Genomic DNA, 72,089 nt, shown 5'->3' on the forward strand with positions numbered 1-72,089 from the left:
CAACCATCCAGATTTGCAGCTTGATCTAGCCTCTGCTTGTACTGTGTTGCACTTCATACAGGCCACAACTGGTATTGCACCAAACCTTGAATCTGTGTTGCTATATAGCCTGAACCAGTAATCACTCCCTGCATCTGTGGCTCAAACCTGGTTGACCTGCTACCTTGTATTGCAGTTAACCCTTTAGCTCCTGGAACTGTTGATGCTATGGGCGAACTTTGCTATTTCATGTTTGAAATGCACCATTGCTAATACTGAGTTGCTGTTCACAGGTTTTCTGGACCAATTTGTTTTCTATGTGTATCTGTATAAATAATCATACTTTGTTTTATTCAAACAATTCTGTTTTTCCTGGAGTTCATATTAGGAATCATAACAACATTACCCATACAAAGTACTTATTTACAATATTTAACACACCCCCCATACCAAGTTAGTGTTCTATTAAAACAAGCCAAAAGTTTTACAATCACGATACCACTAGGATCCCTCAGTAACAGAAAACAGTCAGAAAGACATCTGTCAATGACACAATAGTGCCCTATATGTACTTACATCCTATAAGCACTGTGTACTTGTAAGTGAGCCAACATAAAAAGGAAAAGGACATACTTTGTATAATTTGCAGCATAGAAAAAAAATTGTATCATTGTTCTGAACTCCAAAGATAAGAAATACGCATGCCGTTCGTTTCTAAATACCACTCCGCGAGAAAAAACCCCAAAAAAACTTTCCTTAAGGTTCACATTTATTATGTGTTTTAGGACTTTTCTGATGGCACAAAATTGATAAACGACTTTCAACAAAGGAATTATTGATAATATTCCTAATAAAACATTACCGCTTTTCAGAGTATCTATATTATGAATTTCGGCTATGTACATATATAAGTAAAAGAGCACAGCACAATGGACCCAAATCTGAGAACTGAAAACCACAAGTCTTGGAGATAGCACCCATAAGTCTTTACCCCAACTCCTGATGCACCTCACTCACTTGTTCTCAAACTACATCATGATGAATATATCATATTAGCTTCATATAGAGGTGTTTGACACCACAATCTTTCTGCACCAGATTGATAGGAGTCTTGCATCACTATTCTGTGCTGTTCCACCCTCTGAGTGAACAGGTCACTTCCTGTCACAAGATCAGCACAATCTGCTGCTGTGATGATCGGATTGGCTGAAAGTTGTTATATCTTCACCCACTTCAAAACTGAGGACATCTAAGACAAGCAGGAGTTGATCAGATACAATAATGTACAAACCCTAGTACAATTAGAAGCCATAATATATTATTCCAATATTATTGCTGGCTGGAAAAGGGCACTAAGTTACCACCAGCACCAAATATCTGGAATCAGAATGTCAATTCTCCATGTGATGCGTAACTACAGCTATTATTGTTTCACGTCATTCACTATCTTCACAGGTAACTGAAAACACAACTTTTCTGATGAATGCAACATATGCAATTTTAATCACTTCAGATGCCTTGCACATAGTGCTTATAGGACTATGCCTCATTTAGTGTGAAACGGCAGAGGGGCAGCGCAAAACCTTCTTTGGAGATGCCTTGATTTGTGCAAATGCACCTAGATTTCCACCAAAGAGAATAGGTTTAAGGAGCAAGATGCCAGGGATTGCAGATGCGCAGACAGAGTTGGGCAGAGTGATGACATTCCTTGTACGGAGTAGCTGCAATGGAGTCTCAATTTGCAGAGTGAATTTATTGAAAGAAAATTTAAAAAATGGAGAGTCCATTTTTTTAGCATACCTTGCATGCAGAGGGTCGTAGTCACATTCACTTAACAAACGGACTTGATTTTTGCACCAGCTCTGAGCCAATGGAGATAAAGGGGTATATTTACTAAACTGTGGGTTTGAAAAAGTGGAGATGTTGCCTATAGCAACCAGTCAGATTCTAGCTGTCATTTTGTAAAATGTACTAAATAACTAGCATCTGATTGGTTGCTATAGGTAACATCTCTGCTTTTTCAAACACGCAGTTTAGTAAATATACCTCCAAGTCTCATCCTAAACACTAAATGGGACAAGAGAGAGTTGAAATTTAAAGTATCATTGTGAGAATCCACACTGTGAACTTGGACTCGAGCATATAACATATAAGAACATTTGCGTTCCTTTGCCTATGCTACTCAACTGTCCTCATCGGGATGTGTTTGTTTATTGTACTTTTTATTCACATGCATGTGCTAAAATATGCAATATTTCCTGCGTATTTTAGTTTATTGATTGTATGCTACAAGGATTTATTCTTAAATGTTGAGATCAGACAGGACAAGGAGTCTGCGCTAAACAAGGAGAGTAAACAAACTCCATATCATCCAGTTTTGCCCTCTGGTCAACAAGGACATGACATGATAGTACTCTGGCCCAGGCACCCTGTCCCCAGAGAACCAACGGCAACCAGTCAGCAGGGGGAGGACACTGCGGGGTTAGGCGGTTATATCACCAGCAAGTTACCACCCTAATACCCTCCCCCATTAACTTCATGACCTTGGGAATAATCTGTGTTATATAAACGGTGTTTTGGGGTTTGTGACAGTATCTTGGAAACTGCGCTGCCGTTACGTGCCTATGTTGTGCTCTTATGAAATTGCTCCGTCTGTTTTGCCATCTGTTGAATACAACACTGTTTGGTTGCAACAATTCTAGGTGAATTTTGAACGGCCGTACGGTCCTCACAATCATTTATACTTTTGCTTAGTGCACCACAAGATTTAATCAGCCCAGAGTGGACCATCTTGGTGCACAGCTGCCAAACAAAAGTTTCACACAGTGCATGGAGTGCACTTTGTAAATGAGGTCTTCTGTGTCTTACAATGGCAGAACTATAAGGGAAAGAAACCAAGAGTTATTGTGTGGTGGACACACAAAATAACGTAATAATTAAGGAGCATATTCAATTAGGGTTCCGGTTCGCGGTAACGCGCATTACCGCGAAAAGTGCATGTTCTTGCCCGTATTACGGTACCGCAATAACGCAGATTTTTGTACGCAACCCTATGGGCTGCGAACAAAAATCCACGTTATTGCGGTAACGTGGATTAAGTTTGCGGCCCGTTCCCGAGCGATCCCGCGAACCGGAACCCTAATTGAATATGCCCCAAAGTATTTTATACAAATTCAATATTACATAAAAACATCTATAACAATTTTACAAACGACTGAAGGTCCGATCGCTCAGGCATTTCATGTGTACACACGGACACAATTTACCTTCATATCTGTGCTCTTCATCTGGTCCTCTAGTCTTTTAGAGAATGGCAGCACAATAGTCACTCATTCATTCATTCCTGTCACACTTATTAAAACCGCCTTGTTATAGCTATACACATGTCATGACGAATATCGTTAGCTTCTGTAACTCTGAAACAAAATTTTCAGTGTCAGAACAAACAAACTATTCCATCTACAGCACACTCTACAATTAGTCACCGGCAGGGCCGGATTAAGGGAATGGAGGCCCCTGGGCTAAGGGGGCCTCCATTCCCCCGTGAGGCCCCCAATGTGAGCCACCCGCCGCCCCCCGTGAGGCCCCTCCCCAAGCACTTACCTGTCAGTGCAGTCCTCCTTCCGCGGCGCGCCATAAGCTCCTTACTGAGAAGATCTCGCGAGAGTTCACGAACTCTCGCGAGATCTACTCAGTAAGCAGATTACTGAGCGGGGACGGGGACGGAGGACTGCACTGACAGTGCTCAGCAGCATTGATCGGGATGGGGGCACCCCCGCCCTCGGACCGATCAATAATGCTGCTGAGGATTTTGAAGGGCCCCCTGGATGCCCGAGGCCCCTGGGCTATAGCCCAGTTAGTCCTAGGGTTAATCCGGCCCTGGTCACCGGGATGTGTTATTGTTAGCTGAAAAGATCATGACTCTGTAAACTCTATGGAGATCGTGAGTACATACACACTACATGTTCAGAGGTGATTGGAACAAGATTATTAAACAATTGGCACTTTGGAACGATTGCCGTTCGTGTGATTATACACACTAACGAGATATGTGCCGAGCGGTCTTTTATCGGGTGATTGGCCCGATAATCTGCTGGAAAACCTCCAGTGTGTACCTAACTTTACTTAACACTAATTATTTTGATACTATGTGGACATATAACACAAACTATTACAAACAATTTAGAGATATTTGGATAACTCCCCCCGTATAGCTTAATTCACTACACTTCACACATTTAAAATATTTTGCTGCATTTTATTATCTTTCAGATTGTAACAAAATAACATGTTAATGAATTCTAAGAAAAGAACGTGTTTTTATGCAATATTGAATTTGTGTAAATACTTACTTAAAATTATTACACTTGTGCACCACACACTCAAACTTGGTTTCATTCCCTTCTGAATCTGTATTGATTAGATGGTAAGCACCTCCCTGACTGTTAGCTACATTGATATTTCTTAAATAGACTAGTATATATTATAACAAAAACAGAATACTGTGAATTGGGGGCTAAAAGTAAATATAGATTTTATCACAGCATTAATAAGTCCGGTGGTATACTTTTTACTTGTTTAAAGGCAGAACTAGCAAAAGTACTCTACCACAGCCAGGCGGCTCTAGAGGAAATTGCATTCTCGCGTTGGCTTCCACTTTAAATTAATTTTCTACTTCTATAGCTCTGCCCTAGTACTCTCAAAACAGTCCTATTTTACATCTGTCATCTCTTCTCAGTCCTCCAACTCTTGTCGCCTCTTCTCTACCTTCAATTCTCTCCTCTGCTCACCACCTCCCTCTCTTATATCCATGAACTTCACATCCAACATCCCATCAGCCTTCCCACCCTCACTTCTGAGGATTAAGTTCTCCTGTCCTCTCCTCCTTATTGACTCTATCCTCTCACACCTGCTCTGCTCCCTCTCTATGAAAGTCTGGTCCCATCTTGCCCAAGTCTTCAACCTGATCCTCTCTATCTGGCACCTTTCAGTCGTCATTCAATAGTCTCACCCATCCTTTTAAAAAAAACAAAATAAATAAAAAAAATGAAGAAAACCCCATGACCGACTCCCTCTCCAATTACAGATCTCTCTCCTCCCCTTCGCCTCCAAGATCCTCGAGTGTAGTCTACAACCACTTCCCCACCATTCTCTTCTCACACTCCCTCCTTGATCCTCTTCAATCTGACTTTCATCCCCTCCACTTTACAAAAACAGCCCTTACCACATTCACCAAGGACTTTCTCACAGCCAAATCTGAGGGTCATTTCTCTTTACTCATCCTCCTGGACCTCACAAGCAGGGCCCTCTTCCACTGTGCCACCAGTGTTTGACAGTCAACCACCCTTTCCTTCTACAAATCCTCCACTCCATTGGTCTGCATGATTTCTGCTATTAGTATCTCCGCTCCTAGTTGCTGTGTCCATCCTCCTGGGTACAAGTTCAGCTTGCACTGAATTGTTCCCTACTCTGTCCCACACTTCTTACGCTGCTTTCCTAAAGGGAGCGTCTATACACCACCTAGCACCTTACTGCTGTTGGGTTGGCTTGTATGCCAATATTGTATCGTCCTGTAATGCCATGTACTGTTTTATTCTATGTTCTCTGTGCAGTGCTATGGACCCTTTGTGGCTCCTTACAAATAAAAGATAAACCACCAGTAATTTGCTCTGAAGGGCTCATATTCTTTATAGTGCAAAGAAAAAGAGATCTCGGCAAAACCATGCATAAGTTCCATTGCTCCTATGTAAGAGAGAATTTGCAGCACTCAGTTGGCTGTGACATTATGCAGCATATTCATTAATGGAAACAGGAAATACACAACTTGGAGATCTTTCTCCTCTTTATGTCCAGACATACTTTTCCAATTTGCATTTGTACAGTACACTTCCTCTTGGTTCGTCTGGATGATGCACAATACACATTAGTCTACATGATGATTTACATGTATTGGATATAACAAAGAAACAGGACGACCTGAGGAAGTGTTAGCAGCAGACAAAGAGCAACAGTCCGATTTAGCATAGTACCAGCTTATTCTCTGAACAGCTATCTAGGTTTATCCTACACAACAAGGACAGTCATTCATTTATCCATGCAGCTGTGGTAGACACTGGCTGAGTCCATGATAAAGTGCAGAATCGAGTTGAGGTAATTGGAAAAGTGCTCATTGCGCTCAGGTTCCTCTTGTTTTCCTTCCTTGGTTGCACAACTTTACTGTATAACACTAACTAATTATCAACAAATGGAGAATGGTAACTAATGAAAAAAAACATTATTAGCATTATACGTCTTGGAGCTGAAACTTTTAAGTTAAAAAGATAAAATTTGTTGTGCTTCTAAATCCCGTTGCTGGACCGTCTCTTGTTTCCTGTAGGCAGGTTTCTGATGTCCAGACCTCTGAGGGTATCAATTGTCCATAACATTATGTAATTCACTCAGTTCAGTATGATCTCCATAATTGTGCAAGGGCAGAGCACATCAACTTTATAAATTACGTGAATGTAATTAGTTAAAAGAAAAAAAATAGGAATTATTTTACATCCTAAAATATAATTATTTCTTCACTAGGTTCAATAAATAAATTTATCTTCTAAAATAAAACTGTTTTTGGTGAGACTCCTATCTGGTTTATGATCTCTTTCCAAAACACATCCTTTTGTTGTTAAAATCCAGATCATCTGCTTTATTTTTCAAACGTCCATCTGCTAAATAAATGAGAGGAGATAACATAAGATAGCACAGGACCGATGCAGTAAGACAAACCAGCTATACAGAACTGCATCTACAATACAATACAAAAACCTTAAAAAACAGGCACTACCACAACTGCTGCTAGAACACTCAAACATGTCAAACCACTAAGAAATAAAAAAAAAATCAACTTTAAGATTCAACAAAGTAGAATGTCACAAGCGCCACTATACTTAAATGAAGTGATTAATAACCCGCATTGTCAGCTTGGTTTATTTTTTCAAATCCAGTTTTCCATTGTCACCCTCTATATAAGATTACTTGAAATTAGCTCACATTGGGCTTTAGAGAAAAAGATTGTTGAATACACAACTGCATGCTTACAGCTAGAAAAGCATTCACAACAGGCTCATGGAACCTGTCTGCATCTACTTTACAGCATACTCACTTTCCATGCTTGTGGAATCAGTCTGGTTATCAGAACAAGAACTGAGCGGATTTTGCTGCCACTGTTGAAAAAAATAGAGGTCTACTGATTAATATGAAAATGTTTTAATCGGGTTTAAAGAACATCACTTTTTTTTTTTAAAATAACCATGTTTTATCAAACCAGGATAACGCGGCTGATATTCCCTCTGTGCTGACGCATTTTACAGCATCCGGCTAACACAATGGTCTGGAAAGCTGTTGTACTGAAAAATATTTATTTTTAAAATACTGGTGACATTTATGAAAACTTGTGTACACATAAGGAAAATAAATATTTTTATGCTACAGTGAAAAGGCAAATAGTAAGCACATTGTACAGCCCCAAAGCAAACAGCATATATCAGTAATCTGAAAGAAACAGCCTTACTGCAAAAAATGGAGTAAAAATATGGCAGTGTCCTAGAGTTGTTTCTTTCTGATTACTTATAGTACAATCTTCATAGTGAAAGCTAACATTGGAATGTTTACATCACCTTTTCCCCACAGTTACCTGTTCACCAATTTACACCGGCGGTTTAAAATATGTGCTCTTTTTACTAAGTAAAACAAATGCACCCAAATCTATACTTTAAAACTTATTAATTAATAATGTCACATTTCTATTAAATTAATCTGTCCACACGCTCCACTTCAGTCTATGGGTGACCAGCAAACAGGAGTACGGCAACGTCCACTTATATTAAAATATATGGCAGTATGCATTATTATTATCATCCTTTATTCATAAGGCTCAACCATATTCCACTGCACTGTATACAGGAGAGTTTATTTATACAAGCAAATATTTAGAAAAATCAGATTCTCTGTACAGACTTGTCTTGAGCTTTACTGAACCTCCATAGAAAGAACACAAATCTAAAAAAGAAAATAGATTCTATTTATAAGTGGGTTTATTTTAACTCTTTATACTAACATTCAGTAAAACATATAGGTATACGTTATATAAGGGATTCTGCACAAGGAGCCTCATATCTCTCCCTATTTACATCTATAAATATAACTGGTGCTCCAAACTTCATTCTGCGGGTAAAAGAAAATATCAGCCATGCAATTCAATGGAAAAGTCCATCTAGTGGCCACATCATTGCAGGCTACTTACCTGACTTTAGCAAGTTGTCTCATTATGGTCAGTGTACATCACAATGCACAACCAGTGACTGGTAACCTGATGGCTGAGGTTTCCCGCAGAGAGTTACTCTGGGTCTAGTAAGGTCATCACCCCCACAGCCTCCCTATTATTATGGCATGTGTTTCCATGCTCAAATAGAGGCTAGCATGTATATGACATTCCAGGTTACGGAACACATGTTATACAAGAAAAAATCCCAATAATGATATTATAATAATAACAAATATTTTTCAGGCCAAACCACCATATAATGACAAATAGATAGCTCTTTTAGAAATTGCAGATTAAAATAAAGAGCATACAGGTGTGCTGTTTAATTTAAATAAAAAGTAAAAATAGTCACCAAAAAGTGCATTAATTTTCTACCTAAAATGGCCATAAACTAAAAAAAAAAAAAAAAAAGTGTATTCCCCCCCCCCCCCCCCCCAAAAAGACAGTCCTTTCTGGGATGAATAAAACAAAATAAACTTTGCCCTGGTAAAATAGAATAATCTTATTCCCGCTGAACCAGTGCAGGACAAAAGTGTTTTGGCATAAACCTTTGGCCACAAAGTGCCGCACGGTGTGTAAAGACATTTTAACATTAAAAGGAGACATAAAAGAATAATGTCACCATGTTGTGTATATTTAAAAGTGTAATCTTGCACTTAAAAGATTTTTTTTGTTTAATTTTACTAGGAAAAATATTTTGTTTGGATTATATCTGGATTTTTACACCTTCCACTGCCAGCCTTGCCACTCGCCTTGAAGAGGGCAATGACCACCCACTGGAGCTACCAATAAGTCAGAGAGCTGTGTCAGTGTCACCCTGCACCTGTATGTGAAGCTAATCGTGAAAACAGTGGCAACGTTCCCCGATCTAAATCCTAAACCACCCACTCAGGCAGAATGTGGTCACTGATCCAATAATTTACTTTAAGAAGGGAAAATTTAGATAAATGTCACAATAAACACAATACATAGATCTCAACATTGTCCTGTAACAAATACAGTCAAAGTCTAAGGGCTTTGATTGATCATGATAGGTGCTCTAGTAGAGTATATACTGTGGCTCTCCCTTTACAAAACCCAGCTCCTCCAAGACCTTATTGCTGTAGTACTTTTACTAACCAGGAAGAACCCTAAAAACACCAAAGTCTGCACTAAGCAAAATAACCGCCATTAGCTAATTTATGTCTGAGGCACAAGGCAAATGTCGGAGGATCCGAAACTTCTTACCCAGCTGTTCCTGTGTTTCATTTGTTTTCACTGCAATGCAGTAAGTAGTGTGAAAGGCAGTGTTTTCATAGTATTACTTTAACAGTATAATGTATTCATTTTACAGAGCACATTGTGCATCAATTCATCTAAATTGATAAATGTAATTAAGTCTTAAGTTAATTAACAGCATCAATGAATAGGCAGAGCTCCTGTCTACCTCATTAATTAAACACAAAACACCCATCGCGTTTCACATGAAGGGTGAGGATGCAACGGAAGAGCTTCATTACACACAGCAGACCTATAACAATATCACCTATATCAGATGGAAATAAAACAGTTCATGCACTCCGTGCATAATTATGCAAATTAAACTTTACAATCTATTTTCGAGAGGAGAATTACCAAAAATAATTGTAGTCGTGTATAAAATAACTATTTATTTCTTAGAAAACCATACTTTATCTACATTTGTTGTCACCTGCTGATGCTCCGTTAATATGCTGCTGTCTGTGTGGGGTTTATAGTAATAGGCTAAATATCTCACAAGACAGCAGCACTGCGTCAGTAATACCTGTAAGTAATGGAAACAATCTAAGTGAACTGCACTGGTTTAGCTACAACATGGCCGCCTCCACTTTGTACAGGCCTATACTTACAATATATTTACTGACTCCCTTGAGTTCAGCAAATTTCATGTAGGATATATCAGCCTTCTTTTTCCCAATATCCACATCGCCAGCATAAATCTGCTTGATGCCAAAGCCTTTAATCAGGGGGACACATTCGTCACATGGGCATTTGGTCACAAAGATCATGGTTTTCTCATCGGGTTGAATTTCGTGGCACCTGAAAATGATAAAACAATAATTTCCAAACAAGAGCAAAAGGAGGATGCGACACAATGGATGTACTTGTTTTATATACAGGTGCTTTGACTATACCCTGTTCTGCTGTTAAAGTTTAGATGCTCTGATTGGCTGAGCTACGAGCCCTCCCACTTCAAACTTGTCTACACATGGACACACAGATAGCAGAGCTTGAATATCTGTACTGCTATCAACAATGTAACATCCTGATTGGCTACAAGTTGTTCAAATCCCAGCCTATTAATCTCCTGCTTTTCAGTGTGCCCCATCTTATTAATGTTAGTCAAAAACACATAAAAGTGCATAACATATAAAGTGGACCTGTCAAATACTTATTAAACAGTTATTTGAACAAGTATTTTATTTTTACAAAATAGTATACATGTTCTTCCATATTCATCCTTCTACATATAATGTGAATGTTGAGTGATATAAGACATCTTCTGACCAGGTATTAAATATAAAGATTTGCCTTCTGTGCTCCAGAGAAACTTTTTGTAACATCAAACTGTAAGTACCTGATTGGCTGCGGGCAATAATAGAATATTTTACCTAGTCTGGGAAAATTTTATGATTTTAGAGAAGTGACTCAGACAGTTAACTTGCAAACTGGTCATGGCACTGAAAATGGGAGAGGTCAAACAAAATGGGATTACAATGAGGGATGAAAATAGAGCCCCTGAAATGTAGTTTTGTTTATTTTTTAATTGTTCATAATAAATTTGCTTAGATGCATGGTCCATCGCTGGTGCTATCACTGCAAACAGTGTAATGTGATGAAGAGCCAGCCCATCACTTCCATTCTTCAGGCTTCCATGTTTGTTACAATGTTCCAGGACACTTAATGACACTTTATCAAGGCACAACAAACAAGTGCAACAACATCTGCACTCATCTCACTCTACAACCTGCCACCTTAATTTCTTTGCTCTCTCCCCCCCTACTGCATGCCCACCTCTAGATCTCTCCACTGGCACATAGCCATTCTTCTTTAAACACGCACTCGTCTCAGAAATCCTAAAGAAACCATCTCTAAACCCAATCTTTCTCTCCAACAACCATCCTATGTCTTTCCTTTGCCTCCAAACGGCTTGAGTGACTTGTGTACAACAACATCTCAATTTTTGTCCTCTTACTCCATTCACTCTCAATTGGGCTTCTGCCCCAACATTCCATAGAGTCTGCACCTACATGATCTACTTACAGCAAAGTCTAGTGGTTACTTCTCCGTATTCATCCTCCTGGACCTCTTGGGTGCTTTCAACACTGTTGATCAACCTCTTTTCCTGCACACCCTTCACTCCATTGCCGTACATGATACTGTTCTTTCCTGGTTCACTTCCTATCTATCGAAATGCTCCTTCAGTCTCTACCTCTGGAACATCCGCCACTTCACTCCCATTCTCTGATTGTGGCCCACAAGGCCCTGTTCTCAGCCCTCTGTTTTTGTGTTTGTACACCTCTTGGGTAACTAATTTACCCATTCAGCCTCCAGTTCCAACTCTATACTGATGCCCAAATCTAACACTCCTCCCCTGACCTCTCCCCTCCTGTGCACTCAACCATCTCACTACTATCACCACATGGATGTCCGAACACTACCTAAAGCTCAACATGTCCAAAGCAGAGATCATCCTCTCTCCTCCCAATGTCACTACTTCCACTCAAAGCTCCCTCATCATCAATAACACCACAATACGCACACTACGTTGGCGTCACACTTGAATCAGCCCTCTGCTTTATTCCTCACATACAGTCTCTCTATCAGTCCCTTCACTTCCACCTTAGAAATATTGTCAGACTATGCAGTTTTCTTACCCAAGATGCTAACAAAACTTATTCATTCTGTCATCTAATGACTAGACTACTGCAACCTCCCCTGTCTAGCACTGACCCTCCAGCAGCTATCCCAGCTTCAATCTATTTTAATTGCTGCAGCAAGATTCTTCCTCTCGCACCACTCCTCATCTGCAGCACCACTTTGCAAATCCCTGCACTGGCTCCCGTATCCACTTTTTCCTGTACCAATTTAACTTCACTGTTATGCTTTTGGAATCTCATCCTAAATGATCAAATGAGCTTATCCACATAGACCAACGAATAGGGAAACTTCTGAAAAAATTAAAGCTCAGCAATTCTTCTTTATAAAATCTATAACATTTTTTTTTCCACTGCATGGGTTTCAAAAGATATTGCCCCATATTAGAATTACACAAGTGGCATTTAAAGCAAGTGACTACAGGACACTGATGCTAATCATATACTCATAAGGAGTAAGAAATGGTTCACATCAATTTATAACGTAATTAGTGTATTTGTTAAAAGTAAGGCTGACACACAATTTATATATATATATATATATATATATATATATATATATATATATATTAGGATATCACAAAACATTATAGCAACATTTGACCATTACAGTGGATGCACTGACTTTTAATATTCATTTTTATTCACATTCTCTCTATCTTTAACACTTCTTCTTCCATAATTTTATATAGGGTATATGTAGTAAAATAATTTTTGGGCTGTTCTCTCTAATATTTTAAAGCATACCAATAAACTATTCAACTGCATCAATATCCCCATCGCAACCGAATTAATGACCAAAACTTTTCATTCCTTCTGTCTTAGTATGTACTTTTGGTGGTCATAACTGGCAGCACCCACAGAATATTACTACTATTAATATAAATGGAATAAAAAAGGATATTAATAGGAGTGGGCATGATAGGTTACTGACTTTTGAATGTACCTTTGCGCTTGGTAGTTTTTCCTTTTTGGTACTAGAGAACAAATAAGTTTACGTAAGCATATGTTGTTAGCCTATCAATCCCTTACATGGATGGCGAGGGCACACATCTGCCTACAGAACTGTTTGTGTGACAGCTTTATTATATGAATAGTCCGATTCTACTCCCACATGTTTTGGGCGAGACTCATCTTCCTCCCCTCTCTGTCTTGCCTTACACTGGCTCCCCTTCCCCTATAGAATTCTTTTCAAACTCTTTACCACCACTTACAAGGCTCTCTCCCAGTCTACTCCCCTTATATCTATAACCTCCTCTCCATTCACACTCCTGCCCGCTCCCTGCGCTCAGCCAATGATTGCCACCTCTCCTCCACTTTGATCACCTCTTCCCACTCTAGAATCCAAGACTTCTCCCGCGCTGCCCCCCTTCACTGGAACGACCTCCCTCGCTCCATCCGTCTCTCACCCAACCTGTGCTCCTTCAAACGGGCTCTTAAAACTCACCTGTTCCTTAAGGCCTACCAACCATCCACTTAACCTCTCATCTCTTCTGTTTCTCCCCTGGCCCCTTTTTTCTCTCCCCTTTGCTTCACTGGCTCCTTTCTGTGCCTGATTTTGTTCACCCTCCCTTAGGATGTAAGCTTGTATGAGCAGGGCCCTCTTCCCGCCTATATCCATACCTGTTCTTCCGCTCCGTCTCTACTGTATTTGCCTGCCCGGAGATTCTGAAGTATTGGTATTTTATGTTTAATGTTCTGTACTGTTTTACCCTGTATGGTCTACTGTTTGTACTGTGTACGGCGCTGCGGAAACCATGTGGAGCCTTACAAATAAACGATAATAATAATAATAATAATAATAGTAATAATCTGGGCACTTTCTGCTATGATTGACTAAAATGAACTATACAAATTACATAAACATGTTAGGGATCATTTGTGCTCACTGCTGAGCCCTTTTAGGTAGAAGATGCACTTTTATTGTGATAATATTTTTGGTACTTAGTATACAACACACAGAAATTTAACAAAAGCCAGAAAATTGGTTAATTCAGGGTACTGAGAAGGAAAAGCAGAGCCCATGGTCACGGTTTAATATCTTTATAGTTCAAAGTCTAAGCATGGATATTTGCCTAAACACATCTTTGGACAAGTATATTTAATGTGTAAATTAAGAAAATGGGATTTTTATACTTATGTAATATCTGTTTCTCTTAATCCATTGGGGGACACGGGGAACATTGGGGTATAGAGTAGGGACAGGCGAACTGGCACTTTAACTTTAGTTAACTAAGCCCTGGCTCCTCCCCCTCTATACCCCACCTCCTGTTAGAGCTCAGTCTATGTTTATTCAAGCCCACAGAGAGGGAGATAGAGAGAAACTCAAGAAAAGAGAATCAACTTAACCATATAACATTCTCTTAACGCTCTGGTTTCTCCTTCTGATTGACATGTTGTGTGGTTGTTAAGGGTGGGTGCCCGGTGTCCCCCAATGGATTAAGAGAAACGGATTTTACGTAAGTATAAAAATCCCATTTCCTCCGACATCCTTGGGGGACACCGGGAACATCCCAAAGCTGTCTCATGGGAGGGAACGCTCAGAAGAATCGGCACAAAGCACCTTTTTACCCAAACTTGCATCCCTGGGTGTAAACACATTAAATTTGTAAAACTTTGCGAATGTGTGTACAGAAGACCACGTGGCGGCTTTACACAGCTGTCCATTGGAGGCACCATGGCGGGCCGCCCAGGAAGCACTTACAGACTTTGTAGCATGCGCCCGGAGATTATCTGGGACAGGCTCCCCAGCCCCACTATAAGCCTGGCGGATAACATCCGTAATCCACCTAGCAATGGTCACCTTAGAAGCTGGCCAGACTCTTTTGTGAGCATCAGAGAATCAAAAGATCCTCAGTCTTGCGCAGTTTCTTTGATCTTTTAACAATCTCGCAAGGCACAAACTACATTAAGATAACTAATAGACTCATCATTTTCGGAAGACGAGGAATGAGTCAGAGCCAGAATGACAATGTCCTGGTTTAGATGAAATCTAGATACAACCTTAGGAAGGAAAGAGGGCTTGGTTCGAAGAACTGCCCTATCCTTATGAAAAACCAGCAGAGAAGACTTGCAAGCCAAGGCAGCAAGTTCTGAAACTCTGTGCGCCGTAGAAATGGCCAAAAGAAAAACCGTTTTCCAGGTTAGAAACTTGAAATTCACAGTACTCAAAGGTTCAAACGGTGGATGCTGTAAAGCATTCAACACCAAATTCAAATCCCATGGTGGAACGGGAGGAACATATGGAGGATGTACATGGAGAACATCCTGAATGAAAGTTTGCACATCAGATATGACAGCAAGTTTTCTTTGAAAGAAGATCGAAAGAGCCGACACCCTCTCTCTTCACCTTTTTCAGTCACGTGGAAGCATGGCTACCAGAAGAAAAAGGTACACTAAGCGGTACGTCTAAGGGACAGACATGGCGTCTACCGTGACTGCCCTGGGATCTCTTGCGTGGGAGCAGTAGAGAGGAACCTTGTGATTCAACCGAGATGCCATCATTTCGACATCCGGCTGACCCCGTCGTTCCACTAACAGTTGAAAAACCTCTGAATGGAGGGACCATTCTCCCGGGTGCAGAGTCTGCCTGCTTAAGAAATCTGCTTCCCAATTTTCTATTCCAGGAATCGCCAGATTCCAATGTGATTTGTTCCATTGCGACAGAAGTTCCAACTGGAACTGCTGTGCATGAAACGGAGCGAACTGAATCGCCTCGAATGACGATACCATCTTGCCTAGAAGTCTCATGGCAAAATGAACCGAAGGTCTCCTTGCCACCAACAGGAATTTCACCATCTTCTGCAAGGCTAGAATTTTGTCCTGAGGAAAGAACACCCGTCGCAGCCGGGTGTCGAATAACAGACCCAGAAACACCATCCGCTGGGATGGGATCAACTTGGATTTCTTGAAGTTGATAATCCAACCATAAGACTCCAGAGTCTGTATTACAACCTGAATATGCGACTGAAGCCTCTCTGAAGAATCTGCCTTTAAAAGAAGATCGTCCAGATAAGGAATGATTGTTATTCTCCTGGACCTTAGCAAAGCAGCCATGACCGCCATGATCTTGGTGAAGATACGTGGGGCTGTGGCCAGACCAAAGGGAAGAGCCTGAAACTGGAAGTGCTCTGATCGTACTGCAAACCTCAAAAGGGACTGATGACCCATCCAAATAGGCACATGGAGATATGCATCCTTGATGTCTAGAGCCACCATAAATTCTCCTTGTCCCATGCAGAGAATGACAGAGCGTAAAGACTCCATCTTGAAGCTGGGCACTCTAACCTGGGTGTTCAAATCTTTCAGATTGAGAATTGGTCTGAAAGATCCATCTGGTTTTGGCCCAAGAAAAAGGTTGGAATAAAACCCCGAACCTTTTTGAGAGTGAGGGACTGGAATAATCACCCTGGACGAAAGAAGAGAGTAAATCGCTTCTTTTAATGCCAATTGTCTTCTTGGACAAGCAGGAAGCCCCGTGACAAAGAACCGTCTGGGAGGAAGACCGATCAGCTCGATCTTGTAACCCTGGTTCACCACCCCCCGAATCCAGACAGACATCGCTGGTAGACTGAAACCACCGATCTCTGAACAAAAGGAGACAGGCTCCTACCACTGACAACAACGGAGGAGCAAACTGCCCGTCATACGGACTGTTTGTCTGCCGGCTTTGCTGCTGGACGTCGAGCAGACCAGGCCTGATGCCCTCGCTGCAAGCCACCTCTAAGCGCTGATGACTGACCTCTAGAAGATTGTCCTGAGAAATATTGTCCCCGAAATCTTCCTGCGGAACAAAAAGGCCCGAAATCTGGACATCCTCTGCTTGGGAGCATCGACAGGAAGGAAAGTGCTCTTACCCCCTGTTGCTTGACTGATAATGGAGTCAAGCTGTGCTCCAAACAAAACACCTCCAGAAAAGGGAATGGACTCCAGAGCCTTTTTAGACTCTGCATCAGCCTCCCAGGACTTAAGCCAGAGAGTACGACGAGCTGAAACTGCAGAGGCTGAAATACGTGCCCCAATCAGTCCCGCATCCATAGCAGCTTCACCTAAATAATCTGTTTCCCTCTGAATTTGCTCCACTAATGGAAGCAGTTCAGAGGACAGCCTGCCTGCCAACAAACCTTCAGACAGCTGTTAAGACCAGCGTTCTACCGCTTTGTTAACCCACGCTGATGCCAACGCAGGCCTCAAAGAAGCACCTGCTGCCACAAAAATGGACATAAGGACAGTCTCAACCTTCCGGTCTGCACCATCCTTAAGAGTAGCCTGGTTTGGAGGAGGAATAGTAGTTAACTTGGTTAACCTTGCCACAGCCGCATCCACCCGAGGAAGATTCTTTAGCGAGAACTTCAGGAGGAAAGGGATAGTACGACTGCAGTCGCCGAGATACCTGGAACTTCCTGTCTGGGAAAGCCCAAGGTTCTGACAACAAATTTTCCAATTGGGAAGAGGCCGGAAAGGAAAAACCCTTCTTCTTGCGCCTTACAAAATAAGAAGACTCAGCAGCGTCAGGAACTTCTTCCTCAAGAATATCAAGTACCTGACGCACAGCCGAATTAATTCCTCCACACTCTGACGATCAGCATGAACCTCCTCCACCACCGAAGGAGCATCTATGTCAGAATCTAACGGAAACTCACCCTCTTCCTGGGAACCATAGTCAGAATCGGACTCATTTTCCTGAAGAGGTGCCGCCACCCTCTTACGTTTACGTGAAGAAGACGATGCAGCCGATTTCATCATCCTCTCCAAAGAGGAGGAAACCGCAACCAAACCCTGTACAGAGGATGCAGGACCCTGTACCCAGGCTGGTTCTACAGACTCCACCGGGGCAGAAACAGTCAAACCCTGAGTTTGAGAACTCATATCATTCGCAACAGAGGAAGCTGAATCTGAAGATGGAGCCCTCTGTGACCGTACCATCTGAGCAAGTTCAGCAACCGTTTAAAGAGAGACCAAGCCCAGGCAGGTTCCTCTGTATGTGAACAAGCAGCTGCTGTTTCACACGGTGTGCTCTCCGTGGGCCAACAGGGTACGCACAGAGCCTGCTCGTCTGACTGCCCAGACGGTAACTTAGCGTGACAGACAGCACAGGTGAAACTCAGCATAGATGTAACACCAGCCCTACCACGCATGGATTTTTCCCTCTCTGACATGTTAACAGATGGGACAAAACAAACCCAGCACAGTGTAATAAACACAATACAGATAACAAGCAGCACACAAACTTGCACAGAACGTGAGCCTGCAATACAGCCAATAAAGCTCCCAAGTGTAAAAGACAAACCCTTTGAAACAACCACCCCCAACCCTTTACCTTACAGGACACAGGACAGAATTGGGGAGAAGCTGGAGCAATAAAATGGCTGCCTATTCTGGTGTCTGTACACGAGGAGTGAGAGACCACCACGGAGGAAGTGCATTAGAGGAAACCACTCCCCCAAGGGCCCAGCACTGGATTGGCTATCGTCTAACCCTCACAACCTCTTCAACCAATCCAGTGCCTAGCACTAAAAATGACTGCTTTTAGTAAAAAAAACAGCCAGCTCAGGGAACCACTGCGATTTTCTACCCCTCCCTCTCTCAACACTATGCTGAGAGAGGGTTCACTTACCTGCTGCCAACCCTCCAGACGCAGTGTGTGCAGGGAGCTTGCTAGCTGCACAAGGAGGACGAACACAGCCTGCGACGACTGTGCCCGGCTCCTAAGAGGGCAGTAAAATGTTGGGAGAGGGGAGCTTGGCAATTTAGGTCCCTTCACGGAACCTCCGATTCTCCCCCTCCAGACAGCGCACCGCCGCTTCCTCAAGCGGTGCCCTGTCAGCTGCTGGCCCATACTGTCCCGAGTCTCCGCTACTCACAGGCGGCTCGGGAGACAAGTAACAGCCCTCTGCTCCAGTCTGGCATGCCCTGACTCTTTTGCCATTACAGAGCAGCCGGCAGCGGAGGCTGACAGCCGCTGCGCGGCTCACTGAACTGCCGGCTGTCAGCACACGGAGACACCAGTCTCCGCTTACGTTTGAAAACTTCATTCATAAAAAAAAAAAAAAAGAACTTCAGCTGCAGTGCAGCTCAGTACACAGCCCGCTCACCGGGCACTTAAACTAGACTGGGCTCTAACAGGAGGTGCGGTATAGAGGGGGAGGACCCAGGGCTTATTTAACTAAAGTTAAACTTCCAGTTCGCCTGTCCCTACTCTATACCCAATGTTCCCGGTGTCCCCCAAGGATGTCAGAGAAAAGAGCTATTTAATGCAAGGGCTTCCAATCAGGTGAGGCTTGTGAGCAGTACAGAAAACTCTAGCAGTGTTATACATAGTATACAATATAAAAATGCCTGGGGCAATTAACGTAAAATGCTACTTGATGCATTATGAAAAGACATATTGTAATGTTCACAAATATGAAGGTACTGTCGAAGTCAGCAAATTGGATAAAGTCATTTCAATTAAAGTCGAGCAAACTTGGTTGTCTTTGTCTGAAAATATGCGTACGGTACGCTACGACGTACAAGGGCACGCTACGACGTACAAGGGCACGCTACGGCGTGAAAGGGCGTACGCATCCACTACACGTGGCAGCAACAGTAATTGGTCTTTTACCATACATTCGCACAAACACGCATACTAATAAAATAGTACACATTAATGGTAGTTGCAACACATAGTCAGTTATGTCGAAATATAGTAGTATTTATATGTTATATTAGAGTTACATGCATATTAGTGAAATACACGAAACAGGTTGAAGGAATCATATCATGAGTGGTATCATAATAAACCTCTTTACATATCCTACTGTTTGGTTCACTCTGCGAAGGAATCGCAGAGTGCATACACAAGTTATGAATGATAGGGAATTATGAACTACTTAAGACTAAGGAATCTTGGCGGGAAGAGCCGAGCATACCCCCTGGAGAGGTGACCCCCTCCTTTGGATTCCTTAGGATGAACTAGCCAATGATTGACAACCCCTTGGACCTTCCTGAGACCTGGACCAATAGATGCAAGCTATACCATCTTCATTGTATTACTGTATTTCATTGTGTATATAAGCAGCAGCTTCACATCCAGTGTTCAGACATCTTGTCCCCAGACTTCAGGATTGAATGACTGCACTGGATCCAGAGCACCTGCGATAAGTAACGGCTGTATTTATTATGACTTCGCTTGAGCATATTATTCTACTATTTGCGAATAAATCTTTGTGCGTTGGAAACACAAATCGAGGTTCGACAATCGTTATTGGTAAGCGACAATACGCACATAACAATTTGGGGGCTCGTGAGTTTTGGAGGTTTCGCTGCCAATGATACGCAAGACCAACGGATTTCGGTTCCGCAACAAAGGGTGGAGACGCGTCATATACGGGTAAGAACGCATTGTGTTCAAAACCTGAATTTTACTCTGTGTTGTGAAACCGAATGTCCGTTTTGCATTATCTAGGGCACGCTAACTAGAACCTAGGGACAAAAGAGAAAACTGTTTCTTTTTTCTGTCACTGTGCGTGTTAACTGTATTGCATTGCTTAGCGTATGTGTATTTCCTGCTGTGCGTACGCGAACTTCCGGTAGATTTGCCACGTGGTTAAACAATCGTCTTGATAGTTATTATATGTGCATAATATAATTACTTGTGAAAACCTCTGGGACATTATTACTATTGTTGGGAATTCTTTTATTTTCTGCGTAGAAAAGGTGTATGTTGTGTGATTTGTTGACTTTAAATACACTAAGGTTTTATCTATTGTAAAATAGAGTGTCAGTTGCTGTTTGACGAGGCAGGTGCCCAACTGGTGTACAATATACAAGGCAGGTATACCGGGGGGCGGAAACTGAATAAGTTTTCGCGACGTGCACCCAAGGGTAAACGTATCGCTTACAGACTAGCTTTAAGTGTTGCGATTGCACCGCACGGCAAGGAAAGCCGCGATTGCGACTTAGGGGTAACGGGGAGGAATTACGTTAGTAAGGCTGGTAATTGACTTTACCGGATGCTGCCAAACTTAATAAACTCAACAGATTTTGTTGGAGAGTCAGGGGTGATCAGGAAGCTGATAACCCTTTAGTCCGCATTGATATTTCTGTATTAGGGGTCCTTGTTTAATACAAGAGGAAGCGAGTGGACGCGGCTTGTAGCAAATACGTCCACAGGCCGGTAAAATATCTCTAGCGGTAGTGTTGAAAATTAGTGGCTGAATATTGTGTTATTTCTGGAACCCTATTTTGTGGCAGGATATTGTGTTATTTCTGGGACCCTATTGTTCAATATGGGTGCTAAGCAAACGCTAGAGAAGGCCAAGGTACTGCCTAAGTAAGGTCCTATTGGTTCAGCGAGATTTCTCATGTGTAAGAAATATGGTGCATACGCAACTGCGTATTGCGACACGTGGGTCAAGATGACCAAAGGTTGTGATAGGCCTTTCCCAGCAATAGGGAGTTTTAATGCAGAGGTACTAAATACTGTAAAAGATAAAGTATGGTTGATTAACTCAACGAAAGTGAGGAATAAACATAATGATTGTTTAAAATTGTGGCAAATGGAAGGTAACACGTGGCAGAGCAGCGAATGCAAAGCGGAAGTAGGCGTGGCTAAAAGCACGCGCACAACGGAAGTAACCATTGAGAAGCGTGGTGAACTCAGCGCAAGCGCGCCCCTGCCACCTTATGTGGCGGGAGCGGTAAGTACAGCCGGTATTAAAACTGAAAAAAGAAAAATTGCTAAGTTGTATCCTGTTTTAAGCCAGTTTAAACCAAGTGTATCTGAAGATGAAGATGAACCCACTGTGATTTCGCCCATTGCCCATGCTGTTAGTGTACTAGAGGCTCAGCGCAAGTATGAGAAAATGGCTGAGATAGGTGAGAGTAGCGTGATCACTAGGAGTGAAAGCGTTCTAAGTCTTGAACCAGCAAATCCTGTAGTGTCCCCTGAAGTCAGTGAACCAGAGGGTGCGTACCCAGTCCGCACAATATCAGTTCCCAATGGGAAACCGGATAAGGATGGTGTAGTTCCTTTAAGAAATGTTACAATGCATTGTCCCTGGACTAGATCAGAATTACGTTCCATTATGACTGAATTCCCAGATCCTAGAAAAGAGTTAGCTAAATGTCAGAAATTTGTTAAAGACTTAGGAAATGACCACGAACCAACCAATAAGGATTGGCGTGTAGTGTTGAGGGCGTGTCTTCCTCCCAATACTAACATACAAAAATTTATTGAAGATTATTTGTTGGAGGAAGATGACACCTTGACTGATGAGATTAACCAAAAGAATATAGAAAGAATTGTCAAACACTTGGCCATATATTTTCCAGTAGTGGTAAATTGGAGTAAGATTTTCACCATAAAACAAAAAGACAGTGAAACTGCAGCGGATTATTTTGGTAGAGCTCTTGCATCAATGACACAGTTTAGATATAAGGGAGAACCCACATCATAGGGAAGTAGCGGTAACAGTACTGATGGATGGTTTAAAGGAAAATCTAAAAACAAGAGTACAAACCTCAACCCCTGGTTGGAGAGGCAGCACGGTAGATTCTCTTAGAGAAGTTGCTGTGGAACATGACAAAAATATCTTTAAGAAAAGGGAAGAAAAGAGTGACAAGTTGATGACGGTGAGTATACAGGCATTAGGGGGAATGCATACACGACCACCAGCATATAACCCACATAACGGGAAACGCAGAATGTTGAGATGTTACAATTGCAAAGAAGAAGGACATATGAGAAAAGATTGTACAAAGGGAAGGTATAATCCTAATGAAGGGTCACATAGATATCCTCCAAGGAGGGATTCACATAGACTAGAAGACTCAAATCTACCCGCGCTTATTATAGCAGCAAATGCTGCGCGGGAAATGAATAGTCAGCGCTAGGGATCCAGTCATACTTGTAGTCTACAGCCAGTGAGGTTAACTGAGAGTCAGAGTGAAAAACCAACAATGATAGTTGACATAGCTGGTAGGAAAGCAACTTTTCTTGTAGATACAGGGGCGGCCCGATCTGTGATAACCTCTCCTTTCAATCTACAGGTGACCAGTAAAACAATTCCAGCCATTGGGGTAACGGGAAAAGTGTTACATTATCCTCTAACTAACCCCGCTGAAGTTACTATTGGGCCTCTACATACTAAGCATTCATTTCTCTTGGCTGTGGCGGCTCCTACTAACTTGCTAGGGAGAGACTTGTTATGTAAAATGGGATGTGTCATATACTGTACTTCTGATGGTGTGTTCTTAGATATACCGGAGAAGGTAGCACATGAGGTACAGGATATATTGGACACCCCTCAAAGGTTAATGTTACACTCTCCTGTTATAGAACAAAGTCCATCTCAAGGAAAGAGGATGTTGCTGGAAATACCAGGTTCACTTTGGACCAGAGATGAACAGGACACTGGACTGATGGCAAACGTAGCCCCTGTCATGGTCAATCTTAAAAGTGGTAGGATAGCTCCAAAAATCCCACAGTATCCATTAAAACCGGAGGTGGAACTAGGGGTATATCCTGTTATTGAGAGGCTGTTACAACAAGGGATTTTAATTCGTACAGCCAGTACAGCAAATAGTCCCATTTTCCCTGTGAAGAAGAATGGGGGGAGTGGCTATAGATTAGTCCAGGACTTAAGGGGAATTAATAAAGTTGTTGAGAGCCAATTCCCCGTAGTGCCGAATCCAGCTGTCATACTCATGCAGATTCCACCGTCTGCCAGTCATTTTACTGTCATTGATCTATGTTCTGCTTTCTTCTCAGTCCCTCTTCACCCTGACTGCCAATACCTTTTTGCATTCTCCTACAGGGGAGTGCAATACACATGGACCAGACTACCCCAGGGGTTCATTGACAGCTCCAGTATTTTCTCCCAAGCCTTACATGACTGTTTGCAATCCTTTCAACCCCACAATGGGTCTGTTCTAATTCAATGTGTGGACGATTTGTTGTTGTGCTCTGATTCTTTTATGTCATGTTTACATGATACTAAATTGTTGTTGCTTCATCTTTCACAAACAGGGCACAAGGTGGCAAAGGATAAATTACAGCCATGTCAGACTAAGGTCAAATACTTAGGACACTGCCTCACTAAGGGGCTAAGACACCTGACAACCGACAGAATTGAGGCCATACAACACATGACTCTGCCGCAGACCCAGAGGCAGATTCGTACTTTCCTGGGGATGTGTGGATACTGTAGATCCTGGATTATTATTATTATTATTATTATTTATTTATAGGGCGACACTAGGTATCCGTGGCGCCGTACAGGGACAGACAGAAATACAGTACAGGGTGAGACATCACGGAACAGTTAACAAAAAGCACAGTAACTCAGAAGCTCAAAGTACAGCTAGATGACAGGCGAGAGCCCCAGCAGGGTAGCTAGAGGGGTAGAAGGGCCTCACAGAAGAGACAAGGAGCTGGAGAGCAGAGTTAAGATGGTGGAGAACAGGAGGAGAGGAGGCCCTGCTCAAAGGAGCGTACAATCTAAGGGGAGGGTAGGACGGACAGAGACGCAAGGGTAGGAGGAGGAGAGGGGGAGAGTGGAGGCAAAGACGGAGGGGAGGGGGGAGAGGAGAGCGACGAGGAGGAAGGTAGGTGGGAGACAGGAAGGAGGGCAGTTAAGTGGGGGACTGGAAGGCTATAAGGAAGAGGTGGGTTTTTAAGGCCCGTTTGAAGCTGGACAAGTTGGGTGAAGTTCTGATGGAGCGGGGGAGCTGGTTCCAGTGGATTGGGGCAGCACGGGAGAAGTCTTGGATGCGAGCGTGGGAGGAGGTGACCAGGGGGGAAGAGAGGCGACGGTCATTGGCCGAACGCAGAGGGCGGGATGGAGCATGGATGGAGATGTAGGGAGCGGTGGAGTTGGAGAGGGCCTTGAAGGTAAGTGTAAGGAGCTTGAACACGATTCTGTAGGGGAAGGGGAGCCAGTGAAGGGATTGGTAGAGGGGGGAGACAGAGGAGGAGGTTGGATCCCAGGTTTTTCTGTTCTGGCATTACCATTGCAGGAGCTAGTCTCTTCCTCAAAACCAGAACGTGTTGTACACACAGAAGAGTCAGAGCAAGCGTTCTTTAATCTTAAAGATAGTCTGACTAAAGCACCTGCATTGGGAATACCTGATTATGAAAAGCCTTTTGAGCTATTTTGTACAGAAGCTGATGGTTGTGCAGCAGGTGTCCTCGCACAGAAACATGGTGACGCTAGCAGACCGGTAGCATACTACAGTGCACAATTAGACAATGTGGCAAGATCACTCCCAACATGTCTCAGAAGTGTAGCAGCAACTGCTCTTCTGGTAAGTAAGAGCGAGGACGTAGTATTAGGACATAATTCAACCATCTATACACCCCATGCTGTATCAGCTCTGTTAAATTCAGCCCAAACCAGACATGTTTCTTCAGCTAGATTCACCAAGTGGGAACTAGCCCTGATGGCACCCTCAAACATCACCATCAAACGATGTAGCACCTTAAATCCAGCTACATACCTTCCATATGTGTCTCTAGAGACACAAAGGGTGGGAGGTAAGGAGACCCTGGTTGATGATGAGTTAGGCAAGAATACTGACATGCATGACTGTATGGAACACCTGAATCAGACCTTTACTGCAAGGCCCGACATACGTGACACCCCCTTAGAAAATGTAGATTTTACGTTTTATACAGACGGAAGTTGCCATAGACAGACAGAGACAGGAGAGCTATGTACTGGTTACGCCGTTGTAGACGATCAGGATGTGGTAGAAGCTGAACCCCTTGGTCCACCTCACTCAGCCCAGGTGGCAGAACTAGTAGCACTAAGGAGAGCGTGTGAATTGGCAGAGGGTAAATCAGCCATTATATATATAGTGACTCTAGGTACGCCTTTGGGGTAGTGCACGATTTTGGGGCCCTTTGGCGTCTTAGAAACTTTACGACAGCAGCAGGTACGCCAGTGGCACACTCACAACACATAAAGGACTTCTGACAGCGATACAGTTACCCAGAACAGTAGCCGTCATAAAGTGCAAAGCCAATACCTTTGAATAAGACCCAGTGTCATTGGGCAACAACAGGGCAGACGAAGCTGCTAAATGGGCAGCAGGGCAACCTATGACTGTATCGACCGAGACTATGATGGTTTTTCAGACATTAGACATGCAGAAATTAATTGAAATGCAGGATTTGTGTTCCCTGCAGGAAAAGGCGGTCTGGAAGGCGAAGGGATGTGGTCAAGAGTCCTCAGGACTCTGGAGGGATGGACAAGGTAAGCCTGTAGCTCCCCGAACATACTATCCAAGCCTGGCTGAAGCAGCACCTGGCCTGACTCACCTGGATAAAGAAGGTACGTGCAAACTAGTGAGCTCCCGGATTTTCCTCTCAGGCTGATAAGAAAGCAATGTCATGTCTTACTTGTTTGAGGAAAAATGTTGGGAAAACTATTCCAACTGAGCCATCCCACATCCCTTCTACAGACGGACATTTTCAGGTAATACAAATTGACTATATCCAATTACCACCGTGCAGGAATTTAAAGTATGTGTTAGTGTGTATTGATGTGTTTTCCGGTTGGGTAGAAGCATATCCGGCAGCCACTAATACTGCTGTGTTCACTGCAAAGAAAAAGACTTTGTGTGTAGGTTCAGTATCCCTAGAATCATTGAAAGTGATAGGGGTACCCATTTTACTGGTGATATCTTCCAAAACATGTGTAAACTCATGGGAATCGGTAGCAGACTTCACACCCCTTACCGACCACAAGCCAGTGGTAAGGTGGAGAGAGTAAACGGTACTATAAAGAACAAGCTTGGTAAGATAATGGCTGAAACTGGGTTTGCATGGCCTGAGGCTTTGCCATTGGTCCTCCATAGCATTCGAACCACTCCTAGACCTCCTCTTAATCTGTCCCCCTTTGAGATACTGTTCGGACGACAACCTCATTTGATCGTGAGTCCACAAGACGACTTGAAGTGTAATAATGAAGTGACTGTACAATATCTTATAAGAATGAGTAGACAGCTTAAACAACAACAACAAAAACTAAAAATGCTGTCACCTGGTATGCCAAAAACGAACTGTCATGATGTTGAACCTGGAGACTATGTTATGATCCGCAATTTCTTACGTTCAGGTTGTTTAATAGACCGTTGGGAAGGCCCGTACCAAGTGCTGCTGACCAGTACTACATCACTGAAGGTTGCAGAGAGAGACACTTGGGTCCATTCCACCCACTGCAGGAGAGTCCATAATCCGGAGAAAGTGCAAGATAAAACGAAGACCGACGACATAGAGCTGTCACTTGTGAGCCTTTTCCGGGAGACCTAAAGCCTGCAGTCGAGACACCTGAACCAGAGACGTTGCCTCAGAACTATCTTTCCAGCGATGGAGTGGCGGTTTATGTTTTTCTTTTGTTCCAGGATTTTCCTTGTTTTTACTCTTTCTAGGACATTCTATTTTTGTGAAGGAGGATGGAGGACGGAGGAGAGTTCTGGGAGTGATACGGATGAAATGGAGGCAGAAGAAAAGTTATTAGGATACTCAGAGCAGCCCATTATCAAACTTGGTCCGGGGGTTATGAAAAGGTCTGCTAGCTCAGGAACTCGGAGGCAGTGTGAGGGGCTATTGTCTGATGAGTATTGTATCTGCAAGTTCTGCGACTCCCTAGTTGAAGAGAGATGCATCCAACGATGCCAGTCCCCCAGTACTCTGAATATATGCGGGCATCCTTTGGAGGATTATCACTCCCTGGTGGGTAAGGTGCTAAACCAAACCGAGTGTTGGGTGTGCTCTCACGTGCCGCAAGGGCAGCATAATATAGGACTAGTGCCATTCCCTCTAAACATATCTGAAGTACTCGAATTGAGGGGTGAGAGGCCCATAGACGGGAGGTACAATAACACTAGGTCCCCTAGTCTGACGCTTCGACAATACTCCATAGGCAGATCTTTGCTGTGCCTAAACATATCTCATGCAAAGCGCCTGGAGAATTGGGAGGCTGACCTATCAGATCAGACAATGGCTCGCCACACTCATTTTAGAGAGAGACTCACAAGGTCACTACTAGGCAGGAATGTTGATGGAAGTCACAAATTAGGGCGTATAACCAAACATAAGAAGGTATCCAGTGGAAAAGTTTCTACAGATAAATGTAAAAATGTCATTAATGCCGACACGTGTCTAGAGCAAATGGAGACACTAGGCATGGGTAGTTTTATTAAAACTCTGTGTGATATAATTCATGGGCATACTGTTCCTTATGTTCTTCCTGATGTGTATTTTGTTTGTGGGAGGAAAGCTTATTCCTGGGTGACTCCGAGTTCCAAGGGCTTGTGTTTCTTAGCTAAACTGGTTCCTGAAATCATGACTATTACTCATGAAGAAATGGTTGGTATTCACAAGACTACATCACCACCATACATACACAGTATGAACACCGTGGCAAGAGAAATATGATTCCTGGTGAGGAACCCATAGCTACAAAATTGATTAGTGAAACTGCTGGTTTCCAAGTTATGGTTGCTCTAGATCTCACTAGGACCGCTCGGGGAACATTAAACTTTAAATATATCCAAGACCTAGCTAAATTAATAGATAATATCACCGAGATGTATGATGACACTTTCAGGTATACTGGAAGGGAGCTACTAGCGTACAAGAAGGAGTTGGTGCAACATAGACTGGTACTAAATTATCTCACCTCTATTACTGGTGGGTACTGTGTGACACTGGCCACCCAGTACGGTGTCAAATGTTGCACGTACATCACTAATAATACGGATGACCCTAAAGAGGTTATAGACCGGAAGATGGATGAAATTTTGCAGCTGAAATGGGAATTTCGAAAGAGCCATAATTCTTCGTTATATGAGATCGGGGAAAAGGTCGCGGGTTGGTTCTCGTGGTTGAACCCTGTGAAATGGTTCTCCGGTCTGGGGGAGTGGGTACAGGAAATGGTTGCTAGTGTAGGTAAGCTCCTTCTCCTTATACTGGGTGTCATCTTAGCAATTGGTTTAGTTGTCAAATGTGTTCCTACTGTGTTGAAGTGTGGAAAATGGTCTTCTAGGAGTAAAACTGAGGTGGTACCAGATACCGAGATCATGGTCTGTGAAGAAGTATTGTATAATCCTGAACTTGAAACGGTGATTGGGTGATAGTTTATTACACTATCAAAGGGTGGAGCTGTCGAAGTCAGCAAATTGGATAAAGTCATTTCAATTAAAGTCGAGCAAACTTGGTTGTCTTTGTCTGAAAAGATGCGTACGGTACGCTACGACATACAAGGGCACGCTATGGCGTGGAAGGGCGTACGCATCCACTACACGTGGCAGCAACAGTAATTGGTCTTTTACCATACATTCGCACAAACACGCATACTAATAAAATAGTACACATTAATGGTAGTTGCAACACATAGTCAGTTATGTCGAAATATAGTAGTATTTATATGTTATATTAGAGTTACATGCATATTAGTGAAATACACGAAACAGGTTGAAGGAATCATATCATGAGTGGTATCATAATAAACCTCTTTACATATCCTACTGTTTGGTTCACTCTGCAAAGGAATCGCAGAGTGCATACACAAGTTATGAATGATAGGGAATTATGAACTACTTAAGACTAAGGAATCTTGGCGGGAAGAGCCGAGCATACCCCCTGGAGAGGTGACCCCCTCCTTTGGATTCCTTAGGATGAACTAGCCAATGATTGACAACCCCTTGGACCTTCCTGAGACCTGGACCAATAGATGCAAGCTATACCATCTTCATTGTATTACTGTATTTCATTGTGTATATAAGCAGCAGCTTCACATCCAGTGTTCAGACATCTTGTCCCCAGACTTCAGGATTGAATGACTGCACTGGATCCAGAGCGCCTGCGATAAGTAACGGCTGTATTTATTATCACTTCGCTTGAGCATATTATTCTACTATTTGCGAATAAATCTTTGTGCGTTGGAAACACAAATCGAGGTTCGACAATCGTTATTGGTTAGTCGACAATACGCACATAACAGTATCTTAAGGCTAAACTTAGGGTACATATTCAGGGGTGGATAGAGCTACCTCCCCCCAAATGTAAACATATTCTTAGTAGACCTGAAAATAGTGATCTATTGATCACTATATGGAATGCGCAGTTAGTCCAAGTGCCGACTACAGCTGGATGCATTTTTGGTCTGTCTAGTACATGAAGTCAGCACGTTAAGTCCCGACAACATTATAACAGGAAAATCAATGCATATAGGGCAGCACATCATGGTTGGCTCTAAGCCCACCCTGAAGATTTATGTATTTGTATGTGACATTAACAACCTTACTACTAATAGTGTTCACTATTATCAGCCACTTTAGTTCAAGTTTCCTGCACTGTTCATCAATTGGTTTTCTTACATAATATCTGTGATGTTAACATAATCTCTTAAAGCGAAATATTGGCACATGACCTAATGCTTATCTAAAATATCACATTTCGCTGGAAACAAAGTATAAGGTTTTTCAGCACGAAAATAGGTTGCACAGTCCCTCAGGGGTAGATCTAGACATTTGTCCTACCAGGGGCGATTTTAGGGGGGGGGCAATTTAGGCCCCGCCCCATTTCTGATCTCTAAGGCTGCCGGCGGCTGCACAGTATGTGCAGGTCCGTTCAGCAGTGGCAGTGTGCTGTCCCGCTGCTCTGATTGTGTTTAAAACACAATCAGAGCAGCCGGGCAGCACACGGTCACAGCTGCACACTGTGCAGGTCCGTTCAGCAGTCAGCAGCAACCCCCCCCCCCCCTCCCCCCCTCCCCCCTCTGGATCCGCCACTGCAGTCCCTGCATAAATAGTATTGGATCCATTCCCAGTACAGGTATATTGTATATATTCAGTTTGTCTGTTAAGTTAGTAATACCTGAAGGTTATTGCATTCTGCTCTGCATGGATAATGTATCGAAACTTCCTGATTTCTCTGTCTTTTTGTTTGTCATCCATGTGAGGGAAGTCAGCATATTCTGAACCAACAGGGAAAGCGTTATACCCACAACCGAGGAAATACATGGATCCTGTACCATCACAATCTAGTAGATTCTGCAACAGGAAGAGATCAAACATCATGTGTCTCATATGGAAATACAGCATTTATTATTTAATAATCTATCATCCTATACCTATATATAAAGCATTATACCCATCTATACCCGGATACAGGGCCGTAATGATGGCAGCGTGACCACCCAGGGCGCAAGTCTATGTGCGTTAGTTACAGCCCTCAGGTATATATGATGAGGTGCTACCACAGGGCAGCACCACATTACAGCAACAGCTACAGAGTAAATGGCTCCTAGCTCCGTTGTAACATGAAAACATGTCAGTGGAGAGGAGCAAAGAGGAGACAGGAAGAAGGTAAAGAAGAAATAAGAAGAAGACCGTAATTAAATTACTTTAGAGAACAGGGGGTAGAGCAATGTGAACATTCCCTACTAGAATTTCTACGATCAAGGCATTCATAAGTATATGCAAGTTATACAGGGAGACAAATATACAGAGGGAGAAAGGTGCACGAGAGGCCTGTGTGTTCCCAACAGTGCATTTTACTTAGAGATCATTGCCCAAAAAAAACATTGGTTTGTTGCCCAAAAAGAAAACAAGACCAAAACAGAAGTAAATAGTACAAACGCAATTTTGTGGTTATTTATGTGTGAAAAGACCATGAATATTGGGGCAACGTAGTGGCACAGTATTACTGAGTTTCAGCACTGGGGTCAAAGGTTTGACTCCGAACAGGGCCCTATCTGTGTGCCGTTTGTATGTTCTACCTGTGTTCGCGTGGCTTTCATCCAAGTGCTCTAGTTTACTCCCACAGTCCAAACACAAGCTGGTAGGTTACCTGGCTTCTGACAAAAAAGGACCCTAGTGTGTGTGGTAGGGAATTTAGTCTATAAACTCCAGTGAGGCAGGGATTGATATGAATGATTACATATTCTCTGTACAGCGCTGCATAATATGACTGGCGCTATATAAATAAATTATAATAAACAGTCCAGTGATCAAGAATTCTTATGCGTTCTGCAAAATCCTGCTCAGTGTGTGCTCAATGTGTGGAATGCATTTAGAGCAAACACATTCTGGTAGTAAAAATGTTCACAGAATCCGGGCAAGTGCAATACTCACAGGAAATGGTATCTAGGCATCAAATAACTTAGGTTAGCTACTTAGGCACAAATTCCAATGCATACTATACAAACGGCACGTCTCAAGTGTTCGTCCCCTTGCTGTAGTAGCTGTGTATCTCACAGGGGCAAAGAAATAAACTGCTATTAGCAGATACGTTGGTAGTATATCTCGGTCTTGTCTGCAGACCCTGGACTAGAGATTATCTTGCCCATAAGGAAAACATGAGGTGTCTTGGGTTATTGTGTTATTTAAAATGCAGAACCATTTATCTATGTTACACTCTCTACATTTAGATCTGGGACAGTGGGAACTGCATTCCTAAATCCTGTAATGGAGAATAAGCTACTGCGTAATAGAAACTTGCATATAGGCTCATAGTATGTACTTACACCATAATCACCAACAAGCATCCTATATCTTCAAGATGTAGAATGATCCCCACAATCTATCAAGTCAGTGCAACCATTCTTCTCATGTGAACAGGGACAGAAACTCACAACCCATCTACTAAGATTATTAATGTAGAGGCTGCGCTGAAAAAAATATTGTAATATGTTGATAACTGTATTGTCTTGCCTTAAATGTTAGATCAGTTCTAGTTATTCAGCTCACTGCAAGTCAATGACATGTTTACATTACAGTCCATCGCACATTCTATGTTACTAGAGATTATTTACAGCATGCAAAACAGCTAAGGCACAATACGAAATTCTCATTGGTATCGCCATATGCTTCAATTTGCACCCTGGAGAGGGCGTATTTTTAGGGCTATTCTTTATTTGTGGTGGAGAGCACAGTCATTTCCAATCTGCAAAAACAGTTGAAATTTGCACCAGCTCAGAGTTGGTGTAGATTGAGCATCGCCCTATATTTTTTTATAGGAACGCATGGTGAACCTTCTACTTGCACTTTACAGAAGAATCATATTTCTAGATGCACTGTGTCCAAAGTAAAACAATAAATAAAAAAATCTTCACACACAGAAGTGCCACATGTAATGAAGACAGTCCAGGAATCCCCTCACTCTCATGACTAATAAAGACACAGAAGGAGGCTAAAATGAGCAGTATTTCTGAGAACTAACTTAGGTGACAGTTATAAGCAGAAGTAGGTTGGTCTTTGAAGTGACATTGACGGTTGTGAACAAACAGATTTTTCTGTTGACGCATCATTTTGCAATCCAGTCTCCAAAGATTTGAGTGTAAGTGCGCTGGGGGCTAATAGGTGCTCTTGTGTAAAATAAAAGCAATTTTGGGTGTGCATCATAAATGAACATCATCATTTCTTTATTTATATAGCGCCACTAATTCGACAGCGCTGTACAGAGAACTCACACATCAGTCCCTGCCCCAATAGAGCTTACAGTCTAAATTCCCTAACACACTCACAGACAGACTAGGGTCAATTTGATAGCAGCCAATTAACCTACTAGTATGTTTTTGGAGTGTGGGAGGAAACCCACGCAAATACAGGGAGAACATACGAACTCCACACAGATAAGGACTTGGTCAGGAATTTAACTCATGGCCCCAGTGCTATGAGGCAGAATTGCTGACCACTGAGCCACCGTGACAGAGCCTTGTAACCAAAAAATGTTGTCCAACTTAATTTATCGGTTATAATTTTACAAAAACAAAATTTCTTGGTTGTATACTTTTCTTTCAGTATATAATAAAAAGCATCAGCTACATTGAGAATACACAGTAGGCTATGGCTGACTGTAAATGTTTGATACGAATCACCATTGTGAGTCTCACCATACTATAACTCAAGCAGCTGTACTTTGCTTTTTTGGGTGCGTTTGCCTGATCACCTTTACGTTATCATGTATTATATCCTGTCTGTGCCTCCACAGGTTAGAAGTGGGCGGGATAGAACAACTTGTAGCCAATCAGATCATCAAGATGCCCACAGCAGCTAGAGTATGGAGAGGAAACAGCAGAGCAGTAATGCGAGGCTCCTGTCAAACTTATGGAGTAAGATTTTAGTGGCAAATGTACCTAAAAATAAAACAATTAAGCTTATACTCCAAACTTATCTCCCTCTTTTAATTATATAATTTGTATATTGTTTAAAGTGTTCAAGAATATGATAAAAGTCACTGTACACATTCTGTAACTGCGGTATAACTAAAGCTTCATCTTTAATCTGTATAAAAAGGTGTGTTTGTATTTGTTATGTTTGTTGCTAGAGAAAGGGGATTTAATCTGTGAATATGAAGAGCAATAAATACAGATAGCAGTACTGGAACTAGTTATGGGACTACGTGTGAGCAATGACCTTTGTGACTGAGCAATTGCTCATTCTGAACACTTTAGAAAGTGAAACAACTAATGGCATTATATACATATTTACCAATATAAACAACTTTCAATCTTTATATTGAATCAGTATGCATACTTTATTATATTTGCATTTAAAGAGCAACTTAAACACTTATTTGACATTACAGTGCACCTGTCACCTGCACACAGTGGAGTAAGCCAATAGGTGGAAAAAACCAATATTCAAGTCATAAATTACCTATCCAAAGCGTCTCATAGACACTGGTTCCTAGTGAATTAATAGGTAGCATTTTCCTTAATATTGGTACAAGGCAGTAAATGGCTGCCAGCGTGTGACTAGGCAATAGATGCACTGTACACAGGATTCCAATTTGCTGTCACAGGGTAGCAAGAAGAGGGAGTTTGTTTAGCTCTCTGTAAAGGACCGCCTTATCTACAACCTTTACTGGTTGTGATTGCTCAATCACTCAAACGTACAAGTCTTTTTATTTCAATACTATGCCAGAAATAAAATTTAATGTTTATATTTAGGTGGCAGTTTATCACTTTGGTATCAGTGAATTCTGTGTAGGAGAATTGGGAGGGAAAGATGGAAAACTCATCAGTCTTGCTTCATTCGGAAAATGGGAAGGACAGTGTTTAAAGAGTCACAGTTCTGAGACTGCAGTCTTACAGGAACCCACTGCTGGATTCACAAGCCAGAGTATTTGAAGAGACGGGTGTGCCGATGGCTCTCCTGCTGTGCAACTACAAGTCTTGTGTTTCTCGGAACCAGAGGTTGCCTATTGTTCTATAATAAGAACCCCCTCCAGGATTTTGCAAGCTACAGTCTGTGCTGGACTATGTTGGGTCAACATAGTTTTAATTTTTTTCTAGAACCTTTATTTTGAATGAGGAGAGTGTAATTTGTTTATACAAGTGGGTTGGGATTGCTTATTGCAGACTTATTTGTTTAGGGTAGAATGGACAGAGGCTATAGGGGACATAGTGTGTTTCTCACGTAATATGTCACCCTGCTGCAGAGGGGTAATAAAAAAAGAAAGAGAATGTTGGATATATTTAGTTTAGTGACAACACTCCAGTTATTTCATGTATATTATGGTGCTCAATAAGACTTAGCTACAGAATGATTTATCGAGTGCCACTAATGTGACCAACAAAGCTAAAATCAATTCAGGCGATTCATTCATTAGAAAATGTATATTTAAGCCAGTGAGCCATTCTCCACTATGAGGAGAAAGACAACAGAATGTCAGCTTTTAGGGCTAATGGAAATAAAACTATGACATTTTTGCGGCTCTTACTACGAAAGTGCCATTGTACACTGCTTATATCTGCTTTAATTGATTCATAACAATTACAGGCAAGTTTGTAGCAATGTGAAAAATATAAATAATAACAAATTATTATTATGTTAGTGTGCTCTAAACAATAAAAACACTCCAATGTATCAATGACGGACTAGTTCAGTTTATATAGACATATTAAAAATGTACAATGATCAGCACCATTAAATTACTTACAGATTTCCGTTCTGCCCAAATAACGGCACCAACTCCGATTTTATGGTCTTCTAAGAAAGTGAACAAAATGACAATGGTCCAATTTAGTTACATATAATGAGTAGAGATGAGCAGAAGTTTGTATAAGGCGGGCGTCCTGGTTGAACAGGGCATTCTGCAGAGGTGCAAAGTCCCTGATACAATCTTCAAGTCCCACTTTTGCTTCGTTATTCTGCATTTTGTGGAATAAACAGAGATGCAACAGTGACAGTCTATTCATTGTGCTGGGTGGTGTGATTTCCTCTGGGTGTTCTGGGTTCCTCCCACAGTCCAAACAAATGCTAGTAGGTTAATTGTCTTATGACAAAATGAGTATGTGTGTCTGATGTGAGTGATTACATATTCTCTGTACTACGCTGCGTAATATGGTTGACACTATATAAGACAATAATATTATTATTATTATTAATAGTTCAGCCAACAAAATGGCTTGCTCCACTAATGTAATTTACAGCAAATAACCAAGGTCTTGGTCCAAACTTTGTGTAGAGAAACGGTGGGGGATTTTAATGGTAACTTCCAACAACTCGCATGCATGCAACATTGTAGCCGCTGGCTGATGAAACGCAGAATAACACCAGGAAAAGGACATGGAAGGGAACACTGCTTTGCTGTAAATTTCAGATGGCTCCAAGGAAAAACATTATAGTAAGGGGAGAGTAGACATTAGATACACTCTAATGGAAAGTATCTAACAATATAAGCCAAGGAGGTCATTATTTTATATAAATGGCCAATGTGATCTAATATAAATGGTTTGAAGTGAAGATTGGTTTTTAAGAAGCGATGAACCAATTACAAATACCATTTCATTGGCAAGCCTTGTTCCCCAAGCAAATCTGATTACAAGATATTTTGCTTTAAACTCCAGGATGTATTACCATTGCCAATAATGATTAACTAACCATCTATAACATTCCTGCTGGTTTCCTAAATGTTTATTTTAAAAAAGGGGGGAGGTTCAATGGAGAACTGAGCTCAACCCTTTATGCTTTGCATAGAACTGGCATTTAACTGCAGATAACTAGTCTAAACATTAAATCATATCAGATAGTGACTAATTATATAACTCAGTGACATGTTTAAAAGGCTTTCAATATTAAAAAGGACCTGTTCCCCTAATATGTGGGGGACCCGTGGCAAATGTGTTGGTAAGGGTCTTCCTAGCGATAAAGAAAACAATTTTTTTAAAAAAAAAATCCCCAATAGTCATCACGGTGTTGGGGGTTTTTCATACTCTCTCTATTGCATAAGGCTTTCAGAGAGCATGTATTCACTTGCTAAAGCTCTGAAACCCTTTTCCTAATATAAATGTAACCAGAATGTCCTTTTCACACCCTTGTTGCAAAATGTTTTTATGAACATGATCAATTCTATATTACTTTAGGACATTTACCATGTTTTACAAATGTGCCTGCAACTAACTAGTACAATAACTACTTCCATGTACAGCACACTAACAAAAACCATCATAATCTCTCAAATTAAATAGACCACTAACCGGTTCGGTATGCCAGCAGCCGGGCTTGAATTATACAGTGCCGGGCAACGTCTTGGGTAAGGCTCTGGTGCTTCTCAGCACTGGTCTTACTGAGGTAGAAACCAAAACCAGAGTAGCTGGGAACGCTGGTGGCCACTGTAGCGAGTATGAGGACGAGCTCCTTCATATTCTGCCTCAGGCTGATGAAATATGGGTTCTCACAGAGATTTTCCAGGCCTATCAACCTGAGGATCTCCTTGTGCATGTCTTCACTAGAGATTAAAAACATGGTTTCGTACTCCTTAATCCGCTCCTGGCGATACTCATAGAAAGAACTTGTCGTGAACTCAGGCTCTTTCCTGGTAATCTTCTGAACAAAGTCACATTTCAAGGACGTTTCTTCTATAAACTGCACCATGTTACAGGCCAACGGCTGAAGCAACACGCACACATGGGCACGGCTGTTTGACTTCAGCCGCTCAACAGCCTTAGCATCCAACCTGGCATCTCCGTTGTCTGTATGAGAAGAGATCTCTTGCTGGAGGCTCATCTCAGGATCTGAGGGCCAGTATGAGATCCGGTTCACCCCAGCTGGAAACAGAAAATTGATATTATGGATATGTCTTATGAAGCAAAACAAAAGTATAGAAGCTTGAAGCTCATAGTTTACCATTTACAATCATTTTTAAGCAGGCTGAGCAGGGCTTTCTGGAGAAATAGAGATCACAATCCTTTAGTCTGGAACCATGCTTTATGACCGCAATCTGACCAGCATGAAGCTCCTTGCTGGAGCAGTGGAGACCGATGACTTTCATATTTCCAACAACTACAAGACCAGTCTTCTTTATCTGCTGTAAATAAACACTTTATTCAGAAGTCATGTAAAACAGTTTATAATAAATTAATAAAAAAGTTAATCCTGCAACAAAAGATCATCCAACAATTATTTAAAAATCAACATACTTAAGAAAGCCTTTCAAGTAGCTGTATTGAGATTTTAGGAGGTTTTGGTCATGTTCTAATCTTATAGACTAGATATTATTGCCATTGTTATATGGTTGTAACGGCACTTACCGATGTCAGCGCCGATTCGGTAGGTCCCGGCCGAAGGTCAGCTGATCTGGGCGGGGAATTCAAAATCCTATTTCAGGGCTTCTCGGACACACTGTCTGTGTCAGTGCAATGTGTTACCTGTATCTGGCTGCACTTCCTGTGCTTTGGTCTCCCTGGTGTTCTCCCTTGTTTCTTCTGATTCCTGTGTACCGAACTGGCTATATCTAAGACCACTCTCCTGCTTTATCCCTGGTACTGCATAACGGACGGATCTCTGTGTACCGAACCGGCTATACTCCAGACTACTCTTCTGCCTTATCCCTGGTACTGCATAACGGACGGATCTCTGTGTACCGAACCGGCTATTCTGGACTACGCTTCTGCTCCTGGGGCTGAACAGAGGATTGATTCCTGCACGCCACCAGTTTCTACTCCAGACTACTACCTTCTGAATATACGGTTAGTGATTCCACTTATCAATTTCCCTGTGGATCTGACCGTGCCTCTACATGTCCATCTCATAGAACTCTTTCCTTACGTCAGTAGGCTAAACCTGAGGGCCGCGACCTGCGGTTCTCCGGCAGCAAAACCCACCCTGCCTTGCGGCGGTTCTTGGAGAAGACCGGGAGGGCCGTTAGACTCCGCGCCCTAGGAAGGCCGGCGTAAATACTGACTAAGGTAATCTTGAAACCTAACAGTTTGCTCTGACCCCCAACATATCTATCTGATGGACGGATCCGGGAACCCCTCTGCTAGGGAATTATTGGAACATTTAGCTGCCCGGGTAGAGGAACAGGACAAGAACCAGGCACAGTTACTTCAGTTTCTTCAGAGCATGTCTGCTCGCTTGGACACACTTCAGGGTGCGGTGTCAGCTCAGGCAATCCAGGCAGCGGTACCTGATCCGCTACCTAATCCCCCTCAACCTGTTCCTGCTCAGGAGAGTGGTGCCGCTCCTCTCCCGGCAAATTCCCAACTTCGCATCCCTAACCCTCCAAAATTCGATGAGGATCCCAAGGCCTGCCGTGGATTTATAAATCAGTGCGATATCCAGTTCGAACTCCAGCCAGGGAACTTCCCTACAGAAAAAGCTAAAGTATCATACATTATTTCTTTACTTACCGGTCAAGCTCTTGCCTGGGCATCTCCCCTATGGGAACACAATGATCCTTCACTACATAACTGCTCCACCTTCCTGGAGGCCTTCAGACATGTCTTCGATGAACCAGGAAGAGTTTTCAGCGCTGCTTCTGGCATCCTTCGTCTGCGCCAAGGCTCTATGACCATAGACCAGTATGCTCTCCAATTTCGTACTATGGCGGCTGAGTTACGTTGGAATAATGAGGCCCTGGTAGCCACCTTCTGGCAGGGTTTGACAGACCGCATTAAAGACGAACTAGCAGGTCGTGAACTCCCAACTTCTCTGGATGCTTTGGTCTCTTTATGTAACCAGATTGACATCAGATTCCGTGAGCGCTCTCAGGAGAAGGAGAGTTTCCGTCGTTCTCCTTTTCGTCTGGCTCCACGTTTTTAAAGTCCGGTGATGTCTGAGGAGGAGCCAATGCAGTTGGGAAGAGCTCGGCTCTCTCAGGAAGAGAGAGAGAGAGAGAGGCGATTCAAAAATCGGTTATGTCTTTATTGCGGAGAACCTGGTCATTTGTTAAACAATTGTCTTAAGCGTCCGGGAAACGATCGAACCTAACTGATGATGGAGAGGCCAAGTTAGGTGTATGTATTCCCTCTCCTGTTGATTCTAGTTTTTCTATTCAAGTTCTGTTACAATCCGTTGACAAACAGCTTTCTCTTCCAGCACTCATTGATTCCGGAGCAGCAGGGAACTTTATAAGAGCCGACTTAGTGGAAAAGTTGTCTGTACCTACTCTTCTGTTGGATCCCCCAATTGCTATCACAGCCATCGATGGAAACCGCATCAGTGGAGGATCACTCAAGAAACGTACCATCAAGCTCTCTCTCCGTATAGGAGCCCTGCATACTGAATCCATTTCCTTGTTTTTCATCCCAGAGGCTATTAATCCTCTCATTCTTCCGTGGCTCCAACTTCACTCCCCTACATTGGACTGGCGCACGCCAGAAGTTCTGGCGTGGGGTCCGGCTTGTCATTCTCGCTGCCTTCCCAGGATCAATAAACTCACCACTAACGAAACCTCATCACTACATACGTCCACTGGTATTCCTCCTCAATACCGTTCATTTTCGGATGTGTTCTGCGAAAAAGAAGCCTCCAAACTACCTCCCCATAGGCCTTGGGATTGTTCTATTGAGCTGTTACCCGACAAAATACCACCCAGAGGACGTGTTTTTTCTTTATCATTGCCAGAATCCAATTCCATGTCTAAATACATAGAAGAAAATCTTGAAAGGGGCTTTATTCGGAAGTCATCCTCCCCTGCAGGGGCCGGTTATTTCTTTGTTAAAAAAAAAAGACGGGGGGTTACGCCCATGTATAGATTATCGTGGGCTGAATGCCATTACTGTGAAAAACAAGTACCCGTTACCATTGATCTCAGAGCTATTTGATAGAATAAAAGGGGCTGTTATTTTTTCCAAACTGGACCTGAAGGGTGCCTACAATTTGATTCGTATTAAACGAGGGGATGAATGGAAAACTGCGTTCAATACCCATGATGCACACTTTGAATATTTAGTTATGCCCTTTGGGTTATATAATGCCCCCAACGAAATTTTTCAAGATTTTCTCTACCACTTCGTGGTGATTTACCTGGATGATATCCTGATATTCTCTCCTGACATTGTATTGCATCGCCATCATGTTTCCTTGGTGATTGAACGACTTTGTTTACATCAGCTGTTCTGTAATTTGGATAAATGTATCTTCGAAAAAGGTCATCTTCCCTTTCTTGGACACGTGTTCTCTGGGTCTGGACTGTGCATGGATCCCGAGAAAGTAAAGGCGATTTCGGAATGGCCTCAGCCGATAGGTCTGAAAGCGATCCAACGTTTCATAGGCTTCGCCAATTATTATCGGCATTTCATCAAAGGCTTTTCTTCAGTGATCGCACCCATTACTGCACTAACTAAGAAAGCTATCAAAACTAAACTTTGGCCTCCTGAGGCAGAAAAGGCATTCTCTTCCCTAAAGGAAGCATTCACGACAGCTCCTATCCTTCATCAACCGGATCCTACCTTTCCTTTTTTTCTTGAGGTCGGTGCATCCTCCGTGGGGGCTATCTTGTCACAGAAGGACTCCTCTGGAAGATTGTCTCCGTGTGGTTTTTTTCCCGTAAACTTTCTGTTGCTGAGAAAAATTATGGCATCGGAGATAGGGAACTCCTAGCCATCAAATTAGCCTTAGAAGCGTGGAGACACCATTTGGAAGGAGCTAGATTTCCTATCACGGTTTTTACAGATCACAAGAACCTTCTATATTTGCAAACGGCTTCTTGTTTAAACCCTCGGCAAGCCAGATGGTCCTTGTTTTTCTCCCGTTTTGATATGATCATCACCTTTAGACCAGGATCTAAGAATAAGAAAGCGGATGCTCTCTCGCGATCCTTTGATGCCACGGATGCTGTAGAGGATATTCCTAGACCCATCTTGGGTTCAAAATGTATACTGGCCACCACCCCTGCTTATCTAGTGATTCCTCATGAAAAGACCTTTGTTTCTCCTCGTCTTCGGTCCAGACTCCTCAAGTGGGCTCACGCCTCTCGGTTTTCTGGTCATGCCGGGATCAAGAAGACTTTGGATTTCGTTTCCCGTAATTATTGGTGGCCATCTATCCACTCTGATGTTCGGGAGTTTGTTACGGCTTGTTCCACCTGTGCTCAGAATAAGGTGCCTCGACAAGCCTCCTATGGGTTGTTACAGCCTTTACCCATTCCGGACCGTCCTTGGAGTCATCTCTCCATGGACTTTATCACTGATTTACCCCCTTCAAGAGGTTTTTCCGTGGTTTGGGTACTCACAGATCGTTTCTCTGGGGCTGCTCATTTCGTACCTTTAAAAGGCCTCCCATCTGCTCCGGTGCTGGCACAATTTTTTATAAGGGAAATATTCCGCCTCCATGGTTGCCCAGAGGTTATCGTTTCAGACCGTGGAACCCAGTTTGTTGCAAGATTTTGGAGAGCCTTTTCGCGTGTTTGTGGAATCAAACTGAATTTTTCCTCTGCATACCACCCCCAAAGTAATGGTCTCACGGAGAGGACTAATCAAGAGCTCGAAAAATTCCTCAGATGCTTCATTTCAGCCAAACATGATGACTGGGTTGATTTGTTACCTTGGGCAGAATTTGCTCACAATAATAATTCTCATGACTCTACATCGGTTTCCCCCTTTTTTGCTCTCCAAGGGTTTCATCCAAGAGTTCCTCCTTTTAATGATTTGCCTACATCCGGAATTCCTGCTGTAGATTCCATGTGGTCAAACTTCTCGTCCAGGTGGGATATGATCAAACGTAACCTGCTTCACGCCACTGCCATCAGCAAAAAGGCGTTTGATAAGAGAAGAAGACCTTCCCCATTACTCTCTCCTGGCGATAAGGTATGGATATCTACGCGGAACCTTCGCCTGTTGGTTCCTTCTAGGAAATTCGCTCCCCGTTTTATTGGACCCTTCAAGATCTTGGAAATTATCAATCCAGTAGCTTTTAGATTAAAATTGCCTCCTACCTTGAAGATTCCCAACGTATTTCACATTTCCCTCCTCAAGCCACTTGTCATTAATAAATTTTCCTCTTCCAAGAGACCTCCTGCCGCTGTCTCTACACAAGATCATGAATTTGAGGTTAAGGAAATCCTAAACTCTCGCATTTCCAGAGGTTCTCTACAATTTCTGGTTGATTGGAAAGGTTATGGACCAGAGGAGCGTTCATGGATTCCGGCACATGATCTACATGCTCCAGTACTGTTAAAGAGGTTCCATACCAAATTTCCTCAGAAACCTTATAGGCTGTCCGGTGGCCATCCTTAATGGGGTGGGTACTGTAACGGCACTTACCGATGTCAGCGCCGATTCTCCGCTCCGTGCTGCCGCACTTCCGGGTAAGTCCCGGCGGAAGGTCAGCTGATCTGGGCGGGGAATTCAAAATCCTATTTCAGGGCTGCTCTGACACACTGTGTCAGAGCAACGTGTTACCTCTATCTGGCTGCACTTCCTGTGCTTTGGTCTCCCTGGTGTTCTCCCTTGTTTCTTCTGATTCCTGTGTACCGAACTGGCTATATCCAAGACCACTCTCCTGCTTTATCCCTGGTACTGCACAAACGGACGGATCTCTGTGTACCGAACCGGCTATACTCCAGACTACTCTTCTGCCTTATCCCTGGTACTGCATAACGGACGGATCTCTGTGTACCGAACCGGCTATACTCCAGACTACTCTTCTGCCTTATCCCTGGTACTGCATAACGGACGGATCTCTGTGTACCGAACCGGCTATTCTGGACTACGCTTCTGCTCCTGGGGCTGAACAGAGGATTGATTCCTGCACGCCACCAGTTTCTACTCCAGACTACTACCTTCTGAATATACGGTTAGTGATTCCACTTATCAATTTCCCTGTGGATCTGACCATGCCTCTACATGTCCATCTCATAGAACTCTTTCCTTACGCCGCGACCTGCGGTTCTCCGGCAGCAAAACCCACCCTGCCTTGCGGCGGTTCTTGGAGAAGACCGGGAGGGCCGTTAGACTCCGCGCCCTAGGAAGGCCGGCGTAAATACTGACTAAGGTAATCTTGATACCTAACAACGGTAAAACAAACTAGAGAAGTTCTGATTCAATTAACTACTACATAGTTTTGTAATGCACAATTTTAACTCCATTGCTTTTGAATACTAAGGGGCATATTCAATTAAGACGGCAGATCGCGGTTATGCGAAGCTGCACACTTCTCGTTACCGCAACGCGATTTTGCGGTACCGTATTGCCACTTTATGTGCGCAGCTGCGTGTAACCGCGATCTGCCGTCTTAACTGAATATGCCCCTAAAAGTTGAAATTGACTGGTTGTCAAGATGACCATGACCATGGTGCATTGTTATCTCAAACACTACTACAGAATTTCCGAACACATTTAATCAAAGGTAAAGAGGGGGAGAAAGAGAGAAATAAATGTTTAAGGTGTTTCTTACATTAGGGGTACATGGTCGACGGCTAGACATTCATTTGGTCGACATTCAGAAAGTCAACAACATTGGGTCGACAACTGAAGTGCCGACAGTATCGCTAGGTCGACAACTGAAGTGCCGACAGTATCGCTAGGTCGACAACTGAAGTGCCGACAGTATCGTTAGGTCGACAACTGAAGTGCCGACAGTATCGCTAGGTCGACAACTGAAGTGCCGACAGTATCGCTAGGTCGACAACTGAAGTGCCGACAGTATCGCTAGGTCGACAACTGAAGTGCCGACAGTATCGCTAGGTCGACAACTGAAGTGCCGACAGTATTGTTAGGTCGACAACTGAAGTGCCGACAGTATTATATGGTTAGGGATAATATTGTTGACCCAATTATACTGACTACATTTTAACTGTCTACCTAACAATACTGTCAATGTCATTATTGTCGACTTTCCAGCCATATTTATACTATGGTGTCGACCATATAAATGTCGACTATAAAAACATATGTATCACACCCAACAGTAGGTGGCTACCTAGCTGATCATTGTTCCCCTTATTGCCAGAAGGAAGAGTTCAGTTTAACAAGGAAGTATAAGTAAAACTGATAGATTTGTTGGCAAGCTAAGCAGACTTAATAACACTTTAATAGAAGCTAGGTTAATTCTTACAGCAGGAAACTTATTATATATTTTTCTGTTAATGTAGACAGAAAAATGCAAAGTGGGAATAATGCGCCTACGGTATATATTAAATCATGTGTTTTCATTTATTTTGAATGTCCCACCTTATTATATGAACAGGGAATACCATGCTTGGCAATTCAATTGAGTGTTTTGCTTAATCCAAAAGGATAGACCAAAATTTATACTCTCTAACAGAAGTTTTAGTATTGATGCATGCGTAAATTAAGCACATTAAGTATTTTATTTAATATTTTAAATCAACAAATTTCTGTGCCCTAATTTAAAATTACCTTCTAGAAATGTATTCTAATTACATAAGAGAACAACATCAAACATGATCTTATTCCTAAGGAATAGCAGTGGTGTCCACAGCCACAACAAGTATTATTTGTGCTAGAATCGTATTCAATGAGATCTTTCAATATTAGCACATATATAACACACAACATATTTAATCCAAAAGATCATTTAGAAATGTGATCATCCAATTTTTGCATTTTGATGGCCCAGTACTTGAAAATAATCTCCAAACACATGATCAAACTAAACAATAATAATGAAGTGGTCTTTTTGATTGCTCAAAATCTCACGTATATGATTGAATGTTTTGTCCATACTCAGAACAATGGGAACAAAAATATAGTTTGATTAGCAATTAAAATGTAGAATAAAAAAAAAATATAGAATAGAAAATGAGAGCTCAACTCAAAGAGCCTAAAAGGACAATTCAAGCCAAATAATGCATTTTAATAAACACCCTGTCCTCACTGTGGTGGTCTCATGCCAGGAACACTTGCAGTTTGGATGAACTAACCCAATCAGCACTATACTGGTTCTTCGGTCTGCTCTGATAACGGGAGATTTGAAATCCAAACAGAGTTGTGTTCATTGTAACACAAATGCTAACTGCACAGATCCACTGCTGTGTGCAATCAGTAGAAACACAGTACTGTCTGCCTCCACTTCAACACAGGGGACAGTGCTGGCTGGGGTAAGCTCTCCGGAACTGTAGGGTCATTTGCATTTCAACATTCCCAACAGAAAATTCAAATGGGGGAGTTTGATCTTCCAAGAGTAAACAGTACATGGTTAAACAGTGTCATTACTGGCCAATCACATTCTGCAACCTGTCACCAATACATTATACATTCGCCATTGAAATTTCTGGAGATGAGCGGTAGTATTAGAGCCATTAAACCAACCTGTCTGCAGCGCTCCTTAAACTAAATTTACTGTGATTGGAGCAGTGAGCAATGCAGCAATGTAGACAGTGTAAGCTTTGGTATAATATTCAGCTACCACTGTTGTCTATGTAAAGTGCTATGTGTAGGTCCTGTTTCATGAACCAAAACAGAAGGCTTTGGTAACACTCTCAAAAAACTATACAACTGTTTCTAACAATAGTGATGATCCCATATCATATTATTCATTGATTACGAATGGATAGAAATGTCTGTATATATAATTAATAAGCAGTAACCATGCAAAATTGCATGCTATATAATGAAAAAGAAATATACATTCATGTTTATGTTATACAAAGGAACTGGCTAATTCATAAATAATTGAACAATTCTTTACAACCTAATTTCCTAACTGCTGGAATTGGATGAATAACAAGATTATCTCAAAGATAAATAAAATGTTTACATTTTCTTTAATATATTGTCTAAGACAGACAAACAGACATGAGAATACCTGTGGTTTCTTTTTATCCTCTGCATCTTCAGAGGAAGGAAAAACCTCCATCCACAGGCTTAGTAGTGTGAATAAATTGACTTTAGAAAGCCTTGGTACCTGACCTGCAACACAAGGGAGATGTAAAACAACATTAAAATATATCTATAGAATTGCATCAGTTTACAGCACAAACTCTGTGTGTTATTACTGAATACTTAGAACCATGTATGTTATAATGAAGGTATTGCTTTTTCACATCAATTACTACTGAATTAAGTGCCTAGGTTCCTTAACCGTATATGTCAGACCTTCGAACTATATACATACACTAATCAGTAAAGTATAGTGTATTCAACCAACATCTCTGTCACACCAGATAATTTTCAAGCATAAGTACTTAAATAACGTAAAAAGACATGAGGGAAGACCTGCGATCATGATCGTGTCAGACTGATGTAGAAAACGTGATGAGATCAGACGTGTAAGTAAAGGGAGTTTCCCTGTCACCCGTGCCCTCCCTCCTGGGCTCTGTCGTATGCGGACTCTCCCCTCCCCCTACCCTAGCGTTGAGCTCATTGAGTTACTGTGATTATTGTTTACTGTACTGTGCTGTCTCACCTTGTAGTGTAATTTTGTTTGTCCCTGTACGGCGCCACGGACACCTAGTGGCGCCCTATAAATAAAAATGAATAATAAATAAAAATGAATAATAAAAACATAGCAGAAAACAACTGGGGTGTGGCTTTACTGAGACATGTTTTTGGGGGCTCATCAGTGACCCCCCTATTAACATTTACTTGGAGGTCCTTCTTGGACTGCAGGAAAGGCCTCCAAGAAACGTGCCCTTCTGCTCCACGGGAGGTTTCTGTCCTCCTTGAGCTCGCCCAAGTACCCCACCAGTCAAACTCCCCACCTGCCACTGTCCTTAGAGAGGGTCTACAGGTGTGGTCTTAGTCCCAACTGACTCCACCTTTTGTGGATTGCTGTTTGCAGTAAGTGAAAAAGAATGTTCAGTGATGGTGTACTGACACCTGCAGCTGGTATTGCCACATATCATCACAGTACCCTGGCGTGTAAAAATGTATTGATTTTCTCAATAAATATATACAAGTCTATATTATCTTCTATCTCAATAAATAGCAAGGATGTACTCCTGTTTTTCCACTGTCTGTTTTGTCCTCTCGGTCAGCTTTCATCTCTCTCAGTTTCTCCCGTTTTCCCTTAAATCTGTTCCACATCTCTCAGCCTTTTCTAACTTATGGTTCTCCTTCTTATCAGCAGTTATAGCCCATTTTGACAGCTTCGAAAAAAGTCCAGCCATCCCCTGAGGCTCAAGTAAACTAAGGGAAGGCTGAAATACAGGTTGGGATCTGCTATTACAGTCAATGTTTCCACTTACATGTTAATCCCCTTTGAGTTTTCCAGGAACAAAAAGGTCAAGACCAGGAAATCTGTAATTTGAAAGTGGAAGTACCAATGCAACTAAAACACTGGACTTGCACTATAACAATTACAATTATACCAAATAACACCCTGATATACAACTCTTGCTTTACACCAAGTGCCATAACATTTAACATACCACGATTTGATCCTTTATTTTCCCAATTAACTAAAACTGTTTGGCCTGCTAATGTTTAAAAACATTTCCTAAGATTTCCTAATTTGTAGGGCACTATACATCCAAATTCATATGTCCTCAGAAGCTGCAGTTATTGGTATGTGGTGTAGACCAGCCAAGCAGTACTGCTCCCTTGTATCCTGAATCTGTGGTTTATGGTTAACAACAGGAAGTTCTGTCACGTAAAGATTTATTTTTCTTTTAAAGTAAAAATAATTCTTAGTAAAGTTGACACATTGCAAAAAAAACATGAAAACGTGTTTTGCTAAGAGTTCCTACCCCATCCTATATTACATCCTGTCAATCATGGAGTCAGTAGTCAGATCCTATGTCACATACAGTGACATTCCACAGGGTTTATTAGAGGTTGTCAGACTCTTACCCTGCATGCTTTCAGTCTGTGTCCCGGTAGAGAACCGGGTCTCTGCGGGTTCCTGGCTCCTGTACATGGAGTGAGCCGGGTGTCTGCCTTCCCTGTATAGTGCTGCATTCCCTACAGTGGACTTCTCTCTCCGCTGGATGTAGTTAGGTGACGCGCATATTTGAAGTCACCGACAAGCCCATTGACAGGTACAGGGTGAATACAGTGCATCATTGTAGATGTCGCTCGCTTCTAGCGTTAGTCATAGACCTACGTACGAAAGAAGGAGATCTGGATTTTATTACACTGAGGTCAACGAGAGCCGCCATTTTGCTGAAGACCAAATTAGTTAGTTCAAAATCATAGGCTTTCTCCCTTCTCACCATAACTAATAGAGCCCTTCTGTCTGTTCCAAAATGGCAACCATAAGTCTGTTTCTATGCAGAGCAGATATTTGTTTACAGTTTGCTCTCTATTGGTTAGTACTGAGCTACCTTCTGAAATTGTATGCTACAAGCTCTTGGAATGGCAAGTGACACACATCAGGGCCATCTATTCCATTGGGCACGATAGGCAGGTGCCCGGGGGCCCCATGGGCAAGGGGGCCCCATAGGCAGGGCTCTTAATTAGAATAAATAATCCTAAAAAAAAAAAAAACCTGCAAAAAAAAAACCTTCAAGGGTCACTGAGCAAGTACATCTATCTATCTCTATCTCTATATATCTATATCTATATCTCTATACATATATATATGTAGGGGCCCCGGTGCACTGCTTTGCCCGGGGGCCCATAATGTTGCTAAGATGGCCCTGACACACATGCGGTTTAATAATAAATTAGCTTAAAACCCCATTATAGCATACTTCCCAATATTTCAAATTGCAGAGTGCGGACATGAAAAAGTAGGAAAGGTACAAGTGAACATAAACTATATAATACTGAAGCGCCCAAAAAAACATTAGTAAAAGTATGTAAACTGGTATGGGGATGGTTCCAAAGGTGCCTGCAGAGGGAGAGGTGGCAATTAAATGTTTTTTTATTTTTCTATGCAAACAAAATTATATTTTAAAGATGGTTTTTACTTTTGAAAAAATGATATGATATTTGATACCTAACTATAAAACATTTCAAGTTAATACCATAGTTGCTAACTCAGAATGTCCAGGAGACTCCCAAATTTCTGGGAGTCCTCCCTGGAGAGCTGGGCAGCCTCCTGCATCCTGCCCACTTTCTTAGTACATGCAATGCCAACTTTCAAAACATCTCTCCTGGGAGAAGTCATGTGACAGGCAGGTAGGAGGAGGTGTGGTGATGTCGTTGGTCAGCATAGCCCCACCCCATTATAAAATGGTGAAAATGACGGGTGGGGCTTAATGACGCAATTAAGCCCCGCCATTCAAGGCCGTGAATTTCGGCAAATCCAGGAGGTTTGTCTACTCCACTGGGAGGACTCCACGAAATTCGGGAGCCTCCCAGGAATGCCGGGAGAGTAGGCAAGTATGCGTTAGTGTAGTGGGTGGGGGCAGGGCTTAGCAACAGCGAATAGTGGATCCTCCGTCTGCTGTAATTGGCTGATAATAGTGATGTTCAGCTGAGGGGTGGGACCTAACAACGCAATTTGTGTGACCACGCCTCCAGGACTCTGCAGGTACTCAGAAGTTGGCAAGTTTGTTTAATATGCTGACCAATGTCCATTTATTTGATATTTTATGTGATTTTAAAGGAGGTTTGCAGTCTCCTTGGACAGCTGCTTAATCAGGTATTGATGTTGTGAGTGCCATCAGGGTATATTCTTTTTTTTCTTTGTGACACATAGTGCTGCTGTGGCTCTATCCTGTACCAATCGTGCCTCTCTACTGGAGGAGAGATGGTGAGAGCAAATTGATATACTAAGAATCATTACAGTACATCTCCCAATAGGCACTTGTAACTAAAGCTGGGTACACACTTATTTAATCATACTTAAGATGCATTGTCTCTAATGATTTAGTTGAAAGTCCTGATCAGATGCCGATTAATCCGTACACAGCTACACAATTTACCTTCAAATCTGTGATCTTCATTTCTCCTAACCATCTGCTGAAAAGATTGTGACTCCGTACACACTCTACAGACATCTGCCAACGCTGTTGCTCATAGGTGCGTACACACTTCCACATTTAAAAGATATTTTTTCCCTTGGCGCAGAAATATGAAAATATATATATACAATACTGTGCAAAAGTTTTAGGCAGGTGTGGAAAAAAATGCGGCAAAGTAAGAATGCTTTCAAAAATTGAAGTGTCAATAGTTTATTTTTATCTATTAACAAAATCAAAGTTAATGAACAGAAGAAAATCTAAATCAAATCAGTATTTGGTGTGACCACCTTTTGCCTTCAAAACAGCACCAATGCATCAATTATTCTAGGTACACGTGAAGACAGTTTTTGAAGGAACTCTGCACGGAGATTGTTCCAAACATCTTGGAGAAATAATCACAGATCTTCTGTGGATGTAGGCTTGCTCAAATCCTTCTGTCTCTTTCCAGACAGGCTCGATGATGTTGAGATCAGGGTTCTGTGGGGGCCATATTATCACTTCCAGGACTCCTTGTTCTTCTTTACGCTGAAGATAATTCTTAATGACATTGGCTGTATGTTTGGAATCCTTGACCTGCTGCAGAATAAATTTGGAGCCAATCAGAAGTCTCCCTGATGGTATTGCATGATGGATAAGTACCTGCCTGTATTTCTCAGCCTTGAGGACACCATTAATCCTGACCAATCCCCAACTCTATTTGCTGAAATGCAGCCCCTAACTTGCAAGGAACCTCCATCATGCTTCACTGTTGCCTGCAGACACTCATTATTACTGTACAGTCCTTCGGCGAACAAACTGCCTTCTGTTATAACCAAATATTCCACATTTTGACTCCAGTCCAGAACACCTGCTGCCATTTTTCTGAACCCCAGTTCCTATGTTTTCGTGCATAGTTGAGTCGTTTGGCCTTGTTTCCATATCAAAAGGTATGGCTTTTTGGCCACAATTTTTCCATGAAGACCACTTCTGTCCAGACTTCTTCGTACTGTAAATGGGTGTACCTGGGTCCCACTGTTTTTTCCCAGTTCTAGGCTGATGGCACTGCTGGACATCTGATTTCGACGGGAAGTAAGCATGATGTGTCTTTCATCTGATGCACTAAGTTTCCTTGGCTGACCACTACGTCCTCGGCTCTTAACGTTGCCTGTTTCTTTGTGCTTCTGCAAAAAAAAAAAAAGAACAGAAATGTATCAAGCTGCGATTTTGACCCAGATCTTCAAAATCGCTGCTCATCACTGGCGATTTTCTGCGATGTAAACACTCCCGTGTTTAGCTAACTCTCCTGTGTTGTAGCAGCGAGTTGTAAACACATCACTGTTACACTGGCCTGTCATACAGCTGCACCAGCATACCCACGGCAGCCAGGGCATGTTGGCACTTGGAGAACCACAAGTGCCAACATGCCCTGACATCCCTGGCTGGCTGGGACCCGTAGTTCCACAAAAAAAAATGTTAAAAAAAACACAACACCCTGGTAATTACCACATGCATTTAATAAAAATAAAAAACCCACAATAAACACAGTAACCACCCTCATTTACACCACATATATTTATTAAAAATAATAACACCTCAAATACTCACCAAAGATGTCTTCTTTCTGTACCAAATTCTCCTTGCTTGCCCCAGTCCCACATTATTTGTACCATCCAAAAGTTTTTGCTTGTAAAATCTCTTCTGGCCTTCGCCCAGGAGGAGGGCCATCTTAACAACATTATGGGCCCCCGGGCAAAGCAGTGCACCGGGGCCCCCACATATAAATATATATGTGTAGTTGTATAGAGATATAGATATATAGAGATAGAGATAGAGATAGATAGATGTACTTGCTTAGTGACCCTTGAAGGTTTTTTTTGCAGGTTTTTTTCTTTTGCAGGATTATTTATTCTCATTAAGAGCCCTGCCTATGGGGCCCCCTTGCCCATGGGGCCCCCGGGCACCTGCCCATTGTGCCCAATGGAAAAGATGACCCTGCCCAGGAGAGGCCCCTTGTTATTATTATTATTATTATCATTTATTTGTTAGGCGCCACAAGGTGTCCGCAGCGCCGTACATAGTACAAACAGTAAACCATACAGGGTTAAACAGTACAGAACAGTAAACACAAAGTACCAGTGCTTCAGAAACTCCGGGACAGACAAATGGAGTAAGGACGGAGCAGAAGAACAGGTGGGGAGACACGAGGGAAGAAGTGCCCTGCTCAAACGAGCTTACATCCTAAGGGAGGGTGGACGAAACAGACACACTTGTTGCTAGTAGTCTTCTTTTCTTCGGCCAGGAGGGCCCCATATTTGTATATTCCGTCACTTTAATCTTGCTTGAAGAAAAATAAAAAAAGCAGGAGCCGCCGCTAACACCTCCTACCTAGTAGGAGGTCTGGTACGCAATGAACTTACGTTCATTGCGCAAGGTCTATGTACTGTATTATGTGATTTTCCCACGCTATTGGGGAAATCACCTAATACTGTAAATAGAGCTTACGCAAGTAGCGTAGTTCATTGCGCATGTGCTACGCTACTTGCGTAGCACATGCCAGGGCAGTGTAACAGTGACGTGTTTCTACAACACGCTTAACTTTCTTCTATTCTTTACCATTTTTACACTGCCAGGGCAGTGTAACAGTGATGTGTTATTACAACACGCTGCTATCAAGCAGTGTGTTGTATCTGGCGTGTTTTCAAGCAAACTCTCCTGAGTTTGCTTACTCGCAGCTTCATACATTTGAGAGTTGTATAGCTGCAGTGGCAAACAGTCGGGAGTTTGATCTCTGGCGATTTTGCATGAAATCTCAGCTTCATACATCTGCGAGTTTCAACTCTCACGATAAAATCGCTGGATTTGCAAAAATCGGACCTTGATACATTTACCCCCATATCTTGAAACCCCAGTCTGCTTTGAAATCTTTGCCTGAGAGAGATTTTGTTGATGCAGTTTAAGTACCTTGTGTCTTGTTTCTGTGCCCAATCTTACCATGGTGTATGACCTGTGACATGAAACTGTCTTCCACAACCTCACCTTTACAGCAGAGTTTGGCTGTTCCTCGCCCAGTTTTAAGCCTCCTACACAACTGATTCTGTTTCAGTTAATGACTGTGTTTCAACCTAAATATTAAAATGATCATTCTCAGCTGTTTGGTATGATTGGTTAATCATACACCTGACTATAATCCTACAAAATCCCTGACTTTGTGTAAGTGTACGTAGAAGAATTGATGCTGTTTTGAAGGCAAAGGGTGGTCACACCAAATATTTGATTTCGATTTCTCTTCTGTTCATTCACTTTGCATTTTGTTAATTGATATAAACTATTAACACTTCTATTTGTGAAAGCATTCTTACTGTGTAGCATTTTTCCCCACCTGCCTAAAACTTTTGTATATTATTAAGTAATATACACTATATGGACAAAAGTATTTGGCCACACCTGTTAATTATTGAATTGAGGTGTTTCAATCAGACCCATTGCCAGATGTGTGTAAAATCAAGCACCTAGCCATGCAGTCTCCATTTACAAACATTTGTGGGTCATTCTGAAGAGCTCAGTGACTTCAAGCGTGGTACTGTGATAGGATGCTGCCTTTGCAATACGACGGTTTGTGAAATTTTATCCCTGCTGGATATTCCACGATCAACTGTAAGTGATATTATTAGAAAGTGGAAGCGTCTCGGAACAACAGCAACTCAGCCAGGTAGTGGATGACCATGTAAAATTACAGAGCAGGGTCAACAAATGCTAAGGGGCATGGTGTGTAAAAGTCGCCACTGCACTGCTGATTCCATAGCTGAAGAGTTTGAACTTCCACTGGCATTAATGTAAGCACAAAAACTGTGTGGCAGTAGCTAAATGGAATAGGTTCCCATGGCCAAGCAGCTGTATGCAAGCCTCACATCACCAAGACCAATGCCAAGCGTCGTATGGAGTGCGACACTGGACTGTGGAGTGACGAATCATGCTTCTCTGTTTGGCAGTCAGATGGGTGAGTCTGGGTTTGGTGGATGCCAGGAGAACGTTACCTGCCTGACTGCATTATGCCAACTGTGAAGTTTTATGGAGGAGGGATAATGGTAAGGGGCTGTGTTTCAGGGTTTGGGCTAGGCCCCTTAACTTCAGTGAAGGGCAATCTTAATACTTCAGCATACCAAGTCATTTTGGATAATGCTATGCTTCCAACTTTGTGGCGACAGTTTGGGGATGGCCCTTTTCTTTTCCAACATGACTGTGAACCAACCCCATCGAACACCTTTGGAATGAACTGGAAGGGAGATTGTGACCCAGGCCTTCTTGTCCTACATCAGTGCCTGACCTCATAAATGCTCTACAGAATGAATAGGCACAAATTCCCACAGAAACCCTCCAACATCTTGTGGAAGCCTTCCAAGAAGAGTGGAAGCTGTTATCACTGCAAAAGGGGGACCAACTCCATATTAAAGTATATGTGTTAGGAACCTCTCTAACCGATACAGCACAACCAGGAGTTTACTCCGCCAGTCAGGTGTTCACTGGAGCCCCTGGTGGTGGGGACAGACTTGGCTGCAGACTGACAGAGGGTCGTGAAGTGTGTATCGGCTGGGGAGAACTCAGGAAAGCGGAGTGAAGTCCAGGCAAGGGTCGAGGGCCAGCAGCAGACAGGGAATCCAATACACAAGCCGAGGTCAAGGGTCACAGGCACGGTAGCAAGGTCCAGATATGGGCAGGAAGGTCAGGGTCACAAGAAACACAGGCAGGGTCCAAATACAGGCAAGGGGTCATACATAGGCAATCCGATCGTAATATCCAAAGGGCAGAACTGGGAACACAGCAGGTCAGCAAACTGGCAACAGGAAGCTATAACCGGCAGGGAGGCTAAGCCCTCCCTGCCCTATATACTACCACTGACCAATGGCAAGCAGAGGAACTAGCAGCTGATCAGCCCCAAGAGGGGAATAATTATAATAGTCTGTTCCTAATGCTCTGCGCACGCGCCCGGCTGCCCCTAATGCCGGGACGCAGCGCTACATCCACAGCGCGTCCCATTCGTTGCCTAGGCAACAGCCAGGGAGAAACAGGAAGTGACGTCCCGGTCGTCATGGAGACAACCGGGACACTTCCTGTCAGGCAGAGAGAGTCGCGGCGGCCTTAGGCACCGCCACGGCTCATAACAATATGTATTTGAATACAATGTCATTACAGTCCCTTATGGTCTAAATTCTTTACCACACACACATGAGTCCATTATGTCAGCAGCCAATTAACCTATCAGTAAGTTGTTAGACTGTGGGAAGAAACCCATGCAAACATGGGTAGAACATACAAACTCCACTGTGCTAATGTGTCGCCCAGAGGCAAAACTAGCGAGTCGTGGCCACCGGAGCAGGGAAGAGGGAACCGGGATGCACATCTCGCTAGCTCCCCGTGCAGCGGGCCCCATTATCTCCAGGGGCCCCTGTGCACCGCAAGTGCTGCACCAATGGTAGTTCCGTCACTGGTATTGCCCATAGTTTGTAACAAGGTCAGTACACACAAAACTTTTATAGACACAAAACCCACTCTATTGTTTATGTTTTGCGGACAAGTCAGCTGGATCGATGAGTTTATGTACCATTGATATATCAGCTAATGTAATCTTGTGGCATAGCTCTCAGTGTAAATACATAGTGAGTTCCTGGCTGTGGAGTGTATAATTGTAATACCATATTTGTAGATTTCTGAGCAAACAGCAGCACAATAGGCAGACACACAGAGCACGTTGCTGGGATTTCTCTCCATGGTGTATACTGAACAGCATGTACATATTTCTCTGATAAAGGAGCCAAGAGGTGCTTGGATTTCACAGTCAAAGTCACAGTCAAAGCCGAACAATTCCTGTGAAGCTCATTTCCATGTGTTTGGTTACACTATCACACATCCAATCCTGCAAATATTTGTACAGATCACAAATGAGAAAGTAAACATTTCTTTTAAAAACTAATGTGTTGTTCTTATTATATTATTGATGGTAGACTGACTGCTCGTTTAATATCATCAAGCCTTGTAACAATAAATGTGTTTTTATAGTTTGCTCCCGATATAATCAGCTCTCCTTCTAATTATGCAAATTAGCCTTGAGTCATGGTGTGTGAAGTATAGGGTGTTATTGGTTACACTGGTATTAGGGATTAATTTTGTATCCTGCACCACTTTAAGGCTGGTGGGGAGGGTCCATGATAAACAAAGGTCTGTGAACTGCTGTACAAAATAGCTTTATTGATAGAGCCTACAGTCTAGACTGCACCAAGACAATCCCTTGGGTCTACGATCCAGGCAGGAGAAAAATTGATTTATTAGTTCACCAGGTTACAGCAAGATTGTGATTTTATATTTGTGACATAGGACAGTTATACTTAATTCTTTTTTTAGCTTGGACCCAGAAGTGTCAATAAAAGTGGAAAACTGCAGCACTGGTTGTGAAGTCACGCATCTATTGTGCAAGTGGGCCTAGTTTTCCTGGAAAGCACATATATCAGTAGGTCAAAATCTTTCCATCTGTGAAGTTGCAGAAGCTTGTACTGTAATGCCCGTAACTATCGTCACCAATAAAGATAGTCTGATGCGATTAGTGTGGTTCCAAAACACAAAGAGATTTAATAGCGAAATATAAGAAAGTATAACCGATACATACACATGCGCACTGGATCCAGGAACAGCTCATCAATCCTGAAGTCTGTGTAGTCAGAGAGGCTGTTACAGTACCAGTGGCCTGTTTATGTACAGTTTGGTTTGAAAAGAACAGTGATGATGTCACGATGTACACAAAGATAACACTAAAAGAGTTCTTCATTGGTTCAGGGTTTATGATGGTCCAGTACAATGCATAGGTTGGTTCAAACAATGCTTCTTCAAAGATGGCAGCAACTCACTCCAAAAGCTGTGTACGTGTCTTGCCTCAGGGAACTGATGAAAATCTGGTTTAAACGAACACATTAACAGAGTATCTTTGCAAATTAATCTTATATTAATCATCGGATTCCTGCTGCTGAAATATGGATTAATATAAGACCAAACACAATCCATTTCTTAGGACTTGAACCATAAATATCTTTAATACAGATTTACCTTTATGTAATACATCTCTAAGTCTTAGTAATAAAAGAATGTGAGTTGGAAACTATTAGAAGTGAACTATTTATAGATGTGAGCGCGAATGTAACAGGCAGCTTAGTGGTTAGCACTTCTGCCACACAGCACTGGGGTCATGAATTCAATTCCCGACCATGGCCTTATCTGTGAGGAGTTTGTCTGTTCTCCCTGTGTTTGTGTGGGTTTCCTCCGGGTGCTCCGGTTTCCTCCCACACTCCAAAAACATACTAGTAGGTTAATTAGTTGCTATTAAATTGCCCGTAGTCTCTCTGTCTGTGTGTATGTTAGTGGATTTAGACTGTAAGATCCAATGGGGCAGGGACTGATGTGAATGAGTTCTCTGTACAGCGCCGTGGAATTAGTGGTGCTATATAAATAAATAGATGATGATGATGAATGTACTATGTGTACTGTGTTTTCCTATGTGATTGAATATTTAAGCTTCGTACGCCAGTGCGTACGATTCGCAAACACAAATGAAAATATATTAACCGATATTTATTAATTTAAAACAACTTCATCCATTTATTTTACTTCGACAGTACCAATCCATGGGAGGAGTTAAGGGGTTTCAGGCATTCCTTATTGGGTACAAATTAGACAGACAAGCATGCCAACTTTTAAACTAAGTGCAAAGCTGAGATGTAAATTTGTGAGGGATTATTTACCCCTTGAGTGCTAAGGACGAGTGGGACATGTTCTCTATATGACCCCCCCCCCCCCTAAACTGCTAAGGACGAGTCCCACTTATCCTCTGCATTTAAGGGAGTAAAAAAAAAACAAAATCACTTTCCACCATGATCTGTGGGGTTTTTGTTTTTGTAGGATGTAAGGAATCATTAGAAACATGTGTGCGTCTGTACACCAGCAGGAGAGTGTGGGCATACAGTATGTGCGCAGTCTATTAAAGTCAGTGGCAAATACCAGGGATAGAAGGACGGTCTGAGCATGATTGAGAGTGGAACACAAGTGCAAGTGTAATTGCGGTTAATAAAGTTTCTTGAAAAGTGTATGCACAACATATTCAGAAGTAAATGTCAGGCACCACCTGTGAGATCGGGACGGATGTCCCGCTGTGCCGCTCAGCGCGTCTGGTTGCCTAGCAACCACTAGCAGTCACTTCCGCCCTGCTCGGCCGCCCGGCTACAGAGTAGTAGCGTCCCCGTTGCTAGGCTATGGCGCTAAGATTATGACAAGCGCTGCAGCGCTGAGCCTCATTGGCTAATGGTACATTTAAGCCTCTTTTTGGTCCACCTCCAGTGCCAGAGTTTCAGGTCTACCTGTTCTCCAGTGTTTCCTGTGTACCTGTGATTACTAGTCTCCTGACCTTTGCCTGCTTCCTGATTATCTGCCGTTTGCCTGTGACCCTTGTGACCCGGATTGCCTTGACTACCCTTTTGGATCTCCCCTTTGTACCTCGCTGCCAGAACGCTACCGACCCGGCTTGACTCACCACCCCTTCGGATTCTCCTTGTGTACCTGCATTGCCCGCACCATTGCTGAACCGGCCTCTCTGACATTTCTCTCGTGCTTCACTATCTGACTCGTGGAAGGACCGCGACCTGCGTGTTCCCTGCAGCTGAGTCCATACCTCCTTGCGGGGGTTCCTGGTGAACACCAGGGGCACGTTAGACTCTGCACCTTCCTCCGAGTAGTGCCAACGATAGCAGGTATGCTATACTCAGTCGTGACAGTAAAGATGCATCCAGGTCAGAATGATGCGTCTGCTTAACAACAGACACACCCATCAGACACTTGTGACCAAGTTGCTAACATGTACAAAAAACTTTTATATGCTATAAATGCAATTGCTATGAAGCATCATTTACACTTAAATAGCTCATGCGTACAAAATAAAACATCTTAGCTTCAACATGCTCTGCAAATCTTACATTCTCAATAAGTGTCTGCTAATCATTTACTAACCTCTAATTGACCTGACCACCTGCAAATAAAACCACATTATCTATCTGTGACTACATCCCAGTCTGCATTCGCTCTAAAAGGCTAGTCTGTACATTACTTACGTTAGAACACCCCTGCACTCCCCGTCACCACTCTTCAGGTGTAAGGAGTGGTAAGTGCCATAAAGTCACAAGCCTGAATAGCAGCAGTTTTGTACATTCACTTTCTGTGCATGCGCAGTGTGCAAAAATCGCACAGATAAGCTGGGTAAATGTGCATACGTTTTACTCTGAATGATGCTCTCTTGTCTCACTATTCAGGGGCTGGCAGGGCTGGGTGACAGGGGGCATCTGGCCCCTGGGCCGGTTGCCTAGTTGGCCACTTTGGGCTGGGTCACTGAGCTACCTGCATTTTTTGTCCTTTAAAATGTTGAGTTGAGTCTTGCCTCCGGGCTAAAATTTGCCAGTCACTATCCATGGCACTTATAAAGATGGGTGTACCCTTATTTTTTTTATCAATAGGCTTTAAATAAACATATCATTAATCCAAAAGTGCTCAGCACAGGTGTGAAAGAAGCCTCAACATCAAAGGGGTTAAATCAGATTATAAATCGGAGATGGTGCATTTACAGTTGCAAGTGCATTTCTATTTGCACTTCCACCTATCTAATATGAATCTTAAAACACAACAAAAGTGGCACAAGTCATGAGGACAGTTTCAATGCCACCTAACTCTTATGGTTTATTAAAGACATAAATTATGTCTTTTATCATGGTTGTGCCAAGGTGCAAAGTTACTCCTTTTTTACCTTTATAGGAAAACTCCCCTTATTGATTTCAACTTTTCAATTTCTTACTCTCCTAAAATACTGCAATGGGGAGTGTGACTGGAAGGATGGCAGCCATGGTCCCCATACATTAAGGATTTAGTTGAGTTTTTAATGATGATAGTGATGTATTCCATGCACTAGGAGTGCCACATCCTACTAATAATAGATTGGGTGGTGGGAGAGGCGGGTTGCTTCCAATGTGCAGCTAACTGGTATGTGGCTGCTGAGAAAATATGGGCCTGATTCATTAAGGAAAGTAAAGTAAAAAAAGGAGTACCTTTGCACTTTGGCAAAACCATGTTGCACTGGAGGGGCAGGTAAATGTAAAATGTGGGGACAGATATATACTAGGGCATGTCTTACAACAACTTAAATTTCAGTGTAAAAATAAAAAATAAAGCTATTGTGTATTTGTGTGCAACATGAAAAAGCAACCAGTAATTTCCTTAAATTCAAAATAATAAACTAATTTGCACCTCTTCCATTGTAACATGGGGCCTGATTCATTAAGGATCTTAACTTAAGAAACTTCTTATATCTATATATGTATCTATCTCTCTCTCTCTCTCTCTCTCTCTCTCTCTCTATATATATATATATATATATATATATATATATATATAAATATATATATAAATATATATATATATATATATATATATATATATATATATATATATATATATATATATATATACATACATACATACATATATATACACACACACACTTGACATAGTGGCACCTAATGTGATAGTAGATAAAAAATAATGCAATTGCCATCAATTGGAAACACTCCAGTGCCTGAAATAGCTGATTTTTCAGAACACAGAAATAAAACTCACAAGAACAGCTGTTAATAATTTTACATCACTCACATTCCTTATACTATATTTAGCAATCAGTCACATATGCTACACTAAAGAGATTATTGAAAGACCGCTTAGACTGTCTATAGTGTATTGTACATTAATATAATCCTGTATACTATACATTGTACCCAGTGGGCTAAACCAAGTTGGTGTCTCATACCCCATATGCTTCTTTTGGAGATTTCTATTCAATGTTGATTTTTAACATTCTCCTTTTTGGCCCATAGAAAGCTGACCATTCTTATATACATATGTCATGTTCTTTACTCTATATCTATGAATGAAAGAAAAATAAAATTAGTAGATTGGAGTAGAACCATATTGTATTTATAGATTACAGATGAGCAATATACTAATTCACAGCGAACATTGTAGTTTTTGGATGAATAGTACGTCAGTGTCACAAACTCAGAGTATTTGCTTACTGGTTTTAGCACTTCTCACCAAAGAGGCGCAGAGTCTAACGTGTCCCAGGTCTTCACCAAGAACCCCCACAAGGGAGTATGGTCTTAGCTGCAGGAGACACGCAGGTCGCGGTCCTCAGAGGGAGCAACCAGTGAAGCGGTATGATGAAACGGTGTCAGGCAGGCTGGGTCAGAACCGAGAGTCAGGATATGCCACAGGGAATCCAATATCGTAGTCAGGAACTAGCCGGGTCAGAACCGAGAATCAGGATATGCCACAGGGAGAATCCAATATCGTAGTCAGGAATAGCCGGGTCAGGTATCAGAAGCGCAGGAGAGAATGGTCAACAAGCCGGATTTAATACACAAGGAGCACAGATGAAGGGTAGTCGGGAGCAAACCGGGTAATACACAGGAGTCACTAGAGGAATGCACAGGAACGCTGGAGCTACGTGGGACCTAATACTCTGGCACTCTCCAAGTGCCAGAGTGATCCTTTTATAGGGCATCTCTAATCAGTGGCGGTGGTGACGCTGAACACCACCGCCGGAACTACTGGGAAGAGTTCCGTTGCCTAGCAACGGAACGCGTGACCGCCGACCCGGAAGTGCACCCGGTTGCCTAGCAACCGAGCGCTCTGCAACAACAGCAGGCGTCCATCCCTGTGAGACGGACACAGCACGGAGACGGCGCCTGACAGTCAGGTATTTCTTAGTCCTTTGGCATGGTACCACACACTTTGTCTACTTATGTGAACATCTGAGCTTTGCAGTTATTAACAAATATCTGGTACATGATGTCCCTCTTTTCCATATCAAATAACTTGTCAATCCGTACATTGCTAACAATTTTGGAGTAATGTACAATGTCAAAATTAATGTTGTACATCTGCATGATAAACTGTAATTTATTGCACAGTGTATTTTAATTTAACTATTGTACCATATCTACAGTCACTCTTTGATGTGAAAGTCTTTCCTAGTATCACCAATCCATTTATTGTATTAGACAAAACAAATAAATTGTTAACACCTTGTGACTGCAGGATGTCTTTATACAAATATTATATCTAATGCAGCTTACACTATTAGCAAAACATTGTGGCAACAATGTTGCAATTTACAGAGTACATCATCTCTCCACAACATTTTGACTTTATGTGCTCCAAAAATGTCGACCAGGCAAGAAAACATCATTCATCTCTACTCTCAGGACCACTAAAGAGAAGGTTAAGGTAGGAAAGAAAAACTCACCAAAGCCACCAAGAAAGCTTGTGGAAATGTTAAAAAACCAGTCCTGCATTTCACAGTTATTGGCAATGTCCCTGATCAGATCCAGGACATTGTCATGACTGTTACTGTGAGTCCAGAACCTGTCACCTGGGCTTATGGACCAGCCAGCTCGAAATATGTCACCTCTGCTGATTGGATCCTTCTGCTGAGGAACGGTATGGGTTTACTGACGGGTGTTGACACTATGCGAAAAGACTTGCCTTTCACTGGGGTGAATATGTGTTTAATTCCCTATGCAAAATCTGTGGCCCTATTTAACAACTTCTCCCATCATGCCACTTTGTACATGCAGATGTAGGGGATCTATTTAAATGGAAACATTGGAAAAAGGAAATAAAGAACACAAAGAACCTGATCTCCACTTTGACCATCACAATCGGAAATATTGTGGCATATGCTGCTAGGAGAGATCTTTCCTCTGTTCCAAGTAGACCATCCAACAGTTTCGCAAGGTAATAATTACAAATAAACACACATACTCAAATGGTTGAATAAACCTTTATTACAAGTAAGACAGATGAAGTTGCTCTATACCCACTTAACTAAACCACCCATATCTAAAAGAAAAAAAGGCAAATGTTCATTCAAGGAGCATACCGATTCCCATAGCACTGCCCTGTGCTCAAGTTGGTCATTTTCATATATATTTAATCAACTAATAAATACCTCAGTGAGAGAGTGTTTAAAATGTTGCTTATGTTACATAAGAATTTTTTTCACTCCAACACACAAAGAAGGAGGGAAATAAATATCAGTTCCTTGGAACACTGTATTAATTCTTTTGTCAACAGAGCCAATGGGGGTCATGTAGACCCATGTACAAGTCCAACGCACTTTTATTTACTGCGCGTGCGCAGTAGAAAGTTTCAGTCTGCTAGAAAACTGTGCCGTATCTCCCTGCTGTGCCTTTCTATGTCTAGAGAGGCGGCCTGGGGGGGAAGGGGTGGACCGGCATAGCCTGAGCACAGTAATGGCATGTTAATGCTCCTTATGTACTATGTAGAGCAGTAATTAAAACATGGAGACCAGGAACACCCCCAAACAGCCAAACCATTGCAAATGCGGTCAGACTAGGCTTGTAAAATCTATTTTTTTATGCAAGAAACCAGATATCATTAGTATGACATTTTTTCCCTTTCATATGAAAAATTGTATCAGTCTTTTCCTAAAATTTTGTAGAGTGGTGCTACTACTAAACTGTCTAAAAATCTATTTTTTTTCCAGGCTGAGAACGTGGCTTCTATACTTATGTAGGAGGAAGCCTATTGTCCTAGCTTGTACTGCAGTCCCGGCCACCATGGTGACTGGCACTGGGGATTGGAGAGGGTTTATTTGATCTTCAGATATGGGAACATATTTGCCGGCCGACGTACATAAGTGCTGCTCTCCTTGTACCATGGAGTGAGAAGGACACCTCAGATGTGACCATAAAGTATAAAACATTACAGACAGCACTAAACAAAGTGAGCATTGGTGACTAAGAAGAGCAAACTTGTTACTAACAATTTGTTTTATGAACCTCTCAACGTGCTATCCTAAGGCATCACCCACGAGCCAGTGTGTACTAAAGTACTATACAGTATACTACTGCCTATACGTTACTGTCATTGTTACTGTATGTATGAAATTAAAAACAGTTTAGTCTATAATTTTTTTGTTTTGCTTCCTTTTCTGGTGGTCAGTGATGTTGGGGGTGTTATGAGGTAGGGAGTATAGGTATGTATGGGCCAGGAAACCATAGCTAGGTGTGAACTAGACCACTGTCCAATCTGCAGTATTTATGGCAGTAGGCCTCAGGCCGGTATCACTGAGTGCTCTGTCCACAGTACAAATCCACTGTATAGTATGCCCTGATGTCATTGTGGTACCCATGCTAACAAACAAGGCCAGCCTTTTAGGGGTTAGGAGGAAGGAGCGATAGTTGGAGTGGTTGGTGTGGGAATAAATAAACACAATGAAAAATAACTAATATCTATTATTTTTGTAAAAATGGACTTCTGTTTTTTTTTATTTAAAATACTTGCATGCAAAACATATTTTATACAGTAATGTTAATTGTTACACTTGTTAAAGAAAATATATTATTCTTTCAAACTATCTGCCATTTGTATCTAATCAATCATTTTTAATTAAGAAAAGAAAAGATATATATGTTAGTCATGTTGAATATTTGCTTCATGAAACAGACATTGTTACGGCTAACAGTCTTATCATAAACCTGTAGAACCAGATGGAGAGGTCTTCACCTACAGCAGCCGCCTTTTCCGTAGAGCTCGTTATGCTCACAGGTACTCGGATGCCCCCAGTTCTTATACTCAAAGTAGTACAGGTGTATGAACGTACAGTAGTGCAGAGTAGCAGGGTGTAGAATCTAGCGAGGTCAGGAAACAAGCCGAGGTCTGGGTCCGAAGCAGGTAACGTGGTCAGAGTCAGGCAAGATGTCAGGGCTGGCAGCGAACAAGAAGAATCCAGAATCGAAGCAAAAGGTCAGGGCAACAGGCAAGAATCAAGTCCAATAAACGAAGCCAAGGGTCATACACGGAAAATCCAAAACAGCAACATGTTCAAAAGCACAGGAGCAGACTAGTACACAGCAACTGAGAACTATAACCAGGAGGGACGCTAAGCCCTCCCTGCCTTAAATACAGAGACTGGCCAATGGCTGCAGAAGAGGCCAGCAGGAGAAATCAGCCTCAGGAGCAGCTTATAATATAATTAAACAGGCAGATTTGCACACACGCGCCCAGATGCCCCTAATGCCGGGATGCGGTGCTAGCTACACGGCGTCCTGACCGTTTCCTAGGGGTGAGAACAGGAAGTGACGTCCCGGTCACCTGCGTCACGGCCCTCTCCTTATTGGGGAACAGAAAGTGGATGATGTCTCCTTTGTTACAATTGATTACTGGACTGTGGAGCTGCAGCCAGGGACGCCCCAGGATTACTGGAACAGGTGGACAACTAATAAGATAAAACGTCAGGGTTTCAGAATGTAGCGCCCCCATGGTGAGCTGCAATGGGTGTGTCTGTGAACATATTTTTCCGCCCGTTAAAGGACAACCATCCAGGCCACAGACAGTGATGGGTGATTTGAGCTTAACAGTAGGAATCCCCAAGGAACGGGCGAAGTCCAGATCCAGAAAATTCCCAGCGGCACCACTGTCTAGGAAGGCAGAGACAGATGTGGATTGTGCACCAAAGCAAATCACCACAGGAACCAGGAGTGCATTCTTGTAAGATATAATTTGCAGGCCTAGACGAACCTCTTCCACGTTCTCTAGGCATGTTCTTTTCCCGACTTATCTGACTTGTTGGGACAGCTTTGCAGGAGATGGGCCTTGTTGCCACAATATAAACAAAGGCCTAAAGTATGTCTCCTGTTTTTTTCTTCTGAAGTGACACGATAAGCACCTAGCTGCATGGGCTCGCCGGCTTCAAAAGGTGCAGAATAAGGAGTCAGAAGAGAGCACGAGGAAATGGTAGTATCCCTCTCAGCTTTTCTCTCTTTAAATCTGCGATCAATTTTAATGACCAATTGCATTAGACTCTCCAGTGTAGCTGGGATTGGGTATTGCACCAGGGAGTCTTTTATCTGTTTGGAAAGGCCCAAAACGGAACTGACTCCAGAGTGCCGGATCATTCTACTCGCTGTCTGTGACCAGCTCCTGAACTCCGTACAATATTCCTCAGCAGAGCGACGACCCTGTATCAGGGTCCTGAGATGTGATTCAGCCGAGGCAACTCTGTCTGGATCATCATAGATTAGCTCTAGAGCATCAAAGAACGCATCAACAGACTGTAGTGGAGGACTCGTGGGAGCAAGGCTAAATGCCCAGGATTGAGGATCACCCTGCAGAAGGGAAATAATGTTGCCAACGCTTTGAAGCTCCGATCCAGATGAGCGAGGCCTAAGGCGAAAATAAAGTTTACAACTTTGCTTAAAGTTGTGAAATAGGATTCTATCTCCGGAGAACCGATCTGGCAGGTTCAATTTAGGTTCCACAGTAAAGGCCAGGGGAGCTTGCTGGGCTTGTGAGGCCATCTGAAATAGCGTTTGGATTTGGCCCGCCAAAACTTGAGCTGGAGAAGGATTTGTCCTGCTTTCATCCATGGAAACGGTTTTCCACTCTTCACTGGCTGGTTATAATGTTACGGCTAACAGTCTTATCATAAACCTGTAGAACCAGATGGAGAGGTCTTCACCTACAGCAGCCGCCTTACCCGTAGAGCTCGTTATGCTCACAGGTACTCTGATGCCCCCAGGTCTTATACTCAAAGTAGTACAGGTGTATGAACGCACTGTAGCGCAGAGTAGCGGGGTGTAGAATCTAGCGAGGTCAGGAAACAAGCCGAGGTCTGGGTCCGAAGCAGGTAATGTGGTCAGAGTCAGGCAAGATGTCAGGGCTGGCAGCGAACAAGGAGAATCCAGAACCGAAGCAAAAGGTCAGGGAAACAGGCAACAATCAAGTCCAATAAACGAAGCCAAGGGTCATACACGGAAAATCCAAAACAGCAACAGGTTCAAAAGCACAGGAGCAGGCTGATACACAGCAACTGAGAACTATAACCGCAGGGACGCTAAGCCCTCCCTGCCTTAAATACAGAGACTGGCCAATGGCTGCAGAGGAGGCCAGCAGGAGTAATCAGCCTCAGGAGCTGCTTATAATATAATTAAACAGGCAGATTTGCGCACGCGCCCGGCTGCCCCTAATGCCAGGGGTTAGCTACACGGTGCTAGCTACACGGCATCCCGACCATTGCCTAGGCAACGGCCGGGGCGAGAACAGGAAGTGACGTTCTGGTCATCATGAAGACGACTGGGACACAGGTAAGTAGAAAGTCATGGCGGCTGAGCACTGCCGCGGCTTGTAACACATATATTGAAAGTAACGTACAGGTTCCCTATGTTGGCATCCTGTGTCTAGCTGAATGATGGATTTCTTAACAGCAACTTATGTTTTGAGAACTAGCCTAAGGAGAACTGTTTTTTTAGAAATAATAATTTCTTTAATTATGATTATTAATGCTGAAGTGTGAACCACCTATTCTTGGAGTTAAGGATCTTGTGGACAAATAAGAAACGACTGTAAGACCCTCTACAATCAAGTCAACTAATGAAAATAAAGAATGTCTTCTTTCAGTCCCCACGTTCATAGAGGTTCTCGGAACGGGCAGGAGCTTAAATGAATATTACTGAATTATGCATAAGCTGTTTTACTAAAGATGTATAAAAAACAGACCACTAACCACATGGATGCTTTCAGATTGAAGCTTTCTGAGATGTATACATTCTCTTAGGTGGCTGCTGTGTTAAACCTTGTCTGAAATATTGATTGAAGTAAACATTCATTACTTCTCCTTACTTTTGATCTAGGCAACCAGTTACTTCTACCTTAAAATATGTCTTATCACGCTATTACAAATTAATCAATTTAATGGACATTTCAGACTTTGACAGAACTGTCTACAAAGTACAGTAGATTATATCCTGGAGACAGTACAATAATACTATAATACCTTGCACAGTAGCATAGTACAGTAAAGGTAGTACAGTATAATATACTACAATATAAAATAAAGTACATCAAAAAGGTAAAAATCATATAAGTACAGTATTTGGTGCGAAAGAGAAACTATATGTTCCAGCATGCAGATGTAGAAAACACACACACACAATTATATGATAGAGATATGGCTTAAGTGGAGATGTTGCCTATAGCAACCAATCAGATTGTAGCTGTCATTTTGTACAATGTACTAAATAAATGATAACTGGAAACTGATTGGTTGCTATAGGCAACATCTCCATTTTTTTTTTTTAAACCCGCAGTTTAGTAAATATACCCCCCCATCCCCAGGGTTCTACAGATGTGAAGACTGCCATGCATCTGAATCTTCCATTTGGTATATTTTACAGCCTGCAACACCAAGAGTGTGAATTACATGATCCAATACAGCTGCTTGAACCAATAGATCAGGCGCCTGAGAGACCTTGTAACTAGAAAAAGATTTATGAACAAATTCATAATAAACTGACTTTAAACAACACAAGCTCTCATCACATTTCTTGTAACATCATAATAGGGAACCCAGTGGAATTTTTTTTTGTGGAGAGGTGGTTACAGGAGACGTCCAAAAGAGAAAGCAGATAGATGTGTGATAGAAATCACAGCTTCAATGCTGACCTAAGCTGTTTACTTTCCAATAATCCGGATTATACTCATGTCTGGACACCAGGATTGGAACCAAAGCTCTCTAGATACCCGGTCCTCTAGGTTCACAGGTCACACAGGTAAGGAGACAGGAAAGAGATAATAATCCCTTTTATTAAACAAAAAGTGCACACACTTAGTAAAATACAACAGTGCTCCCCAAGGAGAAACATGTTCCCCCACCAAATATAACAAGTGTCAGAAAATCACCAGTGCAAGTAAAACTCCCTAACAAAGTCCCCAGCAGGTTATCTCCAAGCACAGGGTCCTAGCAGGCCCAAACTCATGGTAATAAAGTCCACAGCAGACAATCCAAATGGGCCAGGGGTTCTGATCCGTAAGGTGGGTCTGTGTATTATGCTGATCCCAGTCGCTTGGCCAACTCTCCACAAGCTTGGTGGGACCCTGGGTATTCGTCTCCTTACCGATGTAAGCTCACCTATTCCCCAGAATCTGCAAGTGTCTCCCGATGGAGTGGTAACAGAATCCGTCCTAGAGATACACTGTCCGATCTGTCTCAAGAAGCTCCTGCTTCAAGCATCCCTTTCTGGCCCTGAGAGAATACGGTTACTCTCAATCAGTCCAAGTATTTGCTCTCTCAAGATTCTCCAACAACCCCCTCCCCAGACATCTCATTTTTGTCCCTTCTCACAAGACACCCAATCCTGGCCACCTCCCTGGGTCAACCCTCGCTCATTGTCCTCTTGTGATTGGTGGTGTGCTGGCTCTCCCCTCCCTCTCTGGACACCACAGCAATAACAGATCTGGCCACCGGGTGGCATTTAATAACAGAGTGAACCACGGTTGTTCATTTGGTCCACTGATGATAGACCGGGTTCGGCACAATATTCCCAATACAAGGCCCAGGTCTGTCACAACTCATATATCTAAACCCACATTTTTTCAATACCTTTATTCCCTCTGCTCCGACAACTGGTGATGCATCCAATATCCTCATTTACTATCAGTATAAGTGAACTACATACACATATATCATTTGACTCCAACATTTTTAAGTTTTTTTTTTCTTATAGGTATTCAGGCACTATTTATAATTTAAGCACTATTATGCTTACACTGCTTTAGATGATATACACTTTATGATTTTATATATATATATATATATATATATATATCATATTTAATTATTATTATAATCTTTTCACACTCCTGTATCGTCTCTGTTGCACATATTGTACATGTGACACTATATTACATTTCATCGCATCTGCATTCCATATGGTCCATATATAAAGTGGTAACACACAATCAAACTCACTATTTGTATATTCTACTATATAAACACTTACTGTCTATGCACAATTCACTTTATTTCACTTTTCATTGTTATATTAAGTTCTAACACTATTAAAAATGTATATGTATAAATCTAAAAAATATATTTTTGTTCATTAAAAAACACAATTGTTATAATTAGTCCAACAACCAGTGGTGTTCCCCTAATCACAGGGAACAGTTCATGTCCCTCCATTTGGCATCTTACTATCCCTATTTTTGCTATGACGGTACAGTGTTTCTCCCTCGTTTTTTCCAATCTATAATATTCTGCTTTAAATGTAATATATACACCTGCTATTATGTTTCTTCTTGTTTATTTTCACATTACTGCAGAAAATATCATATAGCATATGTTTCTAACTGGGTAAATATCCATGCTATATATTCAAATATTAGCATTCGTTATAATAACAAGACAATAAGCCAGAGCAAACCATTTATTTACTTTATTATTCAATCATGGAACCAATTACGTTATGAGGAAACCATCTAGTTCTACATTATCCAATCAAGGGAATCGATTAAGCAATTACTTCCCAATTTAAACCCCAGGATGACTGACATTAGCATCACTGATGTGAACCAGGGAAAAGTGTTGCAGGGAGGTTACCTGTCCAGAACTTAGATCCCTGTCTGCATCTTGTCCCTGCGGGTTGTGACTGCGTCATGCTGTTAGAGAAGTACAATGTATTTGGCATTTGCTTCAGCTTCCACATATTTTATCATGTTTTCATCATCAAAGAAACTTTATACTTATACTATACAAATAAGTGCTGCAGTATTCTTCATTTAACCAGCCCAGGTAATGTATGTTTGAGCCAAACAGAGCTAGATTAACCCCATAGACTTTACTGATGCACTGTGAAGTACATATGACTACATTTATTCCAGCTGTATAACCACTGATATGTCTTAATGTCTAAACCTTAGGCAAACTTTATATGTGTCACACCTATTATCTAATACATGTGCA

General features: G+C 42.3%; 1 protein-coding gene across 2 annotated transcripts; it reads right to left on the minus strand.

Moving 5' to 3' along the window:
* Positions 1-5,750: 5,750 nt before the first annotated feature.
* CDADC1 (cytidine and dCMP deaminase domain containing 1) lies at positions 5,751-49,437 on the minus strand. Of its 2 annotated transcripts, none has more exons than XM_075199104.1 (9): positions 49,152-49,437; positions 47,167-47,270; positions 38,302-38,482; positions 37,653-38,222; positions 36,113-36,162; positions 31,043-31,218; positions 10,150-10,339; positions 7,121-7,181; positions 5,751-6,683 (listed from the first exon to the last, which is right to left on the minus strand). In XM_075199104.1, the coding sequence occupies exons 1-9, from the start codon at positions 49,216-49,218 to the stop codon at positions 6,610-6,612; spliced, it is 1,473 nt and encodes a 490-aa protein (XP_075055205.1). In that variant the 5' UTR covers positions 49,219-49,437; the 3' UTR covers positions 5,751-6,609. The 2 variants fall into 2 exon arrangements, with proteins under 2 accessions (XP_075055205.1, XP_075055204.1); XM_075199103.1 differs by having other exon boundaries at positions 5,751-6,686; positions 49,152-49,436.
* Between the last annotated feature and the right edge of the window lie 22,652 nt (positions 49,438-72,089).

This window comes from Mixophyes fleayi, chromosome 2, assembly GCF_038048845.1.
Source record: "Mixophyes fleayi isolate aMixFle1 chromosome 2, aMixFle1.hap1, whole genome shotgun sequence".
Classification (NCBI taxonomy): Eukaryota; Metazoa; Chordata; class Amphibia; order Anura; family Limnodynastidae; genus Mixophyes; species Mixophyes fleayi.

What these genes read in the sequence shown, in the direction of transcription:
- CDADC1 (XM_075199103.1), bottom strand. Translation starts at nt 49,218, where the DNA reads ATGTACAGGAGCCAGGAACCCGCAGAGACCCGGTTCTCTACCGGGACA. An exon ending in AGGATAAAAAGAAACCACAG is followed by an intron (nt 38,483 to 47,166) that starts GTATTCTCATGT and finishes GTTTATTTACAG; the next exon opens with CAGATAAAGAAGACTGGTCT. An exon ending in CTTAAAAATGATTGTAAATG is followed by an intron (nt 38,223 to 38,301) that starts GTAAACTATGAG and finishes TTCTGTTTCCAG; the next exon opens with CTGGGGTGAACCGGATCTCA.